The 72089-nt window shown below is 42.8% G+C and overlaps 1 protein-coding gene across 3 annotated transcripts; it reads right to left on the bottom strand.

Moving 5' to 3' along the window:
• Nucleotides 1-13878: 13878 nt before the first annotated feature.
• SOCS5 (suppressor of cytokine signaling 5) lies at nt 13879-45229 on the bottom strand. 3 transcript variants are annotated; one of them, XM_068676646.1, is made up of 3 exons: nt 44970-45229; nt 21402-21494; nt 13879-19049 (listed from the first exon to the last, which is right to left on the bottom strand). In XM_068676646.1, exon 3 carries the CDS (start codon nt 19035-19037, stop codon nt 17427-17429), a length of 1611 nt encoding a protein of 536 aa, XP_068532747.1. In that variant the 5' UTR covers nt 19038-19049; nt 21402-21494; nt 44970-45229; the 3' UTR covers nt 13879-17426. The 3 variants fall into 3 exon arrangements, with proteins under 3 accessions (XP_068532747.1, XP_068532745.1, XP_068532746.1); XM_068676644.1 differs by lacking the exon at nt 44970-45229 and adding an exon at nt 42504-42658; XM_068676645.1 differs by lacking the exon at nt 44970-45229 and adding an exon at nt 34508-34525.
• Between the last annotated feature and the right edge of the window lie 26860 nt (nt 45230-72089).

The raw sequence follows: 72089 nt of genomic DNA on the forward strand, positions 1-72089 counted from the left end.
ACAGAAGTCCTGTGGTTTCCCAGATGCAATTTGGGGAGACGATGGCATGAGGTCAAGCCAGTCCTGAGCAAAAGGTCTCCCCAGCACTTGATTCTTCTGGGTCACATACACCTCTCCACTTGGCTGTTTGAAGAACAGCTTTAGCTTTCCTGTGCTTCCACAGAGGATTGCACAGAATGACCATGCTCTCATTCCCTTTTGATTTAAGAGTTGCATAAGCACATAAGTGATTCCACGTTCAATAACTAAAATTAAAATTCCCTCTGCCCGTCGTCTCCTGCAGGAATGTGACTATTCTGCTTGAGAAACCACATCCTGTTCTGCATGATATTCAGATGGCTTTCTGTCAAAAGACAGAACCCAAGTTCAACAACCTTCCAGGACTGCTGCTGATCTCTTGGAGTCCACAGCAAACATTTCTGTGCAGTCCCAACAGCTGGGTCAGATCTGACGAGCTATAGAATTTCACATCAACCAGGACTGACTTTTAACCAGAGCAGATGCAAGGGTGTGTTTATGGGCCAGATAGACTCAGGATCCCCTAGGAAAAAGATTTTATTTTTCATACTCAGAACTTCTGTCCAGATGTACAAGGATTGTCCGTGTATGCTTCTGTATGTACAGCAGGGGTTGGAACCATCATGCAGTAAATCCACTCAGGCTTATGAGCCAGCTGGTAATCCAATGCACACACCACGGTGCATATATTCTGCTTCTACAGAGGATATTGTAACTCTTCTGGAAAGTCTTACTCCACACACAGTTCAAGGCTGCATGGCAACTTTGCGTAAGTCTGATCCTCAGGGAAAGTGAGGCTTACTGAGCAGGTAACAATTCCCACACAAGTAATCAAGAACCTCCCAAAGCATCAGATGATCCACAGAGCACCTGGACCATACTCCTAAATCAGGCAAGAGAGATTTGGCATTTCTTGGACGAGGTCCTGTACTTGCAAACTTAAATAGGTATTAGTACAAATAGTAGCAAACCGGAGTACATTAACTGACTTGACAGCTTGAGATACTTTCAAAAGTTTTCCCTCCTACTCCCATGCCTTAGCATGTAAGAAAATCAGAGTGAAGTGCCTGACTTCTGCCTTTGGCCAGCTGGTTTGCACAGACCTCATGCTTTGCAGCTGAGCACCTCCACAAGTGCAATCAGTTGGCAGGGGCAGGCAGGCAGGGTGAGCAGTCATGTTGGCACCACAACGATGGATCCCTGGGCCCCACCACACTTCACTTAGAGGGCGTATCATGGATATTTTGACTTGAAGGTGATCTTCATCCCACCTGATGAGGCCAGCAACAGACTGAGGGTCAGGCTCACTTCCCAAGAGTGTGTAAACATCTGCCAGGAATGAGGTAAATGGGGTTTTGCTGTAGAAAAGGAGTCTGACTTTGAGGTCTACCCTAGCTATCAGTAGGAGACAGAGCTTTCGATGCACAGGCTGCGGCATCACTTCACAAGCAGCTTCAGTCAAACATGTCTATTTATGGTGGCAAGTTAAAGGTGCTATGACTCAGGTGCCAGAAGAGGGATCTCTAATAATACCTTCCAACTATATGTAATATGTAAATATAATCTGTGGGCAGGAAATGAATGAAATAATAAGGCGTTTATTATAATTATTTTAAAGGAACTTTTAAAATATTTAAGTACTTAAAATTTATTTACAGGATGGCAAAAGCTACTGGGAAGAGAGCTGGCGCTGGGTAACATTTTTCCCTAGGTTTCTTACTGGCCACCTGGCAACATGAGATAAACTCTATTTTTCTGCCTCAGTTTCTTTATTTTTACAGCTACACCAGGCAATACTTGGCTGCTTAATAAACTGACTTGACTTGATGGAAAGGAATTTACAAAACTTGCTGTAACTTATAACAATATAATACAGGGATGTTTAAACTGTGGTTTCTCCTGACAAAGCAGACAAATTTCTAGTTTGGTGTTTATAGCACATTAACCTGCATGGAAAAATGCTGGAGTGACAGCAGAGAAGTGCAACTCTGCACCAGCACGCGTGGCCCCAGACATGAGCAGGGCTGAGCAGAGAGCCAGGAGCACCGTGGGCACTCCCTGACCCCTGCATGCCCTCAGGAGAAGGTTCGGGGTGACAACAGCCATTGCATGGCTTGGGTATCTGCTCGGCTGAGATCAATGCCCATGCCCATCACTGGCCAAGCCAAAGCTCCTTGGGGACATCCCGCTCTCCTCTCCCCTGCTCTTGCCTGTGAGCAAGCAACATAGGACAGCAAACACCAGAAAATCCATCCGAAACAGCCACAGCATGGCTGCTTAACAGAAGGGGAACTCCCAATAATGGAGCAGAGGACATGCAGGGGTGTTGGAGGGTGGTCTCTTTTAAGAAGGGTTTGAAACTAAGGGATGTTTTTGGACAGTGACTCATGGTGCCCAGCGCACAGCTGGAGTAGGACTGCACGTACAATTACAGTTATTAAATTCAGTCATCTATAAACAACTGCCACTTCAAAGTGGGATCTCAGAAACCACACTTATTTCCCGTTCAAACTGTAGAAGAAAAATGTGGTATTTTTTTGATGCCAGCATGCAGCAGTGCTTGCAACAGCTGTACATGTTCAACTGAAAGGGAAATGATGTTTTCTGAAAAATTTCACCTCTGATACTAAAAATATGATCAGCACAAGAAGATCCATCAGCCATGAGATATATGCATTACAGAGACAACTTTCAGGCCCTTGCTCTCAGGGCAAGCTTTGGACCACTGATGTAGTCATACACCAGTGCACCATCTAGCAAAACCCAGAGTCACCTGCCTCCTCCTTTCTCAGTTAAGGAGAGAACAAAACTCACTGATAGAACTATAACTTTCTAAAGAACAAAATAGCTGGGGAAAGTAAAGTATGTGAGCAAAACAGCTGTTGAGGTAAATTCTCAAATGGAACCAAGAGAACCTTTGACAGCAGCTGTGGCTTCAAATTCCTAAAACAAAGAGAATCAAAGTGAAGCAGTCTCGTACCTGGCTCCTTTCCAGACATGCATCTGGATAACTCCTTGGAGGGGGCTGGCATGAAAGCTTCAGTGCAGGTTTTCCACTCAGAGGCCTTCCAGCAGGCACTCTGCTGAGAAAAATGTCCTGTACCTACCTCATGGACTGGACAGAGTCATCAACCAAGAAGAGGCATCAAGTGAGAGGCTTAAGAAACAATCCAACACAATGTGCTTGGGCCTCCTAAGCTTAGGTGTTTCTTGTCCAGTTGGCAACTGCACCTACACTTTGGGTTTTAGCATTTCTAAATAGTTGGTCAAACTGAGATAGGGCAGGGAGGAATAGTTTGAAATAACAGTTCTGCCTGTATCATGCTCTCCAGGTTGCTCTATGTAAAAAAGATCTCGTTTGGAAGGCTTACTACTATTTCTACTAGCTTAAAAACCTGGCTAGGTACACCAGCTACTGAGCTGGACCTTTTACCCCATTAAATTATTTCAGGATCTGGTTTTGTTTTGTTGGAGTAACACAAAACAGGTAAACAAAATTTGAAACTTTGAGGAATGCTATTCCAAGGTACTCACAGGAGGTTTTACAGCGAGTCTCTGAACATTTTGGCAACAGATTGATTTTGATGGAGCAATACGCTCTGCATTCATTTAGCAGTCCCCTGTTTCTGTTTGGATTTCTCAAAGTCGTTTGGGCTTGTGGGGATTTGAATTCTCTCTGGGTTCTGAGGGGAGGGAAAAAAAGAAAAGAAAAAAAAAAAAAGCATTTTTCTCAGCATTGAGCTCATAGCTTATTTAGCCACCATAACAGGGACAACAGCATTCCTACAACAGCATTACTTCTCTGCTTATCTCCACACTTAGTAGAAAACTTTCTCCTCTGAATCAAATCATTCAGTGTATCTTAAAGTATAAAGTATATTTTAGCTAAACCACCCAGGTTCTGCCCTTCAAGTTATCAAGATAAATGTAATTTTTATGTGATGAATTCAGTATTTTCAGGTCTTGCTGGCTTCCGGAGAGACTTTAAAATTTGAAAATAATGCAAATTGCTGTAAAAATAAAAATAAAACATAAAACTGTGAAGTCTGAAAAAAAAACACAGTCGTGGGGGTTTGTGTATGTAGAAGCAATCAAGGTTAGATCAGTCTGACTTCCTTCGTTATCGCAGATCTCAAAATTTCAACATAAAGACGGCAAATATTTAGACTGTTATCTCTAGTAACTGTGATAATAAAAATGATTTGGTTAATTCATTTTTTTTCCTTTGTATTTTACTATGCAAGCCACTGTGATACATTAGTTTTAATATGTTTCTTTACAGATTAAACTTTTCAAGTGTTGCCATTAAGAGATATTATTGTTTCACATGATAAATAGGATTTAGAAACAGTAAATTTCATCACAAATGAGAAGTCTCATTACAAATGTGGGTATGTCACAATTTACAGTGCAAAGCACTAATGTAACAGCTGCTAATTTATAGTTTAAAAACACAGTATCGGAAAATTTTCTCTTATGTATCCATTTAACGTTTTTAGGCAAAGTAAATTCTATGTAGAGCTTAACTAAACAGATGTAAAACAAATCCCAGCAAGCATCACCACCAGAACAGCAAGTCTAGCCAGTTTAAATTTCAGCAGATCACGATATGAAAAAAATAAATGAGTGAATTACTTACACTGTCTGTCTCCACAGCATCTTCAAAAAAGTTCATTTTTAAATACATCTACATTTTTAGTCATAATTATACACATAAAGCACAGACAAGAGGCATGCAAGGCCTCGTTCACAGGATAGCATGTGGGTGAGCTGCCATGGTGAATGTCTTCGTGACCTGTGGTAATCATCTTTATGAGGCCAGCAGGCCTTTCTGTCACACAAGCAATTGCTGGGATCACGATCAAAACTCCTTGGGGCATGTTCTGAGGGAGGCATTTACACAAATCACAAGTACCTAAAACATCAGGCACGGCATTACTAGCCGGGCGAGGGAAGGGATTGTCCTGCTCTGCTCTGGCGTGGCCTCACCTTGAGTACTGTGTGCAGTTTGGGGCTCCACAGTATCAAAGGACATAGAACTATTAGAAAGTGTCCAGAAGAGGGCTACAAAGATGGAGGGGTCTGGAGGGGAAGACGTGTGAGGAGCAGCTGAGGTCCCTTGGTTTGCTCAGCCCCGAGCAGAGCAGGCTGAGGGGAGGCCTCATGGCGGCCTGCAGCTCCCTCATGAGGGGAGCGGAGGGGCAGGCGCTGAGCTCTGCTCTCTGGGGACAGTGACAGGACCCGAGGGAACGGCATGGAGCTGGGACAGGGGAGGGTCAGGCTGGGGGTTAGGGAAAGGGTCTGCACCCAGAGGGGGCTCGGGCACTGGGACAGGCTGCCCAGGGAAGTGGTCACACACTGAGCCTGCTGGAGCTCAAGAAGGGTTTGGATAACACTCTCAGACATAGGGTTTAATTTTTGGGTGGTTCTGTGTGGAGCCAGGAGTTGAACTTGATGACCTTTGTAGGTCCCTCCCAACTCAGGATGTCCTATGATTCCCCACCCTCCATTTGCTGGAAGACAACAGACCGAACCTTTGGCCATCTCAATACAATAACAGTATCAGTTGAGCATGAGGTTTTTGCTGTGGCCAAGTATGATTGTTATTGACAAACATGCTCCGGTATGACTGCCATGTATCATTTGTTCAACTATAAAAGCCTATGAAAGGCCTGAGAGAAACAGGTAACACCTGCGCCCAATCCTGATTGATTTGCTGAAGGCAAAGAGGTAGCTGAGTCAGTCAGCGATGTGATAATATTACAGAGGATGAACACAAGGCAATGTGACAGGCCATCAAATATTCCTGGGTTCCAAGCCAAATGTGGTGAGCAAAGAATAATGGAGGCTCAGGCTTTCCTCCAGCAAATGCAAAACAATAAATTTCTTATTTGGATGAGTGACTTAATGCTAACAGGAGACAAAGCACAACTGTGTTCCAGTGAGACTGTGTGACCACACAGGAGGGGCCGGGAACAGTACTTCTGTTCTGTGGGACATTTTGAGGAAGGAGGTGAGCATGCACCATCTGTGGTCACGTTGCCCACATCATGACATCTATGCAAACAATGTACAAATTCACAGGTTGAAAGGTGCAATAATTTTACAGGCTAGATGATTAGGGAACGGGGGCTGCTGGGTGCACCCCAGGAGGTAACCAGTGAACACTCTACAGCCTCAGACAGGCAGTGCTGCATAAGGCAGACCACTGTTTCTGAGTCTAGCTACTCAAATTCCCAGAATAAACCAGAACACCCTCTCAAAGATCCCTCCTAGTTTCCCATTGTAAACTCATACTAGTTTCTTACCTCAAACAACAGCATTTAATTACTGTAGAAAGAACCAATTAAGTTGTTACAATACACAGAAATAATTAAAACCCACAGCTGCAAATTCCATATTTCTAGAGCTAGAAGATACCCTACAGAAAGCGGCAGGCGACATGCAGACCCAGATGTGGTTGGCACTTCCAGAATATCACGCTGTTTACAAGAAGCTCCCACCTTGCCATTTATACCCACCGCTGAACCAGCACACAGATGCCTTCACTATTCCCGTGACCATTTACATGCCCAGCAGCATGCACTTTGCTCACCATGCATCTGGAGCAGGTGCAGTGCATGTATTGCCTCCTCATTGAGGTCACTCTGATTGAATGTATTTTCAGAGCAGGTCACAGAAGCAAGGTTTTGCCAGGAGCAATGTCCATTTCTACTGACTATTCACATGGTAGACAGCCTTGCTACCCCTTAGAGCTGCACAAATGATGTGTCCAATGTGTATTTTGCAGCCCTTAGAAGAGCAGTGAGAAGGGTACTGTTCTGCTGAAACCACTTTGTACCCAGCAACCTCCTTGGTAAAGGTACAACCACAGTTCAGATACATGCTTTCCTCACTTGGTCACATCTGAGTTTTCCAGCTTTGGTGGTGGCATTTTAACCACATTTGGTATTTCCATCCTCTGATTTTCATTATAGATGGTGTCCCAACCAGCTCTTTGTTACCGCAGCCTTTAGATAAAATTGCAGAGCCCTAGGCAGCTGCTGTCGAAGGATCTCCCAGCCAGTGTCACAGTGATCAAACAGAAAACCAAAGGTTCCTCAATATCCAAGATACAATGTGAGGATTCAGATAAAAACAACTGCAGTTTTACTAACAAATAAAAAATAACAGTAATTAGCACAAAGAAACTCACCTCTGCCCAGATAGAAAAGTAAAGGAAAAGCAAAAACTGATTTTGTCAAGATGGAGAAAGTACAGGGTGGGTCAGCTGTAAGGGTGTATATTGCTCACTCTTTTCATTTATTTGACAGCCATCAGGAGGCCTGCCATGGCCTCAAAGATCAGATCTTCACAGATGTCTAAACCAGTTTAAATATCCCCTAAGGAAATAGATTTTAAAGTAACATACAGAGGGAAAGGAAAAGAGAACGAAAGGGAGTGTTTCTAAATCCTGAAGGTTTCCAGTCATCACAGGATGAAGGTAAGAATCAGCGTTTGAGAAGCAAACATGGCTATAACAAAATTTTTATCACACTAAAACACTAGACAGCATGCCAAAACAAAATAGGAGGAATATGTCCCTGGGGAAAAGTGATGACTAAACTTCAAGTGGATAATCCAATTACTTGGTTTTGCACACTGTGGCATTCATTACTACTGTTAATTATGATATCTCACCACAGAAAAGCGAAGCTGTGATTTTACAATGAGAACCATACAGCTCATAGACTGAGCACAACGAAGGGGGCTTTGAGTGGAGATTGTGGCTGAAGATCTGTGAGCAGATCTGAAACGTAATGTCAATCACTGCCTGCTCAATCAGTGTTACTGATCGGCAAATTGCTTAGTTAGACAAAACCTGTTGCAGCAATACTAGGATCTAGGGCAAGCTCTGGAGGGCACCAATGCCTACTAAGTATGTAGTGCAGTAAGTGATGACCTGCTGGAAAGTGACTTCCAAGGCATCTACCAAGAGCAGCAGCCAAGTGGTGTTTCAGGGCACTACTTAACTTTTCTGGGCAACTGTATCTCTGGAGCTGGTGCCAGTCTTAAATTCATGGGAGAGATACCAGACACTTGAGAAATTCAGGAGATCTTAAAGTGAAACAGATACCAGTCTTGGAAATGGTTCTTTCGAAGCTAGTGCTGGAATTATTTGCCAGTACCCTTTCCTTTTGCCTCCAAAGTAAAATAACCTAGCTTTGGTGACCAGGCGTAAGGATTGACACCGTGAAGCATGGAATCAAGATGAAGCTAAAGTCTTCGGGAAGAAAAGGCAAAAAAGCTGAAACTGTGGATGCTTCTTAGAAGCTCTTGGCTTAAAACCCCCAGTCACAGAATGCTTCCCATATGCTTTTACTTGATTTTTTTTTTTATTATTAATTACAAACACCATTTACAAACACTGGCAAGATTCATTTGATGGTCAAAGATGGCTGTGCCATTAAGAATAGCTTAAACCACAGCCATAGTGCAAAGCCATGCCCGCAGGGATGAGAAAGCAAATTTTCAGCTAAAACACAAGTTTGATAACACCAACTCAACTGGACAGTTAGAAGAAGAAAGGGTGAAGGCATCCTCCAACCAAGAGCACACAGCATGTATGCCAGCCAGGGGAGCAGGGAAGGAGAGTACCTTTACAAATACTGCTAGGGCAGAAGGACTTGGCTTCGGGATCAGGCACAAGCATGTCCATAGTGTGGTTATACAAGCAATCGTTTGAAGGAGAAGTCTGGCTTTTTTCTTCTTGGCACATAATGAAACTGAAGACAAACGGTGTATAAATAAAACGGCGTGCTTCAGTAGTACAGAATGATAACAATCTCAGCAATTCATTGGCTCATGCCAGGAAATTCTCCTCGCACACAGCTTGCAGGTTATCAGCTTTATCAGATTGGATACAAAAAATAAAATGACAGAAGCGAGAAGTCAAATATAGTGTCTCAACAACAAAGCTTGCAAGGAGAAAACAACACTTCACATGGGAAAAAAACAAATTCTCATTTGACAAAGGGCTAGGTTAAGAAATAAAGGGCCTAAGGCACACAGAACCCTACATACCTGTGTATCACGTATATCAAGCCCATAGCAGTCAGCTACCACTTGACCAGAAACATTCAATCAAATACTGAGTAGCCACACGTCTACCTCAGGTCTACCGCTCAGTGAAGGAAGGGTGTGAGACACTCCCAAATTGCACAGATCACTCCTATTATGCTGCTCATCGATGGAGCTCCAAGTCTTTCACAAATGGATCAAGTATCACTATCATTCTTCCTCTGTTAAAGGGAAACCTGAGACAGTGAGCAGCAACATGTCCCACTTACCCCACATCTAGGAAGTCTGACCCTTGGCAGCCCTTTGTGACCTTACAAAGATCTGTCTCCCACTCTTATAAATGAGATGAATTTACATATTCCATCTAACGTAAGAGATGAGAGCTGCAAGTAAAACTATTCTGAAGATTAGAGAACCTATATATAGTAGTTACTATTCACTTCAGTTAAGAAGAGACTACAGAAGTCCTACTGCAGGTTTTTAACCTTGACTTCCCAGATTTCATGGGACATCTGGTGGGACAGCAAAGTGAGAACAATCACAAACAGGTCTTGTCAGCACTATTTCACCCACGCCTATCCCATTAACTTCTGGGAAGCTCAGATGTGGAGTCATTTTAACACTTTTCACATCGCCAGCTGCTTCAGACATGAAGCAATACCACAAACCCTTTTTTTATGAACTCATTTGTCCCGGTCCTCTGGGTTCAGTGGCAGTAACGCTGCATCAGGAATCTCTACTGTGCAGATTTGGGTGTCCAAGTAAATGTGGACAACTGGAAGCCCCAGAAACATCCCATATAGGTACACGTTCTCTTCCGCACAACTAATGCACATAGACACGTTCATTCTAGGACCCTTCCAATATTTACTGTATGTCTCTATATCCTATTCTACGTACTTACAGACCTCTTGTACAGTGCACAGCCACAACATGAACAGGTTTCTGAGGTGGACTCCTAACACTCCCTCCTCTAGGGCAAATGATGCACAGAACTGATTACAGAAATCTTACCTTCAGATTACCTGGTGCTTCAACCCCTTTTGAAATGTTTTTGTAAGTTTTCAATACAGAACTTATTTAAACACTCAAAATATTTCATCATTAGTATTAAGAATAATGATCTCTGCAATAAGTCTAACAGAATCATAGCCTCATGTTTTAAACATGCCATTACAAGAGGTAAGTTAATCTCTGTAACTTTCATTTATTAATCAGCAGTGGATTTATTTCAGCAGAGGTTAAGGCAATTAACCTTCCGCATGTTTCAGTGAAGCTAAAACCACAAAGACAACCTCTACTTAAAACAGCTGAAAACGCAGTTTTGTTTTCGGGCTTTTGTTTTCTATGAGTTCGTTAGTGATGATCAACTGACATAGGTAAAAGAGCCTAGAAAAGATGTATTTTCAGGAGCAACTTGCTAGAAAAATACAATAAAAACTTGAGAAAGCTGAAAAAGTTGCACAGAAAAAAACGATAATACTTTCAGAGAACATCACATTGCCCGTGTGCCCATTTACAACTCCTCACAAGGAGGATTTTGCTCGGTTTTCACCATCAGGCCCAAAGGAGAACCTCCCCCGTTTTGCAGGAAAACAGCTTAGTTTGTGCTAGCTAGGGTTGTACGCACACGTGTGCATCCCAAAATCACGTATACACCACGCATAACTGGGGGGGGGGGGGGATGGACACAACAACAACACAGACAGACACTGAGATCTGAGAGAAAGCTCACTAAATTAAGATCTTGCTGGGATAAAACTTCTAAAGAGGATAATTAATGGTCTCTCAATCTCTTCGCTCATTTATTTCAGATGCAACAGAAACAGACTGATATAAACATGAGTTACTGATTATTTCAATCTAACAACTACTTATCCCTTTGACTGTACAGCAACTAAATATTTGTAGAAATATCTATTCACAGCATAGATTTAAAAGGATTTCTCTAAAACCACAACTTCTTGCTCCCAAACAAACATAGAAGGAAACCAATACGGTAGTTCATACCCCGTTTATTAAGACAGAGCCATCTATTACTTCATACACTGGTTGGGTAGCCATAAATCACATTATTTTCTCACTATTAAGATGCAAGACAGTTCGGCAACCGGTTCACAAAGACAAGCTGGGCAGGATGGAGAAACATTTAAGTTGCAGTGGGATAAAAGCCACCAAAGCCAGCAGGGCCTAGAAGAGCGCCGTCACACGAGGCACTGGCGTGGGGCGAGTGGCACCGCTGGCGCAGGGCGGCCGGGCAATGCCTGGCATGCTCTCGAGCCAACTCCTCGAGTGCCCCGCGGGCCTGCCAGGGCCCCTGCAACTGGAATGTCGGGAAAAGGTCCAGGGACCGTCTGGGTGCCGCGTTTTTGGACGCCCACCAACGACTGCATCACCGAAGCTACAGATTTCCGTGCGGGGATCGCATAGTTTTGTAAGAATGAAGGCTTCTGGTAAGAAAGTTTATAGTGCAATCTGAATTAATTTGTGCCCACAGTGTCATTATTCATTCTCCCAAAACAGTTTAAATATAATCATGTAAGAATTTGCTATCTCCATAAAGATATTACAAAGTAGTGCTTAAACAGTTAGTGACTACACATACTCGTTCTTAATAAATCTCTCATCGTGCTTTTTTGCAAAACTACAATATGAAAGCAAGGAGTGATAAAGCAGCAAAGTACTCTTCTATCTTTCAAAAGCTATTAAAATTCTCAGGACTCTAAAAATATACCTTATCGCACAGGAAGCACACACAATGCTCAATTTAACAGCTCCTCAAAGAACAAAACCTCATTCTGCTTCCTCTTTGCCAACGTGCCACCAAGTTAGAAATCCTGCTGAGAAATCAGAGCTTGCTTTTCTCCAGACAAGCAAGTTCAGATATGTTTCTGCTTGTCAGTGTAGCTGTGTGCTTAACAAGTAAATCTGTAACCTGACCTACATCACACACACACAATTATGTACTTTTTTTCTTCCTGCTGAAGACAGGAAAAAGAATGGTTGAGCACCATATGCTTTAGCTCATAAATACATTGTGTTGGCCCTAAGAAATCTGATAACAGCTGAAGTTTTAATGCATATTTACAAAGTGCACATCGAACCAGCTTAAAGAGCAGATACACAATAGTTACCTGGATAACGATGAATTTAGAGACTTCATCAGGTTAATGTCCCACTTATATACAGGATTTGTAAATGGAATAGTGTACAGAAACAAGAAAAATGGCAATGCTTCATTGAAATAACAGATTTAAATTTTGCTTCTTAAAACAGATACTATCGAATCAGTATGGCAACGTGCAAGCAAATTAAATGAAAGAACAGATTTATTTTCATTCCCTAAATATAAGGTTAAAGTCATCAAGAAGCTTTTTTGGGAAAAAAAAAAAAGAATGTTGATTTAATTCATAGCAAGAGGGGAATCTTAAAAAAGAATCTTCCAGAGATCATTACCTCATAGCAAAACATTTGCTTTAAAGTATCTTACTGTGAAGATATCAAGCTTTTTTTTTTTTCCTAAGTTCTTGCTAGTAGCATTTTTAATGAAAAAGGAAAAAAAAAAGCATAAAATTCAGATATCTGAAGTCAACTGCATTTGGTAGACGCAACCAACGGCCGAGTTACGTGATTCTTTGTACGTCACTTGTGAAAGGGAAAACACTTGGTGTCATAACATGCTTTGTAAGAATTAACACTTTAAAAGCCAACTGATCTCATTTCTGCCTAAAAATATTTTTCAAAAAAGCAATTAAGAACAAAAAAAATCTCCTTCGGTCACAGGCAGGAGACAACTGCTTATGGAAGGGTGGCAACAGCAGCAAAACACACCAAGCTTGTAGGTTATAATATATAATTACAAGTGAAAGTGCAAAGAAAGTAGTTCTTTCATTACAATATATGCAAGTCAGGCACAAAGTAAGAGAGACTTATTTAAAAAAACAATATATTAATGCTCAGGATATTGGCGTGCTTCAGGTAGCTTCTAAAAAGCCCATCACTGCACACATACCTATCCAGGGGCTATGCAGGTTTTTGAAGACCAACAGTTAGCACATATCATTCCATAGCCATACTTCAGAAAAACAGAAATCAAAAGTATTTTCATCATTTTAAATATGATTTGTTTTAAAAAAGGAGATAAATAGCTATTTTAGAAATAATCACAGAAAATTCAGTTGAGAAAAAGCAGCATGCTCCCTGCAGAACCACTCTGTATGGCACTCAGCACCTTCTGACTTTACACCTCCAGCCCTGCAAGCGATTTTACAGCAGATACAGGCTTTAAAGCACTCTGCAAGTATTTTGTAGAAGCCTGGCTTGCACGTGGAGACTAAAGCAAACTGGGTTTGTATCAAAGAAAAGCAGAACGTTTGCTTGCTTCCAAATCGTGCAGAACCTTGAATGCAGACTTGGCGATGTGAGCGACTGACTGTCAGGATGAAGTCTAGCACAGGAGGGGGTTACGCAAATACACACACGGGTCTTTCACAGACCGTATGCATCTTACTCACAAAGTGACAGTCTAACTAAGAAGTCTTCAAATACACACAAAATTTTAAGTACATAAACGCAAAAGATGTCTTTATTGCTTAAGAGAAGTTTAATTCTGACAAGCAAATTATTTGGACCTGTCCTTATCCTTAAGAGTACTTCCAGAAGAGTTGTCTGAAAAACTGATTCAAAAACTATAACAAAAGACCCTCAGATACAGTCAATGGACTACATTTGTCCAATTCCATGGGTACATGAAAAAAAATCCTAAAAAGATTTAATTTAATGCCCTATTCTTTAAAAAATATATGGTTTAATGGTCTTCTACAATGATCTAGTTAGAGTAAAACCCTCCACACACATTGTCATTGCCATAGCGATACCATTCTATTTACACAATTTTCCAGTGTAGGGTAACATTATATGGAAATTACAATTATTACAACTTCCTTCTCTTGGTAAAGTAGAACTGCTGCGGAGTTCCTGAAGTATTATGATGGGTGCATTTACACGTAACAAAACCACCAAGTTGTGCTAGTATTCAAAGATCCAAACTCCCACATAGCACCACCACCTTGTTCTTTTTAAAGATGGTTAGCCCACCGAGTAAGCTCTACCTTACAGCTCTTTCTACAGCAAAAAGAACCACCTCCAAGAACACTTTATATCATTGAGTACCAAACACTTATCTGTCACGTAAGCAGATCAGATTGGAATCATTACATTGAATCTCTCTGTAAGAAAACTGGCTGCTTGTGCCCATCTTTTTAAAAGGATTTTGTAAGATTTTCTACCCCAAACCAGAATGTTAGAGCAGAGGTGTCAAGTATTTGCATTCTCAACATACCAACGTTTCATTGACTTTAGATCTGAAAATAAATGAAATAGTTGATTAGAAAAATAATCTGCAACTTAAGTCAGTTATATTTGTTAAAGTCTGCTTATGTAATTTTTAGCATAAGCACACTAGCAAGTTATTCTGTATATTTCAGTGAAGCAAAGCTTTAAAACTGTTGTAGAGATATACATCATTGTTCTCATTTGTGTGCATCTGCGTGTCTGTCTCGAGGGAGCAATAAATCCTCTCTGTGAAGACCATTTACACAAATGAAAGCCAACTTTGAGATTAGTTTTTATTATCAGTATTTTTCTAAAGATTCACTACATGATTAAAAAAACTGAATGAATGTGTATTCCTGACCACGTTGATAATGTTATAACTAGAATCGCATCAGCTAGTTTATGACAAGCAACTGCAACAGGTGTAAACAGAAACCAGGCCCCCACACTGGGACAGAACTTGGTTGCAGGTTGACTGAATGATACTAATATTAAAAGCAAGATTTTTAAAGTAAACTCATCTGGAATTCCGATCCGATCAAGGGAACAGTGAGAATGACACGGTGAAGGTACACTTGGGTGCAATTTCATGCTGGTGACTGTTTTCCTCTTTCTACGCAGGTTTTAAACCAGGAGTTGCATATCCAATGACACACACAATTCCAAAAACTGAAGTGACCATCAGCACATTTGTACACATACGTACATAAACTCAGTATTTATATACTTTAAACAAAGCTTCATTTTAACAGTTGAAGTTTTAACACAGGAAAGATCATCTACTACAAAGAATGCATAACGGGATCACAGATTTTCCACAAGCATATAAACACATCTTAAAGTGCTTCCTGGGTGCTTCAGATGAACCCCTTTCAGTATAAGCTTCTGTGTAGTGCTGTTCCAGTCATTACAAAATTATTTAAGTCATTCTTCTTTAGGTGCATTGTGTATTCAGGAAAAAAATGACGACACTGTTGACGTAAAAGTTTTAAGCTCCACCAACATAAATGTATACACTACATAAGTTCCGATGAAGTTGTCAAATACTTTGGTTTATCATAGTTTAGGATAAATATTTGATAGAACAGAAATTGCGCCTCTCCACTCTGATTTCCACTACAAAATACCCCAACGTAAATTGACAGTATTCTTTGGTAAAAACAGGACATTTGGCCAGTTTGTGTGTACATCTATTTATTACAATAGTCTAAAAGTGAACAAATGCCACTGCTGTACTGTCAATTTAGAGGAATAACCATTCCTTGCTCAGTGGGGAGTATCAAAATATTAAGCTTAGCAGTTAGCTATATAACAAGCTAAAACACATTCAGCAACTATTACAGGGGATCAATAATGTTTTAGAATATTTTTTTTGCTTAACATTTATCCTTTACAAAAACTTTAAAATGCTCTATGCCTGCGGACAAGTTCATTACTTCGCTGTGACTACAGAAACATTCAATGGTTTACACCGTCGGGTTTCTGATAAGCAACATAACAAAACCCAGGCAGGAGCATGGCGTGCTGGCCAATATTACCTACACTAAGGACTAAGAAAAGCCTATTAAAAACTCAGTTAACTGCTACAGGTTACGTGAATATATAAAAACAGAGCAGATATACAAGTATAACACTGAACATACTGTACTTTATTAGCACAAAAAGCCAGAACAAGGCACAGCAAGCAGAAAAATACATCAATAGAAGGGTTAGTGTAGCATACAAGAATAACGTTTATTGTACTTGCAGCCAAGATGTTCCCTACCTCGCACAGGTCACTGCCATAGAGAAGTAAGTAATAACGTACTGTAGCAGCTGGTAAAGAAACTAGGGAGCACTCGTAATTGGTACAAAACATGAAACGGGACAGGGCATTCCAACAAAATTTTAGTGCAAAAATGTCTAAGACGGAACTATTTTAAGTTCCATCTCCAATTAAATAAGCAAACAGAACTTAGAATTTTGTTTCCAAGTAATCTGTTGAAACTATTATCAGTGCATATTACTTTAAAACATTTAAAAAAGCGCAAATGGAAAGATATTTACAAATAAAGTGTAACAGTACCTTTGAAACCTGACATTTATTTCAGATATGTCAGATTTTGTATTCTGATTATAATAATTCAACCACTCGTAATTTTCTCCATAAAAATATCAGACACTTTAAATAAAAAACATTGCTTCTCTTCACTATTACCTTCCATTGTAAATGACGAGTGGTCAGGCCACCAAATTCTGCTTTAGAAAAACACACAAACTGTTGTTTCATGGCAGTAATCTAATTCTGTGCCCTGCCACCGAATCAATAATTCACGCTGGAAGGTATTTAACTGTCCAAGACAGTATTACTTTTGCTAACAATGCCACTTAAATCTCCAAGTGTTTAAAATAGAATTACAGTACTGAGCAGGCATATTCAAGTCTTAACGATTAGGAAACCCTATACACTGAGAAAAGCATGATTCATCTGCTAGCATCAAAAGGCCGTTAACTCTTAATGGACTGCAGGCCATCCCTGCCTCTAGTGAACTGCTCTTGATTAAAAGAAAATACTCTTATTCACTACTATCTGCAAAATTATCCGCGAGCTAAATTAGTACTTTGAGAAGTGAAAAGTTTTCAAGAAGGTATTTTAAAAAAATACTTCAAATATTAGCAAAAATGCTCCTCCAATAAAGTCTTTCTTTATTAGCATCACATGAATGCCCCACGGAAAATGCCTCATAGTTTCTTCATCCAATTACTACAGCTATAAAAACAAAATATTCAGGAATTAGCAAAAATATTTTCATTAGGCCTTAATGAAAAACGTGCAGAATTGTGTCTGCTTATTGTTTCCAAGAGGCATCACAACTTAGTTTGATTAACAGCAGGCAGCATCTGACAGGATACTAACACTCAGCTTAAATAGGATATTGCAAAAAAGCTAGACGTTGTTGGTGCGTTCGCTGCAGTTAAACTGTAACACACAAGAAAGCATATTCTGTAAGCTTATTGGGGATTCTGATTTCCGTTTACTTTGCTTTTATAGGTTCCCGCTCCAGCCATCGCACCCTGACTTTTTGCTTATAGTGATACTCCTTTAGAAAGTCTTGCAACATTGAAGGTAGAGGAAGGTCATCGATTCCATCGTACGTAGTGCACCTGCAGATTACTGCCCGGCAGATATACTGCAGACTAAAGGGGAAGGTCCTGTTCAGGGACACGGTAAGCAACGGTTCAAAGAACATGCAAGAGCTAGGGTCTTTGTAGTGTTCCAGAAGCCCTGTGACAGTGGAGGAGTGAAACACACAGGGGTCGTGGGCATCAAAACTGAAGTTGTGATTCCACTGCTCGATGCGTGCGTGTAGCGATCGGTTATAGCGACGGAAGCTCACAGAGAAGAGGTAGTCCTCTTGCGCAGAATCCCTGAGCAAAAAAGTGCCTTCGGGTTTACCCTCCAGAAGTGCTTCTGCCTCGTAGCGGTCCATCACGCCCCAGTAGCAGGGGTTACCTGTGATCTGCAGCAAGTCTGGCACAAGGCAATGGATGTAGTCGATCTGAGTGTGCACCTTCCAAGCCCCCTGCCTGCTGATGTGGCCGTGGCTCTCTCCGGACATCTGACGCTGCTTCTGCCTGCGTGACTGCAGGCAGAGCGTTGTCGTGTCCTCCTCAGAGTCGCAGTTTCCTGGAGGGGTTAGATTTTTGTCCCCGGTCAGCTCAGTCATACCAGGGGCTAGCTTTGGTCCCAGTTTATACAATGGATTAACCTGTGCTGTAGCTTCAAAAGTGTGTATTTGGGCATTGGGAGGGGGATCCACCCCTTCTTCGATACTGAGCCTGCGTCTCTCCCGCAGCCGGTCTTCCTCGTCTTCCGTGGAGACCAAGGAAGGATCAAACGTATCAAAAAAGGTTGAATGTGGACTCACAGGAGCTGTGTGCTGTTTGATCAGGTGCCACTTCTGAGCCAGATCGGAGCCTGCAGGAAAAGGGCATTTCTCAAGCATCAGTTCAGAGAGGTGGATCTTTCTTTTGTTAGAAAAGAGAGGTTTGGACTGCTTGCTGTAAGTTCGCATGGGAAAGCACAGCCCAACAGTGTCCTGGAGACGCTGTCGCAGGGAACGGCTGCCTACTGTCCTGTTCGATACTGCATCCATATCATGGACAGAACTCACCCCATACCTTCTCTCCCGCCTCTGCAAACCACTTCGCGTTCTACCAAATCTCTTTTCCGTATCCAAGGAGCTCTGGGTTTTGGTAGAGCAGGAATGTTTCTTCTTCCCACCCCAAGGAGCATGCCGAGAGTAAGAGTCCCTGCGAGCAAGCCTCGCTCCCGTGGTGATACATGAGTCGTTCTCTTTCTCAATGCTTATTTCAACAATCTGAGGAATTTCTGTGACACAGTTTTGGTTCCGCCTTGCCGAATTCTTGGAAGGACTTAAACCTAGTTGCAAAGCAATGTTTTCTCTCAAAGGGCTGCTGGGTTGCTGTTGGGCCACACCAGTTATCTGGATAGCTTTGTCTTTAGCAGATGAGCAACTACTGGCGTTCACAACCACATTTTCATTTTGGCTTCCACCTTCATGACTGAAGAGATTCTGGCACCTGTATTTGAAATTGTTCCACATCTTTCCCACTTTATCCATGGATTATGTTATCTAAATTCAAAAGAAGAAAAAATATTGTAATAGAACAGTTTAAAAAATGAGAGCACACCTTCAGTTATCAATTAAGTTACAGACTGAACACACTACAGCTGAAGTGCCCTCACACTTGCACAGATACGTAGCACTGGCAGGCATCACACCGTTCTGAGACTCAGAAAAATTACCTAGAAGAAAATGTTTTGGAAATTACAAACATCTGATTTACAGCCCCCTCTGTACTTTCATCAGATGATTAAAAATTTAGGTAGAGCTGCATAATTGCACTTGACAGACAGGAAATACGATCTCAAATTCTTCATTTTAGGTGTCACATTTAACTTATGACTGCCTGATAAGCTTCCAGTAGGTAGTAATAAAACAAATCCTGACAAAGAACAATTTTGGTGACTCCCAACTATGAGAACAGTTACAAAAGACAAGATGAAATTGCACAAAAATTGAAATTTGGAGTGTTGAGCATTCACAAAAAAAAAAAAAAGGGAAGCAATAAGGTATCAGCAAAACTTTAGAATTATAAAGCCTCTAATACATTAGTAACAGCCAGACAGACATCTATGCATACATACATCTAAAAAACATCTGGCTTTATTACTCAAGTCATGAAAGAGCACAAGAAACTCTTCAATCTTTAGTAAGAGCACTTAAAAAGAAAGCAGCTCTGCAGTAAAAACAGTGATAGTGAATCATGGAGATACAGTAAAGAGATAAACACATTAGCAGTGTGTGTTCTGCAACTGCTTCTTCAGAAACATAGTCTGATAACTGGAACAGGACTGCCAAAATCACAGGACTGCCCTAGGACACAGAAACAGGTTAATTCTGTACTGAGAAGTCAGGCGATGCCAAACTAAATTAGATCTAATTAAGTTCTGAGAGAAGTGCTGAACTTAAAAGAACTAAAACATGTCATCATATTTAACTCTTAATGGAAACTGCTCACTTGTATGGATATACATTATTTTGAAGTAACATTCCTCTGTTGCTGCTGTGTTTTTTTTTTCCCCCCCAGCTAGACAGGAATCTAAAACAGAGATCAAACCCACTGGGTCTTGTGAAATAACGCGGATGACAGACAAGGAAGCAATAGTCTAGCAATGCAGCCTAGAAGCCCCTTAAGATAGAAGCACAGCTGTAAGCCTATGACTGTAGCAGAATCCACTGGCACTGAGGATAAGTCAGAGGTATGGCTTACATGAGAATTACGAACAGATGACTTGAAATTCTTCCTAACTGCTATGGGAATAGAAAAGATTTTTCCCCCATTCCTTCCTCAAATACATCAGCAAAACCAGTAAGCTAGGTATCTACACCTAATTACATAAAATAAAACCTTCAGAACTTAGCGTGGACTCAGGGAGGTGGATGGAAGGAGAAAAAAAAACAGATGTTAACAGCCTCTGTAGATTGCTGGTGCAAGTTACCTAGAACACAGTGCTGATGATAATCTGAATAAAAACCAAGCAGCTGTTAAGAAGGAAGACACTTTTTCAAGTAACTTTTAGATAGAGAAAAACTAGCCAAGACAGGAAGTCTTACATGTAGCAGACTCTACAGAGTTCTGTGCATATGTTAAAAGTGAAAGTGTGTAAGCACATGAGTGAGGAACGTCCTCCTGATTTAACAAACTGCTACATTATTTTTTTCTGGAGTGGTCTGGACCAAGCTGGAAGACTGGGGGAGTTTTAAGAGCAGCAGACTAATTACACCAGACCACGTACAGATTTGTATAAACTATACAAGCACCTATCATGCCATCACAATAATCAGAGCTGCTTGTGGAGTCTCTCAGATTATCCACACTTACGCAGAAGCAGCATACGTTTGATGTGTCTTCCTGTCAACACCGTATATATAAGGTTAAGTTCTACCCACTTTTCTCTCACATTCTCCATTTCTTCTTCTTTCAAGCCACCAAGATATATAAATTTATCTTTGTGACACCTACTAACCCGTTGTCATAATTCAGCTGAAGCCAGCCAACAAAATTTAAAGTTTTGGGAAGCAAAAATGAAGAGACAATATATAATCTCCCTTCCCTTGGGAAAGAAGGCTACGAACTATACATATGTTTGTGACAATGACTCAGAATTGCTCTTCTGACCAGTCATACATTATTCACTATTGCTCACTATTGCTCTTCCTTTGCACTATTAGTCTAAAATGCCTTTAGGCTATTGGATGGGTTGGAAGTCCTTTATACCTGCCCACAACTTCCCAAAACAAACAAACAACAAAAAAAAAATCCATCCATCCACAAAATCCCCACCATATCGGCTTAACAAACTATTTTTTGAAAGTTAAATTTAAAGTCGATTACTTTGTCATAGTCAAGAGCATTCTTACCCAGAAAAGCATGAGCCACTGCTGTGTCTTGACTTGAGAATATACCTCAACATGAAATTGCTAGATGCCTTCTCTCAGTTGTGGACATGATTACTACAAAAAGAAAAAACAGTATTTTTGTTAGATGTTTGAGTAACTTTTCAACTTGATACTTACAATCTGTCAATGTATTAAAGGGACATTTCACTAATTATGCCTTCCATGTGTGCATGAACTGCCTGCTTATAATAAAGCATAAATATGTATATAAGTGCCAATAAAAGGCTTCACAGAACTTTTTCCATCCATTAACCACGTTTGTCAGATAGAAGCCTGGGGAGGACCCTCAAACAAAGCTTAAGAAATAAAAACAAAGTCATAACATCTGGATCACTGCACTCAGGCCTGTAAAAATGGTTTCCCCACATTTTGGTTTCAAGTCCAAAGCAGTGGTTCCTACGTTGTGGCTGGCAGTGCTGTCAGATCCCCGCATACTGCCTCCCCTCCTTGTTTCCAGCTGCTACATCACATCAAAAGGCAGCTAAAAATACACTTTTCTAATATTACTTTTCCAGGTAAGCAACTGCTATACTTGCCACAAGGATGTTACGTGATTGTGAAGCAAGAGGAATACGAACCGTGATTCTAAAAAGGGGAAAGTACGTGGAATGCAAGGCAAGTTCTTTAGTAAAAGAGTAGGTCAGCGCTTCCCTAAAATAATGATCGTATTGTTTTTCAGAAATCCAAGAGGCATTAGAGGATTTTAGCACAGTATGCTCATGCCACTGTCAAGTCTAGCAGGAACAGGACAGAGAGAATGGTTTGCTTCTGCACACCAGAACCAAGCCTAGGACAGGAGGAAGAGTTAACAACACACTGACGAGTTATTCTTCTCTCCATTCTGCATTTAAGTATTAGCATACTTGAACATGACATATTTACTGAAATAAAAACTACAGGCTTGATCATTACTCCATGGATATCAGAAGTTAACGTTCCTCGGCAGAAACTTCAGAGTAATGTCAGAACAGTACCAAACATACCAAGCTTCCATTCACCTATGGAAGCACTAAAATTGATTAAACGCTTTTGAAATTAGGCTGGTGAGTCCTGTCAAAAAAAAAAAAAATCCATAAAAATAAGCTTTCCAGAGAGCAGAGTTACTAGTACAAAGCTAAGATTAAGCCAAAGGTGAAGTTCTTTTCGCAACAATGAAGTTTATACACATTCCCCTCCCACCCCCTGTATTTTTTCAGCAAGTCTACAATAGCTCAGCCACTACAAACTAGTACAGCTGATTCAGAGCAAGGCCTTGAAAGAGCAAACAGAAGTAAGGCCCTACAATACGGGCCGTACAGTTCTCAGCAAAGCCTTAGCTAAATCGTGACGTCAGCCAGGCCTAGCAGGACATACCCACATTCCAAGCAAAGCCATTTTACTGAGCACCCGTGGCACGGGGGGACGCACACTGACCTCTTAACTCGTTGAAAAACCTTAAAAGTACAGGGAAGCTGATCTTGAAGTTTCATGCTGTACGTACGGTTCCTAGTTTAAGCCCTTGTGCCGCTGCCATCGCTCGGTGCCAGCCGGAGCGGCCTGCTCCAGGCGCCGCCTGCACGAGGCACTGGTTGCTTCAGGAGCCATCCTTTGCTAATGGAAAACAGCTTCCTGAATTTGGGTGACTGTCTCGGTTAAACCTCTCAATCATGTGTTAGAATGCAACTTGAGTCATTCTGAAGGTATTTGGTATTCCATCTAGTAATTTCAAACTGGTTTAAATCAACACGCAACAGGCTCGCGGTTTCACGGGTTTCTTGTGGCAGCGCTAAGGTCGACAAAATACAAATTATTTCTGAACTGGCCCTAAAGCCATCCTCGTTTTCCAAAAGAGCACTGCCTGAGAAAGTTATCTTTGGAAAAGGTTATTTTAGCCTGAACAAAAAATAAACCTAATCCCATCAAAATCCACAAAGTGAATTCATCACTTTGTAAATTTTCTCAGAAAAAGTTATACTAACATTTCCACAACAATCCCCTTCCAACTGAAAATAATTTGTCTCCCTTAAACTGGCCTAAGTTATCTTAAAAATAACAGGTAGTAAGCACTCAGAAGGGATTACAGATGCAGTGACACTATATCCCCTCTTGCAACCAGTTCAGAGGCACATCCAAAGCCAGGAAGTTTGTAGGAGCACTGTATCCAACTATTTTGAGTGGATAAATGATGAAACTAAAAAAAAAGGTAGGCAAGCCATTAGTTTAATAGCACTTAAGTGCCTCATACCAACAGGTTACCGTGAAAACTCGGGCTGTTCTTCCCAGAAGTGTCGCAGCATCCAGCTAGAGCTGGGGCCACCCTGCGTGCCAGCTGGGCTGTGTCCTAGAGGCAATGTGCTTGTCTCAATCTCACAGCGGTACTTCATTGAAAAATAGATGATACAGTAAGTTACATTCTAAGTAACTCCTAAAAATGTACCATCTTCACAGAAGTCGTAACACAATATGATGTAGGACACCTTAAAAAGGTGCTTATTTCAAAACCAAGAGCCTACAAAATTCTCTGGTTTGCTATTTTCACCTTATAACAGTTTCAACACATTGAAAGACAAGAAAATAAAACATTGGAAGAGAACAGAGACAGACAACTCCTACGAGTCAAAATTCACCCCACAAGGATGGGAGACCCCATTAAAGAAGACACTGCCCTCCTGCACCACGGCACGCTTGCTGAGGTGGTTAGTGCCCTATTCTCATACTGCCCAGCGCCTGCTATGGGCTACGGCTCCCCCGGCCGCAGGGACAGGGCTGCTCACAGCAGCACTCCCCAGCCTTACTCGGCCAAAATGAGGAGGGCTGGCCAGCTCCTCCCATCTGAAGGAACCCACTTGAGGAAGGGAGAAAAGGCAATGCTAAGGATCACGAAGCAATTTCCTCCCTTCCAATGCACATTTCAGAAATAATGAATTGCTGCTGAAATCCTAGGAACGTTTCTTAAAAAAAGAAGGAATAAGTTAGCTGCAGGCTCTGGTTAGTTCAAAGCTCAGTGGTGTTGGGAGAACGATCTGAAGGTCCAAATTCCCAGACCAGAGACAGCCACTACACCCAAAAAGGTAAAGGATATCAAGCTACAATTCCAACACCACACCAAGGCAGCACTGCAACCAGAAGAAATGGCAGCAGCCCCCTCCTGGCCACACGTGCCGGTACAGGACACGGTCTGTACACCGTGCAGCTGCTCAGTCAGCCAGCTCAGGGAACTGATCCAGACTAAAACTAATTATCAGAAAAAAGTCTCAATCATTGATGCCATTTTTTTATTATTTTTTTTTGACTTCTTTATAAACATTAATGTTAATGCAAGGGAGGTGCGGATGAGGAGAGGGGAAGTAACAGCCAGAGCAAGTCTGCTTCCTTCCACAGCTGCTCTGGTTCATTCTGCCCCCACTAGATGATGGGTACTTTGAAAAGAAGTTTCACCTGAAGCCTGTATCTTCATCAGACATGGGCCTCTGCTTGCAAAGATGAGGACTGTATGTGAGCTACTTCTCTGAACACTCAGGTTGAAAGTTCAGCCACTGACCAGGTTTATTTGGAACACAAAACACTAAGTCGGCTTGATGCAGCCCCCTAAAGCACACTGAAAGCTACAACATTCAAGGACTTAAGTTGGCAGAGTGTCAAGTGAAAGAAAAATTATGGTATTTGCCATTGTTTCAACCTGAAAGTAAGCAGTAATATCCTCCCCCTCCTTGGTGCAGGTTCACAATGAGCAAAAAGCACTCTCAGCTTGCATAGCTGATGTTCTGCCACTTTCTTTCCAAGCAGCTACACACGTGGTAACTTCAGTTCAGAAATCCTGCTTTGAGATTTTTTCAATGGTGGGAGGGATAAATCCTTGTATCCCCTTGTTAGGCTTCGGGGTTCAAAAAGACAGTGTCAGGACTGCATGTGTTCACGTGTTAGATTATAAAACACTGTACAGCTGCCATCCACTTCCCTTCTCTTCATGAGATCCAAAATTCCTAAAAGAGAAAAGCATGAATGGAAGAACAGCATGTGAACAACACTGCACCAAAATAGACAGAGGCTTGTTTCCGAAGTACTTTTTCCTGTACTTATACAAGCCTAGCAGATAATAATACAACTCTGATGAGCAAAGTAATTATATGAGGATCACAGAACTAGGCACTGCAAGCAGAAGCTTCAGGTGTTAAGGAAGAAGTAGTGCTGCACTGATCTACTGAGAATACCCACAGCTCCAAGTAAAGACACCCTCAAACCACTTAGGCAGTAACCTGATGGCCACTCACCATAACAAAAATCCACACAAGCAACATTAAAAGGAAGCAGTTTCCTTGAGATGACCTCCACACACCATAAGCGGGCAACTGAACATAACGTCACCTTATCGGTTGCAAAAGAAATGGAAAAAGCAGCAAGTTGGTAAAGGAAGGTACCTGCTAGAGAAGGGAACTCCAGGTGACTCACTGAAATAATGCTTTCTCTACTGCTACGTAGAAGTATTCCTGAACACACACACACATATGTATAATTGGTGGTTTGTTTTCAAAACGTGGGCAGAATTGTTCCAGGCGGTGTTCAAGCTAAGCACAGCAGCCCTCTGATGACCTCTGCAAAAGCCATTAGGAGCTTTCTTAGAAAAGGTTACGGACCTCTTCCCCAGCAGGGCAGAATTTGTTCCCACTTAATGAATGCTAACAAAGCATGCTCTCCTCTGTCAAGTTCTAAAACACAAACAGGTCTCAAACTGATATCAATCATCATCTGATGCTTATTTGTACGTAATTCCAGGGCATTACGAGTTGAGGAAAAGCCTATCTTAATAGCTGTGCCTCTCTAAAGCCAAGGAAATGGGAAGCAAAGTTGAAAAGATGGGTCAGTCTCATAGCACACATCCCTGACTAGCTCAGTAGAAACAGCCAAGTTAAGGTAGTTTGTAAATAGAGCATTTTCATTGCAAATCAGCTATCTTGCAGATAGCTCCTCTGTTCTGGGGTCCATTTATACTCTCAGTCTTATTTCTTATTTCTCTCAATGTCCTACATTTTTCAAGACCCCAGCAGCCTGCCTAATGTCTCTCGTCACAGTACCTTTACCACCCCCCAATAACCATCTCCTTTACGCAGCTCTTCATGCACTCAGCTGCTTCCCTTGTGCCCTTTCTAGCTGACCCTGTAAGAGACCATACTGCCTAATAGTAACTAGCTGGCTGCTGCATCACAAATTGATTTAAAAGTTGGATTTGTCTTTCTCTAGTGATGCACCTACAACGGTGACTACGTAGGAAAAACAGTATTGATATTTGTGTAATTTGGAAGGTTTATTAGGAAAGCTGCCCTCCTTTCAAATTTCAGTGAAATGGACCAAAAAGTTCAAAGGTTTCTGCAAACATTAAGTGAAGAGAGTGATGGCTTTGCAATTCTTCAGAAATCAGGGCCTATTTCCTAAGATGAAAGTCAGTGTTATACTGAAAACTGAATGCTGCTACATGCACTTAAAAAACAAAACACCTCTCTCACGATGAGTTGTTCAGTTCACAAATTTGCCATTTGTGCTGCAAGACGCCCATACCCACCGAGGCTTTATAGGTAGCATCTGCATTTTTTGTTCACTGCTAACATTAATGGAACAAAGCACTAGATAGTAGCAAGGTCACACGCAGTGTAAAAGACAACAAGAAAACTCAGGAGAGATCTACAACTAAAAATGAGCTGCAAAGGCAGCAGCATGAATGGCTTGATGGGTTTAAGAAATATGAAAATTTAGCTGCAATTTATAGTACACCTGTGTTAACATACAGCCAGTAAGTCAGTCCATTGTGCCACTGTGATACTGAAGAAATTAAATTTCCAGCGAGGAGGAGGGAAGCACTGGACCAGGCCGGTCTCTTATCTAGCCACAGCCGCGCCGTGCGTCAAGCGGAAAGGTGGCCAAGGATGGGCAGCTCTGATAGCATCCACAATCTGCAAAGTGACCTTCAAAATGATCCAGCTCCCACCCTGCCTCCTCTTGGGGGAGAAGTTCAGGAGTAAATCCTTGCGCCACCAGTTCTCTCCGATCAGTTCCCGTATAAAGCATGCTTTCGTAAAATAGAAGCGTGTCTGGGTAAGCGCAGAAGGAAACCTGTGGCTTTAACCTGCAGACACGTGGCAAGCTAGGAGTTAAAATCCTGCTCAGGACTACCCCACAGCTGCTGTCAGCAGTCAGGCTTGTCAGGAGAAGCTCTGGGCTGTCTTGACAAGACTAATTGGCAGCAAGCACCTGGCTCCCCAGGCCGGGCAGGGGAAGGTAAAAGAATACAAACCCTGCAAAGGAAGAGCAGCGGCTGGAAGGCCGCCAGCAGCTCTAGCCTGTTTCATGCCTTCACTTTGATCCCCAGGCAACTTCATCCTAGGCCACAGCCAGCCAGAGCTATCAGAACCACGCTCCCTGCAAGCCGCCGGCTGAACGGAGCTGAAAGGAGCCCCTCCTTTGCGGCTGGGTACGGGGAGCTCTGCCCACCCCACCTCGCCGCGGCACAGCAACTGCAACACCAACACTAGCACGACGTTGGCACGGAGCTGAAATTTAGGTTTTCAGTCGCCAACAAGAGCTAGCTTAAGTGTATTATGGCAACCTTGAAATTACAGGCTCAGACACCAGAAGAAATCAAAACCAAGACTCCTGGATGTTCTGTGTGTTGGACATCTGAAGCATGCGATGGCAGTTCTCAGCACAAAGCAAATTGCAGTGCATCTTTAAGGAGGAAAAAAAAAGTTTAAAAACCAAACATTCTGGATGCTAGCTGAAAGCGGACTGCATGAACAACTTCAAGCGGGACTTCCAGAAGTGTGGAAAGACACTTTGAACACGCTTTGATTTTCGTCATGTATGATATCGTGATTTGCAGAAAGCTTCTAATTCACTGAATGCTGCCCTTAATATTTTCATGTTTTTATAATTTAAGCAAAAAAAAAAGAAAAAGAGTTGAAGCATTATTCTTACAGGTTCAGCCCCTGAGTTTAAGAGATTTTTCTTACAAATACGGGAAAAAATGTATCAGTTAGCTTTACCAGAGTTTTACATTACTGACCCAACAAGTATCTAATTATATATACACATCCATAAGCGCGTGTATACATGACCTATACATACATTGCATGAACACCAAAGATTTTCATTATTTGCTCAAGATATTTTAAGAATAAATATTTGAAGTCAGAACTAATTTAAGTGCTTCAGTTTCACATTTGAATAGTTTTACTTTAGCTAGTCAAGAATTCCAACCATGTACAGTAGGGTGAATATTTCCATAACCTAAATAACTAGAGACTTGGAAGTGCCAGTAATTGGATGTAGTCTTTGTATGAAAGATGTTTCAGTCAAAAAGTGTCACTGCAGAATTCTGCAGTTGGTGAAAACAAGAGGTTGTAGTGGAACCTCTTGATGGCCATGAAACATGGGTACCACTAGGACAAACTCACCCTAACAGCCAGGGAGCAAGCCCCTCTGTTTTTAATTGACCTATAAAAGCATTACTCCTTTAACTGATAGTGATGTGAAAGAGTGGTAATTAAAAGATCCTTTAGCAATCTTTAAAAGAAAAAGGCCCAATGTAAGGAGATCACAAAGCACTAAGTTTCAAGTTGCTGCTCTAACAACAACAAAATGTTTCTCCGTGACAGCACAGCAAAGAATGCAGCTCTTTGCAGTGCTTGCTCTCCTTTTGTGATCTGGGCCTTTACACAAAGACAACTTTAATGAGTTTGCACTCAAGAGTAAGATGACTTCTGTGTCATTAAATTAAAAAAAATAAATGAGAATGTTACTTTTCTTGTGCCATGCAGAACAGGCACTAGATGCTCACAATTCAAAGCACGAGTATGGCCAAATTTCACGGTGTACCATAAAAACTTCAAGCAGAAAACCTAATTCCTGCTGTTGCCAAAACATAAGGCTATCACTATGCACAGGGTACGCTTCAGAGGCTGAACAGCCACTGGTAAGAAAGCCAGGTCTCTCTTAAAAGCATCAATCCATTGGAACTGCAGCATTAACTTAAATATTATGTTACTAGGTTATCTTTAAGCAGCTGGATTTGTCATAACAAGATGACAAAGAGGTGATAACTCTTGTCAAGGTGTGGCTATGCCTTTCTCCTTGGCCTTACATAACACAATCAGTTACATCAGAACAATTTGAATGAAGCACGTATTCTGGCAAAGAAGCACCGGTGCGTGTTAACTGATCGTGCCATCTCTTCCCGCACGGTGAGAGTTTTCTAAGAAAGAGGTATGTGTGTGCTTGATTAGCTCCTACCTTCTTCTGAAGATAAGATGGAAGTGCTCTACTTTTTGATGTCATCTATCTAATCCTGAAGTCGCCTGGAGTTTTCACTGAGGATCACCGATATTGTTGCTCCAAGACCTAGTCATAGGCCAGGAACCCACTGGCTCACTGCTGTGCCCTTCCATTAATCCATAAGAGATGCTTAGCTGCAAAAGGCCAACTCGCTAACCTGCAATACCAGTCCAATCCCCACCACATTTAACAGCTCATTCAGTATCAGGAGGTGAACAAGTATCTATGGTCTCAGGGCTGATAAGGGTAAGTGTTAAGTTAGAGGCTGCAGGAACTCCAAGATGCAAAGGAACAGACTAGGAAAGTGAATCTTTGCAACAGCCCTACCAACTGCACAAGAGTAATAAAACTTAACCTTTTTTCCCCTTAATCAGGCTTATAAAAGCAGAGGTTCACTTGTATGAATGATTTAAGAGCAACCATTTCATGCAGAAAGTTTGCAGCACCGCATAAAACCAAGCAAACCTAAACCAAACAGTGATTCCCAGATGATGAACTTGACAGAGCAAGCATTGCCAAAAGACAAACAACAAAAAAACACAACGTGAATGAGTGACGCTATTTCACCACACCGAGTGGAGAAGATAAACTACCGCCCCACATGTCAAAAGCTACAATCAAAGCTACAATCAAAAGCTATATGTCAAAGCTACAATCAAAAGCTACAACTGTGTACCAAAAAGATAACGTGAAGCCTTAAAAACTAAGACTTCCCTAACAAAATACTGTACATTTTAGAGGATCCAAGAGCCATGCAACTCTTACCATTAAAATACAAAACTATTTCTCTTCTTTGTTTTGCAAAAGGGCAGCTCAATGTTACTTAAAACACTGAACACCCTGCATAAGCTTTTCCAAGAAAACAAGCAAAACCTGTTCAATAAATTATTTCAGGAAGCTACGCTCCTTAAGCGTCCTCCACGATGAGAGGAATTTGCTTCTTGAATTAGAAAACACAAATCTCCTAACGATACAGTGAGAAAACATGTGACAGTTTCTACATTTAGCCACCATCGCAGAGGGGCCAGGAAATCCTGGTGGAAAGCAAGCAGGGTGATCACAAGAATGACAACTGCCAAATTATCCCTCCTCATTAGCAGAGGAAAAGGAAGAAGTTTTCCTGGAAGGCCTGTGATTAGCCACAGCTTGAACTCCTCCCAGGCCATTAAAGTTGAAGGGTCTGAAGAACTGAAAAAAAAAGCTACTTTATCCTATATGTTATCCACAAGCAATGCCATCTTAAAGGATGAACCAGCCACCTCAAAAGCACAAGAGGAATTCAGCCTCCTCAATGGGCTTACAGCCTTGTTTCCAACAAGAGGGATACATCTTTGAAATTTGGCCTTCTTTATTTTTAAACTACTGTCACCTACTGCTTCCTATTATCAGACCATGTTCACAGGCTTACCACAGCTTACCCATTTGGTCTGAATTTTTCGGCGTGGGCAGCTACCAAAAATAGCCTTTCAAAGCTGAAGCTATTCCAGGAAAAAATGTCCCAAAAAGTAACATTTCACCCATTTAAAAACAAAAACAAAAAAACCCACCTCCTCACGTTTTAAATTTAGTAAGCGTGGACTCTGTGAGGAGTATCTTCTGACATCCTTGCAGAAGTACAGCCGAACGTGGTCCAATTTGAAATCCCTGAAGGAAAAAACCTTTAGGTTCATCGTCTCAGTAGCCTTCCCAGATTTTATCTGAGATCTGTAAGATCTGTAATGAATCAGGACGGAGCTTTTTCGGATGACTGTCAGCAACCAAATGTGTTCACCCCAGTCTTAGGAAGTGATTGAGCGCCCTCGCTACGAGCCCCAGATGCTCATCAGCAAGAGGAGCAACATCCTTGCTGTGCTCAGCTGCACCACGTGCTGGGATCCGTGCCCCACGCTGGATGAAACCATCGTAGGGCACCAGCTGGGGTCTGCAGGTCCTGGGCAGCTGACAAGAGAAAAAAGGAGGAGGAACAAGGCCTGATTCTGGAGCTGCCGTGTGCCAGGTCTGTCCCAAGGAGATTTTCCTCCCTGCTCTGTGGCATTACCACATCCCCACCCCTCACTGAGCTCGGGGGACCCACTCCTTCCTTACAGCTCTGGCTCCCAGGCTCTGCACAGTTCGCTGAGGTCCACGGGGGCACTTGAAAGGCAAATCCTGCTGAGCACGCAGACTGCAGGCAGTCTCCGAGGAATTCCGCAGAGAAACGCTGGCATGTCCAGAGCAAAAATTTTCAAAAGGAGAATTGGCTCAGTTTTGGCAGATCTTCATATAAAATTAAAACATTACCTCTCTGCCAGAGGTCACCCGCTGACAAATTTCAAGTACATGTTCCAGTTCAGAGGTGCGCTACGATATTTCAAAGAGATCGCCATAAAAAAGGCACAATTATTCTCCTTCGGTTTCTGAAAACAGACGAAGAATTTTGGCTGAACGCTTTAAACAAACTTAAACCCAAGGCAAAGAAAAGGCATCAGGCGTTTCAGTCCAAAAGATTACAGCTCAGCAATGTTATAAACAACCAAACGCAGCACCTCTTAAAAAAAAAACTGTCCAAGGCTTCCTATTATCTATGGAAACGGGAGCTGGAGGAAGCACACCGGTGGGACCGATGACTCACGTAGGAGCTCCCGTCCTCGCTCACCTAGCAACACGCTGTGCTGCGGGAGATCACAGCTGTGCCACGAAACCGAGCACGTCAGCCATGCAGAGCCACGGCTGCCCCAGCCGGCCAGCGGGGCTGCAGGCTGGAGGTGAGCACCCAGGCGCTGTTACCTTCCTTTACCTGTAACCACCAGCGTCAGGCTCGGTCAGACACAACGGGACGATCCAGCAGACACACAGAAAGCAGTTGTCTTCCCCTCTGAACACTCCGCTGGTTGTCTGCTTATAGGGACAAACGATCAGGTCACACTAACCCCCAATGCAGCAGCAAGAAAAGGCAATGCCCAAAGAGGTTCTTCACTCTCCTTCTTCACTCAGAGCTTCTTCTTCACTCTCCTGCCCCTCTGCCAGGCAGCACTGGGCATCCTGATGAGCACATCAAAATGAAGACAGGACCAGCCACAGTCCCTGCCTGCTTACCTCACATAGCACTGCTTGACCTTCCACTAGGGACGATTTCAGCCAGCTGAAGCATGATGGAGAGAGAGAAGAGCACTACTTGCAGCCAGCCTAACCCGGGATCCCGCTGAATATAGCTACGTCTGGTCCACGGTCAGACCCTCGTTCAAATATCGGTGGGCTGGTTTGCTGTTTTTTTGCAAACCCATTTGATGAGCAGTCTTCTGCACGCATTTATTTGACCCCCAGGGCTGCCTCCTGCATAGAGGCAGTGAGAGATTACATTTAACTACCCACGCCCAGCTACTCGTCCCAGGATTCGGGTATGAGCCCTCTGAGCTAGGGATTTATCCCTAAGTACCTTCTGGGAGAGGTTCGTAAGCCATTCACAACACACCTTAGCCTGGAAAACCATTCCTGGGGATACAGGCTTGGTTGTTTGGGATCAGAGCCTTCTTTTAACAGATTTCTCTGTTAGCAATAACCTCTAAGGGATCACACCAAAGTCTCCCCAAGCCTCAGACTTTGAGGTACAATCACTTCCATTAAACATCTGTAACACCCCTATAATCCCTGCTGTAAGGGACCCGTGAGGGTCCCACCACATCATCCCTTACACCAGTACCAAGTGTTTTGTAATGAGCGAGCACTGAGCACTAGGAAATCTCACCGAGATTAACAAAACTGCATGAAATAAGGATCCTCCAGGCACCAGCTGGGTATTTTTGTTCACTGCTCAGCGGTCAGGATGCTGCCCGCTCAGCCCCTCCAAGATGCTCAGCCCCATGTGTGAATTACCACGGCAGAACAGGAGGAATCCTGTTCGGTGAGTAACCTGTGTCGTCAGCATATTCTGACACCAACAATCCCCAACCTACCGTCCTCTCCCAGTTCAGAAGAGCTTGAAAAAAGACAGAGTCCCATGCTTTCCAGATGACAGCCTCGCTCTTGGCAGGAAGCACGGAGGCAGCAAGCTCTGAAAGTGCTTCAACAGCAATCGGTCTCAAAGAGTTTAAAAACTTCCACAAAATTGCTGTGAGTTTTGTTTTAAAAAACAGAGCTGTACCCTAATAACTTTCTCACTAAATTAAATCAGTTTTACACTTCCTGGAGCACCAGCTCACCGTAGATCTGCAAATTAACTAGGTAACAGTTTTGAAAGCCTTACTAGCACCTACTCTTATGTTTGACTTTGGCAGAAAAAACAGGTTTTGACTCAATTTTTTGTTCCATTAATCCACAGCCACATTCTTCATAGAAAGACTGCTGGAAAAACTCAACTTGCTGGAAGCAGTAACTATAATTACTGACCCTCATCAAGTCAGCCAAAATTAAATTGCAAAGTAGATTTTTTGGCATTAAAGCTATAACTTCACAGCACCAAGAAAAGCAAGTCTGTGAGTAACAGAACGAACTAAGCCCAACATTTGTGAGATCTCACAAAATGAGATAGGAGCAGGGAGTTTACAGGAAAAAACTGAACGTGTACCCTGACCACAAGTAACCTCTTTCTGGGTTCATACTGCACAGCAAGGGCAAAACTACTTCGTTGTAGATCTCTGCTGCATCAAACATTTGTCAAATAGAGCACAACATGGAATATAATTTTCTGAAATTTCATAGAAATGAACAAATTGTGAGATACAGCCGAACAGCATGTTAACTCCTTACGTCATAACCATCTTTCCTCCACAATTTTCAGGTTCACTTACTTGCTGTTATCTGGGATTCTGAGAAAAAAAAAAATAAAGATTTTAGTGCCTGTATTTCCTGGGAAAACAGAAAATGTCATCGCAGATGTCCCATTAAGAAACTTGTGTGAAATTATACCTGCCTCTGTCAATTATGAAACTGGCAAATCGAGATTCTTTCCACTTATTACAGGCTTTAAAGCAAACACAGGGGTGACATAGTCCTGAACTATGCACAGATATACTGCTGGTATGCCACGGTAACTTCACGAGCATTAAGACAATTAGCTGAGCCTGGTGCAAAATTGATTCATCTCCCCTATTTGACTGAAGTTTCAAAAACATCCTAGAATTAATTCACAGGCTACGTGGATCTTTTACTTCTTTGTTTCTACTGCTACCCAGAAAAACAAGGCAATTATTTGCATAAGCGAAACAAAACGTGATCCCATACCATAACTTTGAAGCCTATAAGCAAGAACTTTCAGGACTAAGACCAAAGGCATTTATTTCTTACAAACCATACACAGAAGAGGTACAACAGCAAATCGCCAGCTTATCTGGTGTCATCTGTGACACTCAGCAAGAATATATTTTCCCCCCAAATAAGCCAGCTGTATTGTTGAAAACAGGGCTGTAAAGTTCCTCTGGAGCTCACTACCAGCGAAGATTTCCCAATATCAGTCAAATGCAGAGAGTCAAGAAGAAATTTTTCCATTCTTAGAGCCACGATTAAAACTAGTCACAATAAAATAAAAAACAGCTCTCAGCAGAAAAGAAAGAAGTACAACAGTGATCAACAGATCTGGGGATGGACGAACCAAACAAAGCATAAAACCAGGGAGACTTCAGGCTTTTGGGCTACACAGGTAGCCTCTAGAAACTAGCTTCCAGACCTAGCCCCAGAGACAAATTTGATCAACAGAAAGACAGTTTTGCCTGAATTCCTTACCTTTTCACAGCTGACTGTAGAAAAAAAAAAGAAATGCTTTCTCCAAAACTACATGCCATAGCATGTCCAAACATTCATCTAAAATACAAGGTGACAACTTTTTCAGTCAAACTACTGTACCGGCATGGACCTCAAGGCCCCTAACCTCTTGCTTATTCTGCTTGTGGCTCCAAGCAGTCCGTATCTGCTCTGCCAAAGCAGCAAGTCCAAAGAAAACTCTTGCTCTCGTTGCAGTGCTCATCGTTCATCTGCATAACCAACTTTGAGCAGCAGGTGAGTGCAATTACTTGGTAGTTTTGAATTTTAGTCACACTCCTGACCAAAACACTAAAAATTCTTTAACCGTTGCTTCACACCCAAAGGAATTTGAGGGAACAAAACCACCTCATCACATGCACGTAGGCCTGACAGCCCTACTGACCACAATGTTCAAATCCTCTAAGCAGATGCTCCAGACCCCACGAAATTTGAGAGCCCAACAGACCCAAACCATCTGCAGAGGAGAACTGACACTGGTCAATCCAGACTCACGAGGCAAAGCAGTCTTCTCCCTGCTGACAGCACAGCCATGTCAGCACTTTTATAATGCTGAGATTCCCAGATCCTCCTTTTACTTTCAGAAAAGAGAAACAGTAGATCAGGCCAAGCCCAAAGAATCCTTATGCTTATTCAAACAAATAGAGTTGCTAGAGTACAATTCAATGGGCATAAAAATACCTGTGGGATATACACCGCCTTGTAGATGTAAGTAAGGAACTTTAGAGAGTGTTAATTGAATCATGAGAACACCACAGAAGACCAAAAGACATGAATTATTTTGAAATTGTCATATTGGAAGACTAGGTGCCAGATTATATTTATTATAAAGAACAATAATATATGTATATAACAATATATATACACACACACAAATTTATTTTCCATCCCCAAGCCAGACAGAATCAGAAAGTCTACTTCTACCCAATTTTAGCAACGTACACTACGTTAGATTTCCAAAGTAAATTCAGATTTTCTCCAAAAGCCTACTTCAAACATTCTCGAGATGGCTAAAACATCAACAGAAACCAACAAGCACAACGTTATAACCCCAGACGGTTTCTAGAGATGTAAGGCAGCTTTTACTCAAGACAGGGATTTGTTGACAGCCAAGCCATGCCATGAACTAACAACGGCAGCAAGCACTAACAAGCAGACTTACCAGGCCAACACATGCCCAGCAAGGAACACAAGAGCAGGTAAAATGTTTCTGTCACATCCCTGACATCACAGAATCACGGAATCTCTAGGTTGGAAGAGACCTCAAGATCATCGAGTCCAACCTCTGACCTAACACTAACAAGTCCTCCACTAAACCATATCGCTAAGCTCTACATCCTTTCAAACCATGAGGTATTACTTTAAAATTCTCCAAGACAATATTAACAGTATTTTTAATCTTATCATCAGTCTAAATTATGATATGTAATTTAGCTCAAAACCGTAAGAACCAGAGGTCCTGCTGTCAAACTCCTTGCCTTGCTAAATGTAGCATCCAGACCGTAAGGACGGTAATTAGGAGGAACTTCAGCAGATATGCCACGTACACTTTTAAAGACAGTGCTGACCTGATCCTTTAGTTTAAAATCCATTTTATACCCAAATCTACCTAGAACTATTGCAATCAGTATTAAGGCCTTGGCTTGCAATTAAAATAAATAAATAATAAGAGAGCAAAAATTAGAGGAGCTCATGCTTGCTGCTGAAGCTTTAAGGAGCATCAAGTGGCCCAATGGGTAGAAGCAACTGGTGAGAACTTGCAGGGACAGCCCGGCGGGGGGAAGAGGGTGGCGGTGGCAGCATCACTCTCCTGATCACAGCTTCATCCCAGCCATCCTGCCTACACGGGGTAAATGGACCAGCTGAATAAAAAAAAAAAAAAAAAAAGGAGAAACTGTTTGGTGGCTTTAAAATACATGAACACCTTCCCCTTCCGAGCAGTAAAACCAATGAAACAGAAGTGAGGACTACTGTAAGGCACAATAGATTTTGACTTCCTGAGCACATTTGAAATGAAAAATATGTCTTCACAAAATTGCCTTTTTTTTTTTTTTTACTACTTATGCAGCACATCTGAAGTAATTAAACTGCACACCAATTTTAGATGCTATTTGTGTATTTAATTGAATTCCTCTCCCATCCAAGTGAGGCTTAACATGTTAAAAAGATGTATGTAATTCACCATTCCCCGTCAGAGCGGTGAAAATTAAGGAACTAAGCTAACAGGACAGTGACCAGGCAGCATTAAGAGCTCACCCGAAGCTACTGGCCAAAGCCTCAGCTCCAGCCTGCAGCCTCCTGCTCGGCCGCCTCATCCACGAGAGCCCTCTGACTGCACGACTGGAACAATTAAAATACTTCCTTCTCCACAGAGGCCAGTCAAATTTAAAAGCTCTCCAAAAACAAAGCTCAGCAGCAGGGTACTTTTTCCATGAGCAAGTCAGTCCGTAAATCAAACTGCCTCGCGGGCCCCGCGGCAAAACCAAGGCCCCGGGGGAGGCGGGGAGGGTGCGCAGATAGAAAAGCAGATAGGGTTCGACACGCCAAAAGCTGGAGGAGTCTTGGCGAGGGACGTCTGGTGCTGAAGCTCTTTGCCAGAAGCAGGGGACTTGCAGGTCTGCCCTAATGAACACTGTCGTCCCTAGCTGGCCAAGTTTCACAACAAAAATCACCTCAAACCAGCACAGGCGGCCTCTGCGCCCTCCATCTCTGCCGCTGAAGGACAAATGTTGTAGGAGATGATCCCCAGCAGTTTTATTGTAGTCCCCACAGAGACTAATTCTTTCAGCCACAGCCCTTCTGGGGTTCCTTTGGCTGAGAGAAGCTCAAAAGGTGCCATGCGCCCGGCCCTGGCGTCCCTCACATGTAGGGCTAACAGGACAGGCCGCCCTCCAGTGCTGAGGCCCGAAGGATTTCAGCGGGTACCACACCGACCGACAAATTACTACCAGAACCCTGCTGAGCAGGAACAAAAATCGTCATCTGATTTAGCACTGCAGGAAACCTATTCTATATCGCTCCCAAGGCACCTATATTTTTTACGCGACCTTTTAAATTCCACCTCTGTAGGTACACTTCTCGTTTTCATCACGCGCTTTTCAGAAACAAACTTGTGAAGCACTTCCCAACACAGCCAGAGCTTCCTCCTGTGTGAAATCAGGGCTTGCAACGCCTGGTCCTGTGCTACAACAACATGCTAAGAGTGTTTCAGGCATCTGGGACAGATGAAAGCGTGCGTTAGTAAAACTACCAAAGAAACCTGATGCAGCACAAATTTACCTTTCCTCTTGGCGCAGCAGAGGAAGGAAGCAGCTCGCTGAAGTGCTCGATTCCTCAGCGCCTCCTGCGGAGACCCAAGCTTTCGTGTGAGAAGGCTGGCGGTTTGAGCACCTCAGGGGGGAACACATCAGGGTGTTACCTGACTATGTGCTAACCATATGCTATAGTTACCTGACTATGTGCTAACCATGTAGTCCATATGACTCTACGAACACACCTCATCTGGCTGCATGCAGAAGATGCTCTGGCGCCCTCAAGAAGCGCTACCTCTCCGGGCAGCCTCCATCTGCCCTCCTTGCCCCAGCCTTTCAGACAGGCTTCGAGCCTTTTGCAGCTGTCCAACGTGAAGGCTGAAGAACTCACCAACCACAGCTGTGCCAAAGTGCAAGCAAGGTTTCACAAGCTACCACGTTATCCAGGACTAGGTACAGATCCAGGAGAAGTTCCTTACTACGAATCTCTTTAACAAAACCTGGCTAAGGCCCCACGAGCAGATAAACCTGTAAAAATCACCCTTTCTTCCTTCCAGATAATTCTTCAAAGGGCTTTCTACCATCTAAACTAGTGCAGACGATGCAGAACTACACTGAGTTTTAGCCAACCTCGCTCACAGCCAAAAATATCAGCCGCCACCACCACTGCACACATTTTCTTACTGAGATTTTCAGAAGGTCTGCATAATCTTGTAACCGTGAAGTTAGTGAGCCATTACATATTTCCTGAAACTAAACTGCACATTAGATGATTCACCAATTAGTGTATTCATGAAGCTTTAAAAAGCAATCAAAATTTCATTTTTGTTGAAAAATTTAAGAGAGATGTCCAGCTGTATGCATGGAGAGAGCATGTGGGCTTTTCTCCTTTATTTAACTTAACTAACAGCTACGTTAGCTGGTGAAAAATATTCAGCGTGTCAGAGTTAATTTATAGAGCTGACAAAGTATAAGGGCTCCAGAAGGTATAGCATACATTTGCTAAACTTTAAATACAATTTTTAAACTAGATATAGCTCAAAGATTAAAATAAGCTGCCCAACAGCTAAACCACAGAAAAACACACCGTTTTGGGGCACTTTGAATAGCACAGAACGACCGCATCTTGGTGCCAAGCACAGGTTAGCATCATCAGGGAAGCTGATAAATCCCTGGGATCCCAACACCATCGATGGGAGCCTTTTTCTGACCGAGGCGGGCACCTTGAGGAGCTTGCAGGCACCGCCACACGGCGCAGGGCACAGCTGCACGGAGGAGAGGTGCAGCACACCCAGATAGCGCCCAGCCCGACCCGGCACCGTGGCCTTGGTGAAGCCTCGGGGCACAAATACCACAGCATAAATGCTAAGTGCTAACTTCCCCTTCAGGCTGAAGGCACTAGGGAGCTCCTGGGGAAACAGAGGCAAGTACAGGAGCTATTTTGATAGCTACTCAAGGAGTAGCTCACTATCCAGCCTGCTCCAGGAATCAGTATTTTAGGAGTTCATGGTGAAACCCTAGCATCTGAAGTTCTTTCCCTCATTCCACCAGGTCTGACATGCATAGTTTAGCAAAGAAAAAGGTACCCCTTTGAGTTTTTAGGTTTGTTTTTGCTATCAGTAGCAATAAATGAAGCCACCACTTTAATTAAGCCTGAAGAATTATATACCTGCTGCATGGAAGTTGCATGGCGTCGTCTGAATCTTGTCTCTACCAAAAAACAAGCTATTTAGCAACACGCAGTCACAGGATGAGGTGGTTTACAACTAGTAACAAAAATCATCACTGTCCTTTGATGAGACGAAAATACATCCCTTGCTTAGCTTCAAACACCGTGAATGAGGGCAGAAAAATGCACATCATACCACCTCGGATTATTTGCCCACCAGGGAAACGTGACCTGCCACATCTAACACGATGAACAGCCATCTATCAGGAACCTTGTCACACAGTGACAGGTTTCACATGTTGCAGAGATTATTTTTTTTTTTAATTTGTAATTGAACACAGTTGATTCCTAATCCCTTCCATCTGCTCTCTCTTTCTTGGATGTACCTGCCACCATTACCAGGGTAAGAGGAGAGAAATTCTAGCTATTCCCCCAAGGACTAAAGCAGCCATTTTTCCAGGGCTCTCATACAGATGAAGTCATGTCAAGCTACTGCATGCTCCCAGCTGTCCGAGTTTACTAGTTCACTGTACTAATTGCTAACGCAATTCTGAAACTGGGGTAGACACGAGACATTTAGGCAAACTGGAAAATCAGAGCAGACCTCGGCAGCTCAGTCCACCAGGTCTCAAACTCATCCTGTTTACTCTTTTTTTACAGTTTGCTTCAGACTGACTCAGAACACATCCTAAAAGGATATTTAATTCATTCTGCTGTAGTTATTCATGTACAAAAAGAGCAAAGAGAATCTGTCCTTACACAGACCCCACTGCTAAGGCTCTTGCTTTAATATCAAGTCCACCTGAGCATCCTAGCTTGCAGGTTAATAACCGAACGAATTATCAGCTATTAACTTGGAGACCTGTCTCCTTTCAGCAGTTCGCTGTGGCTACTTACCTCCTGCCAGTATCTCACGACCGCAACCTCCAAAGTCTGCATCTGATAAGGTAACGGGGTTATACCCAGGGCCGAGCACAGCCCAACAGCTTCAGCAGGAGGCCTCTAACAGCACAAACCTGGGCGATGCGAGACGTGAGCCAGCCTCCAGATTCCTCTGGATGCTGCCTCGGCCGTGCACAAACACACTTTGCGGGGAGGAAAGGGACTAAAAAGGTTCTTTGGTAAGAGTGATCTTGGAGCAGCATCCCTCGCTGAAGGGTTTACGTGAAAGGAAGGTAGGAATCACACCCTCAGTCTGTAATTCCTTAACAAAAACAAAAGCACTTCCAGGAAGCCACATTACGACACAGATTCTCTAAACAAGTCCATGCTAAAGGGTCCAGCAACTGGGCCCTACCTAATACGATATTAATAAGATTATAAAGAAAGCACCCTGAAACGCAATCGCTGGCCTCTAAGAGACTGAAGTTTAAACAAAATAACCACACGAGAGATTTTATGATTAAGAACTCTTATCTCCAACAGAACACCCAGATGTACCCGACGCATGTGAATATTCGGATAGCCGTGATAAGCAGCGTGCAGCCTCCTGCACACCAGTTTAAAGCCACAAGGAAACTCTCCGGGTTTTCCCTCTCAACTTGACACCCAGCGCACACGCTCAGCTCGCTGCCTCCTGGAGGAGACAGGTCCATTCCTACCAGAGCCGGCCTTTCTCCGTGCAAATTCAGTTTTACATAAGGCTGCAACCACGCAACCTCAGGTAGCCCTTTCCATTCATGGCACCCCCGTGCAAGCAGCTCCCTCGGACTACGTTTACCCCAAAAACACCTTCTTGTAGGAATCCACCACAGCACCCCCACCACGAACAACCCCGAAGCTGCTGTAATTTCCGAGGGGAAAGCCGTGCGTTCACAGGGAGCCACACAGCCCGTACGGGGCGAGAAGCACCGCGTTCCTCACCGCGGGGCCGGCACGGCACGGCCAGGGGCTGCACCCCCGTGCAGGGAGCGGGGTGGCCGCGGGACGGCCTGGCTGTGCCCGAAGCCCCGGGTGGCAGCCGCAGGGACCCAGAGCACGGGGCCGTTCCCGCAGCACCGCCCCGCGCTGCGCCCCCCGACGGCTCCCAGCAGCGGCGGCTCCCCGGGGCGGCCGCCCCGTCCCCGCTCCGTGTCCCCCATCCCCGGTGCCCGTCCCGTCCCCACGTACCGCGGTGCTGAGCCCCGCGCCGTGCCCCCGCCATGTCCCGCAGCCGCCGGGCGCTCCGCGGGGCCGGGCCGGGCCGGGCCCCTCCGCTCCGCTCCTCCGCTCCCCTCCCCTCCCCCGCCGCCGCCGCCGCCTGGAAAATAGCTCCGCTGCGGGCAGAGCGGGAGCGACGCCCCGGCAGCCAATCAGAGCAGCGCTGGCCGGCGGTGTGGCCAATGGGAGCGGCGGGAGGCAAGGGGCGGGGCGTGGCGCGGCCTATCAGGGAGCGGCGCCCGGGCTGAGCCGCTAGGGTGGCTGCGACGGGGCCTCCGCCGCCCACCATCTTGGAGTCGGGCGCGATGCCCAGGCTGGGAAGGGGGCCTCGCCGGCGGCCATTTTGGGTTCGGGCGAGGGGCGCGGGGCGGGGCTGGAGGCGGAAGCGGCGCGCGAGGGGCCTCGGCCGGGCTCGGGCGGCTTCGGCCGCGCTCGGGCGGGCTCGGGCCGGCCGTGAGGGCGCTGTGGCGCCGGCTGAGGCGCACTGAGCGCTGTTGGAGCCGCGCTGTCGGTGTTTTGAGTCCTTTTGACTCGTTTTGAGTCCTTTTGACTCGTTTTGAGCCGTTTTGTCCCTCCTTTCCCTCACGTCTGCCCTGTGACAAGGAGCAAGCTCACTGCTGGCTGTGGGCTTCTCGGAACTATTAAGTCTGGTTAAGCACAGATCCTAAAGCCCCAAATGTGCTGCATCTCTCCTTATTCATAGACCCAAGCCTCTTGATGTTCCTGGTTTTGTCAGGATTAAGCCACGGTTTCAGCTAGAGCAAGAGCAGTTAGTCCTATGTCCACAAAGATGCTACATCCCTGTAACCAGATTTTCGTCAATATATCGCTTACACCTCAATCCTATTAAATATATTCAAGTTTTAGTGCATGTGTAAAGTTTTACATTCCGAGACAGAAATAATAAAGTGGAGGAAAAGCTTGAAACTTCTCACAGAGGGGAGCAATGCCTGGCACCTTACAAACCATTGCTGCTCTTCAGATGTTCCGCATGGCCTGGAAGGAAACCCATTTAATACGAACCCCATCCACACAGCATCAGACCTCTTCAGTTTGTCAAGAGGAATTAAGGTCTTCCATCCAGTAATTACTACTTTTTCTTAAAATCCAGCATCTCTCAGCTCTACTTGCGCAAACATGCTTGTCCGAACAACCTCCCTCCTAATTCCTTCCTTTTGTTTCCACAGCCAGGGCATCTTTCAGGATGTTCCTTAATTTCTACCTGGATTAACCCCTCCAAGGAAATCAAAAAAAAGAAAAAAGGAAAAAGAAAAAAAATAAAAAAAAAAGAAAGAAAAAAAGAAAACCAACATAATCAAGTACAGAGATTAACTACAAAACTCCATGCGATTGCAGTGAACTGATGGAGAACTAGCAGAATAGCAAATATTAACTGACAGCCTCTATTCAGCTTTGGTAAATAAAGTTGCCTAAATTTTTGTGCACCTATGTGTGGTACTCTTGGGGGCATTGTAATTTCTTCCCTTACATCCTGTTTTATCAAGATATCTGCATTGTTCATTACTCAGAATGGCTTAGGTGGCAGTCATTCAGAAAACTGGTGAAACCAAAGCTTGTAAAGTTTCAGAAGACCGGTATTTAGACGACAACATCTGAAAGTGGGCTTCATTGCTGCCACTGACAATTTTTAAGTTGTTAGGATTTTCTTTGGTTACGCTTTTTTAATAGACTCTTATGACCAAATAAATATGTGTATATTGTGTGTTTTTTTTTCTTAAATCTGATTCTGCAAGCATTTATGTGGTCCAGGGGTTACAGAGTTACAGGACAGGGAATCAGCGATCCCTGACTCCCAGCACAACCCAAAAGAACTCATTTAACAGTACAGCAGGCAAGGATATACGCAATGTGTTTTCATACATTATATATCAACATTTGGGTAAACAGCAGAAAGGGAAAAGGGAAAAAAGAAAGGAAGGAAAGCTTATCTTATCCTCAGTAAGTGAAAAAGTGCAAGACTAGCATAATGACTTTAAATCTCCCTGTTAACTGACCATTGCCACACACAGCTGCTTTTTAGGTGGCAGACAGAAGAGGATAGGTATGAAGCTGCTCCTACACAATATGATTTGTCTAAAGAGCTTGCACCACACAGTACAGTGTAAGTAGTACAGCTATAGCCTGTTTAGCTTGTCAGATAAATCCACCATTATAGGACAGGGTTGCACCAGATGACCTTCTGAGGACCTTTACAACTTTAATTGTTCTATGATTCTTTTCAATTTTAATACACTCAAAAACACAATTTCAGCTTTATGAATTGTCATTCGCACCTAGAATTGTAACCAAAATGGTACAAAATATGCAGGATTTTACCTACCCTCTCCACCAAACCTACTGACGGCAGAAGGCCTGCTCCAGATTTTGAGGTCTGTGCCTAAACAGAAAGGAAAGTTAGCAGCTCATCTTACTTACCTTTCTCCATTCCAAAAGTACAAAATAAAAAATAGTTATTGAGAGGAAATCCTGACGGACGAGGCAGTCTCTGCAGAGCATCCACGCAGCGAAGCACTCTGCCTCTTCCTTGCAGAAAGTTTGTTGGATTTTGTCTTGCTGAAAGCTTGTTGGATTTTTTTTTTTCCTTCAGCTGTGTTACTTGGTTTAAGAGAATGTACTACCTCTCTCTGTCAACCTTCCTCCCTTGCCTTGACTTTGACAGCACTTTGGAGCAGGCTCTCTGTTGCTTTCTGAGGACAGCACTGATGGAATAATTACCCAGACTGAATCTGAGAGCAGAACATCACGGTCTCCTTTCCACAGGGACTGTCGTTCCCATTGTTATTTCCCATGGCCTGCACCACTGCTCCACCACAGAAGCTGAAAAGAAAATACAGAGATTTGGCAACCTAAGATCAACAGTTTTCTTCATTTAATAAAAACACCTTCCATTATGGCTTGCTGCTCAAGCAAATAACCAGCAACTGAATAGAGAGAAATAATGCACTGCTTCGTTCTTATTACCCTATGTTTCATGTGGGGAATCTGATGGTGGGATGGAGGAAAAGAAAGAGAATAGGGTGCTACTTTAAAAGAGAAGACAATTTCCTAATCCAAAGTCCCAAGTCTCGTTTTATCCTGCTTTGGTTATTTATATTGGAAATTCCAAAATATCTGCAGTATTCATAGAAATATACGTTAATTATTTTTTTTCCACAAAAGCATTCATTAGCACTAAGCAGTAACTGATCAAATTTGCAGATGTAAATTAAACTTAGACTTACACGTGTTTCAGAGTTTAGAGAGTCAAGAGAATAAAGGATCAGGCCTTTTAACTTTTTGAATGTATTTGAATGAATTTTTTGTGTCTGTGCAAAGTCTTGAAAAGCGTTTATCATCAAGGGATTTCTGTTGCGACTAACTTAACTTCTTCTGTGATTTCTTACTTACCCGCACAGACGTTTTACAATAAAAATCCTTCCTGTTATTGAGGATCAATTATGGGTCTTTATTCTGTCTGAGAGTTTGTCCATCAAATTATGGCACTGGCTCCCACAGGGGATTCAAATGCGAAGATTTCCGTGCAATTACTCTCCCTTCAGTAATAACCATTCCTGTTAGTCCTCAAGCTAGACATCTCACGTTACCTGTCAATGACAGCAGCAGGGAGAGTTCAATGTTCTCCCAAATATGAATTGTTCATCTACAAGTTAAAGCAGTCTCTCACTGCTGTGTTAGATTTGAGGAGAAAAAATAGTCAAAAGTAAACAGCAGCCTCGAAGTTCCTAAGGTATAATGACTGTGGGATCAAGCTTTTTAGAAAGTAAAAATGATCTCACACAAATCTACAAGCAATAAATGTGTTTGAGCTGGACAGTTTTGGCATGGCCTTTGGCACTGCCAAGGGAAAGTCATTTTGCAGTACAGGTAGGCAAAAGACTCACCTGAGACACAGCATGCAAAATACAGGTATTGAGCTCTTTCTTTCTATAATGTCAGTCATACTACAAGTTGTTCACGTGGTAACTTGTTTTCATCTGACTGGGGGGTAATGAAAACACATCTCAAGTAGCTCTAGACGATGAACAGAGTAAATTAACCAGCACAGATCTGGCGTGCCACGGCTAGGGCAGTCTAGCTCACTTTGAAGAGTAGATACACAGTAAGGTTTTGTAAGCATTTCCCCAGTTCTTATGCAGCTCATTATTACACACCAGAAGGTTGTGCTTTTATTCTGAGTTCACAGATAAGCCGGTCACTGATTCACCCAGGAGGGCTGTAACTTCCCTGCCCTGTGCCAGTGCTGCTTGCCGCACACTGTGACGTGGGTGGTGCGGGTCTGGCCATGCAGCTGCGGAGCTGCCAGTAGCCAAATCATGGCTGTTTCCTTCCCTGCATGTTCTAGCAAGCTATGAGAAACAGTTCTTTTTGTCTGATCCACTGTTAATAAACTAGATTTTCTGTAAATGGGTGGAAATCAATTTCCTCTCTTGCAGAATAAGCCAGTGCTGCCAGCTTGGCTAGAAACAGGGAAACATGTTGACATCAATCATGTCTATATGCCTTTGTACACAGACTGTACACCATCACTGAGGCAAACACATATGTACATTCTCCTCATTCCTTTGAAAAAGAAAAAAAAAAAAAAAGATTGAAGTGAAAAAAGAGAACAAGTTAGTTCCAAAAAAAAAACCTTTATGTTGTACTTTGAATAATTAGGAATACATGGCTTTGCAGGGCCTGTTGTATTCCTCCCGCTGCCTGGCAGTAGTATTGCATGGTTGCATCCCCTACATGGCAGCCTCACTTTGTATTTTGTATGACTTATATTTGCCTCATCCTCTGTTTAAATCACTGCATCCAACACGAACCTGAATCAATGAATTTTTCAAACAGGAGAGTAAAGAATAATCACTGGACTGAGGTAAGGACTAAGACACATTAGAGAGGACGCACAGAGATGAGTAGAGATTGGAACACATCCCTCATACTGTGAGATACCAGGAGCTCGAGCAATTTGCTTAACCAAAGGAGAGGTCATGAGGTGGCTTGATTGCAGTCTGCAGGTAAATATGCAGGAGCAGACTTTGGTAGTGAAGGCTTTTCAGTATCTATCACGTAAAGATGTAACGAGAATGATAATCTGGAAGTTTAACCACATTAAATTCAGACCAAAACCCAAGCTCTTTCTTTTCAACAGCTTGGGACAGCACACATAGCATTGTGTGATGATTCCCCACCACTAAAATCAGGACTGTTTTCCAAAATGCTATGCTGTAGTATAAACAACAGTAAACTCTGGCACCCCTGTGGTCTGTATTACATATTATTGAGATTGTCCCTTCTGATCTTTCAAGCTAGGATGGCTGGCTGCCCTTCAGCTAGCTTTCGCTGGCGCTCCCAGAAGCTTTAGCATTCTTCATCTCTTGCCAAGCAACAACTGGAGGAACAGGGAATTCCTTCCTGACTTTGCAGCTCTCAAATAAAATCAAGTACATTACTTCCTTCATGAGCCTTAAAGCAAAAAGCTTCTTTAATTGATAGGAGTATCAGGTAGTTCCCAGCAGCAGCAACAAAAAGAGCAGGGAAAGTGTGCTTTCACAGACACAGTGTGACTTTGCACTGCCCAGCTTTTAGCTACCCTGTACTTGGAGAGGCGGCTGTGGACAAGGGCTAGGGACAAAGAACAGGGAGTGGAGAGGCAGAAATCTAAGAGTTACCTGTCGCTGGTAGAGAGGTTAGTGGTAATCATACAGTCCTGTGCCAAGAAGTGCAGGAAGGAGGCAGGTATATTGGCATTTATCTCTTTTTATATCTCTTACTGTCATCATGGCAAGGACCAAGGAGAAGCTTGAGTTTCTTAGACACCTCTATGATTTTTATATTAAAGAATCTTGTTTCTTCTATCTTTTTGAGGGCTAGTGACACCTGATATGATTATGCACTAACGCAACTCCACTTCTGTCCCACTCATGTGCCCGCTGACTGCCCACTGATAACTTTTCAATGAGAATTTCAACTGCTTTTGACAAAGAAGTAAAGTATCAGAGATGTGACATTTCCACTAGGTTTCATGGGAATCAGTGGCTGGGTAGGGGAAAGAGACAAACATGTACTGATGCTAAGGAAGAAGAGGCTGTTGAAGTTGAGACCCTTCCTAATTTCCAAGAGGCAGGGCCTTGCCAACTAACAAGGCACAGACGTATGCTCCGTATTTGTATAACATATCCTTTACATGATCATAGAAGCTATTATTCACATAGAATCACAGAATCATTAAGGTTGGAAGAGACCTCCAACACCATCTGGTCCAACCATCCCCCTACCACCAATGTCACCCGCTAAACCATGTCCCCAAGCACCACGTCCAACCTTGCCTTGAACACCCTCAGGGACGGTGACCCCACCACCTCCCTGGGCAACCCATTCCAACACCTGACTGCTCTTTCTGAGAAGAAATTTCTTCTCATTTCTAACCCAGACCTCTTCAGGCACAACTTGAGGCCATTGCCTCTAGTCCTATCACTAGCATGAGCAACTGGATCCACCTGAGTTGGCCAGTGGGCGCAGTTCACACAGAGTTTTTCACTTGACAAAGTGTTTGCAGGATCAAGGTCTTATCTTGTAACCATTCATTAAATCGTATTGACTAACTTCAGTGGGTGAAAGGAAGTGCCTGATTAGTTTGTACATTGTCGTCTATATAATTATTTACACATCTCAGAAGGGAATGTAAATTGTTAGTCCTCTATTCAACAGCACATTACACTCTGCTGATATATAAAGCATCTGCTTGATATATGCAACAAACTCCCTCACTGTATTTCTCAGAAAAGTAACAATCAAACCAAGATATAATATCCCAGAGTAACACGGTCTAAACTAATATGCTGTAGTGTTTCCAAACCTGTTAGTAAATGGTTCAGTCCACTGTCAAAGACCCACTGTGGGGGCATGCAGGGGAATCGTGTGAGAACCCCCTTATCTGTTGTCACTTTGCTCACTGTGCCTCCATCAGATCCTTTCTCAGGTGCCAACGTACTGAAGTCAAAGTTCTCTGTCTCTCTCTTAGTTTAGAATCCAAGTAATTATGCTTTTATCAGGAACACTTTACTTTCGCTTTTTCATATTCACAATGTTAGTTTTTGTATTCCTGCAGATTTATTTATTTTTCAGGGTTCTCCATCTCCAATGTCTTTTAAAAATCAGGAAGGGTAAACAGGAGTATCCCTATCTATCAGCTGAAAAGTCATTGCCATATTAGAATGAGATCTGAGGTGTGTTTGTATTGGATGTGGGGGACAATAGCACCGCAGTGTTAATAAATATATATAAATTTTTGAACAAATAACTGGCAATCCAAGTAATTCTTTCTTGCCATTCATCAGCTTGAGTGATAGAGAAGAATTCAGTCGTGTGCAAAATAACATGACTCATTAGGCTTGGGAGGCTTTTTTATTTAATTTGGAAAAAAAAAAAAAAAGAGGACTCTGAGACCCAGCACAGCTGATCTTCCCTTTTTTAGGATGTCTGTGAAGTGGAGTCAGACCTAGATGCAGCATTCCTAAAAGTATGCAATTTCTCTATTAGTACAATATTTCAAATATTGTACTAATATTTATCTTCAAATACAAAGATCTCCAAAGTCTGGGGATAGTATGTTAATTTCCCTAAAAAATAGTTTTAGTACATCCAGAAAGGAATCATAAAAGCCATGGCCACTTGAAGGGAAAAAGTCATGTCAATAAAAAGCTGTTCAAGATCTTTTGGAAGGGTAATTTGATTTCTGTGTGCTGTGTAAGACTTGGCAGTTTTATTCCAGTAGAACCGTGTCTCTCTCTATGACCTCCCAGACCGTTTTACCACTTTCTTGTCCTCTTTCCATTCTCTGTACCACCAGTCCCAATCTCCAGGCATCTTCTTGGTGTCACCACCTGCCTTTATAAATTCATGCACTTACTGTGGCACTAGGATACAGGCTTGGATCTTCTCTCTCCTGCCAGACCACCTGAACTCCACCCTTACAACAACAATAAGCTTGACTTACCCATAGGAACAGCATTATTGTAACTCAGATCTGCATCTGACTCAGCCATAGCTAGAGCCCAGCAGGACGGATGCTGTAGTTATCTTTCTCGGGCTTCATCCACCACGTACCCAGCCTGGCACTGAGAGCTGGGGGATCTGCTTCGATTCTGAGAGGAAGCAGTGGTGCAAGGGGCCAACACGGAGACCTCAGCACATGATGCTACTTGCCGTGGTTTTCCTGGACCAATGTGTTCGTATGGACGTTTTACAAAGCTGTGTCAGCAAGGCTCTGAGAAGGATATGAGAAAGCCATGGACAACTGTGGATGCTCTAGACTATGGGGGTACAATGTGTCTATTAAAAGAAATCAGATCACATCCTTTCTCAGGATGTGCACACACCCTTCAATGCAAAGCAGCTCTCCGGGGAGACATCTGGGCAATCCCCCTTTCCAGCAGGCAGTTCGTTTTCCTGCAGGAGGGCAGCGATCCATTCATTGTGGGAGGACGAGGGGACGCGGTGGGGAGGCAGGGCTTGGAAGAAGGTGATCAGAGGCTGGAAACCGAGCAGGCCGCTGCCTCCCACGTTGGCCCGCTTTCATCTTTCGATGTTTATTTCCCGGGCTTGCCGCCAGCAGCCGCGTGCTCTGCCAACAATGCCGGGCTGCTGGGCATGCCCTGCACGGCGCCCCCGGCCTGCTGCTCCCGGCTGACACTGCCCATGGCAGGGCTGTGAGACGCCGTGGTGGCCGAAGCAGCCCTGAGCTGCCACACGGGGTGTGTTGCCCCAGCCCACCTCGCCCTGCTCCTTGCCTCTCGGCGGGCTCCTGATCCACCACGGCTCTGCGTGAGGAATTGCCTGACCCTTGCAAGCTCTGCAGCTCTGGCCCCGAGCTCCTTCGCCCACTCCCTTCTCCAGGGTTTATCCTGTCTCCACCCTAGAGCAATTCTGAGAAAGCAAATGCAAGCTTAAATCAAACTTTTTTTTTTTTTTTTTTTTCTATTCCAAACAGTGCTTCATGACGGGACATGAAGTTAGGCAAGGCACACATTTTCCCCTCGCTCTTAGCAGCTCATCAATCACATACTAAACCTCGGTTAGTGCATCAGGAGGGGTAAAACTGGAGTTCAGCAAAGCACAACAGTACCCTTTCAATTTCGGCTGATGTAGCAGGCTTCTCTGCAGACCCAACATCTCTACTCTGTGTCCAGAAGGCAGTGTGTCTGTGAGAATCGTGGCGCAGCTATAGTGGTGGGGCTTTCCTAGGCTGGGCTGAATATGTGCTTCTTCTAGCCCCCAGCAATACACAGCCCAAGGTCTGCCCATAGAAGTCAGGGCAGTCATCGAAGTGTGGTCATTTGATGCTGCCTCCCGTCTTCCAGGCCTTTTCTCCTCAGGCTGGAGCTAGACAAACACCCCTTTCCTTCAGCCAGGAGGAGGAGAAGAATCGATGATGGAAAATGTAAGCTATCATCAAGGAAAGATAGCTGGAGAAAACAAATAACCACTTTCATTGTCCTGTTGAGGAAATCTTGGCATCTGTGCATAAATCCTGTCAGGAAAGGATACCTTGAAGCGAAAAGGATGATGAACATGTGCTACGTAAACCATGGGATCTGGGAAGAGGGACCTACAAAACAAAAGCGGACACCTTCTGGGGAAGGCGGAGCAAGCTCCAGCAAGTGTGGAGCCTTGCCTGGTGTCGAATTCAACACAAATAATCCCATCAGCAGGTCAGCTGGCTTCGTGCAGCTGGGCACCCTGAGCTAGTGCTAGCCTGCTTTGCCCTCACAGACCTCTGGCTGTTGCCTCCACACAAAATCTGCTGCAGCATGGCTGCCCCGCAGCTTGCAAGCATACCTGCTAAATTTACAGGACCAAAAGTTGCACCTTGCCCAAATGAACAGAAAGCAAACTTGCACTTAAATATGAGAACCTCAGGTATCAGAAGAAAGCTTTTTGCCATGTTGACCTGAACAGCCAGCACATCTGCCCTGCCTGGGGACTGCCCCCCAAAGAAAAGGAAAGGCTGCCGAACTGTGTGGGGCCAAGCCTGGGAGACGTAGATCCAAAGCAGGTTTTTCATCTGGACTAACTGAACATGAGTGGAAGCAGCAGGGAATGAAATAAAACACTGGCAGAGGAAGAGCTTGGAAGTAGTTACTTGCTTTCTCCTTCAGCTTTTTGCTTTCTCCTGCCTGCACCAGTGCAGCTGAGCTGGGGAAAGAGCTCGAAGCCTTTCTGAATTGTTCTGAAGCTGAGTCATTTGGGTGGATGAAATAAGGACATCTGTGATGCTCCTTTCTCCATTATTGCATACCTTGAATGAGCATTGGCACCACGGCTGAAACATCGGCCTTCTGATTCAGTTGCAGTCCTCCCCTTCGCACAGGAGTGAATGGTGATTCCTCCTGCTGGGCACAGGACAGCCAGGCTCCAGGACAGCTTCAGGCAGGCACAGCCCATACAGTGACATTCGAAAGTACTCTGACATGTCCAAGCATGACCCAAGACTGCAGGATGTGGTCTTGATCTTTCTTTTAATAAGCAATACAAAACAACTGCTAGAACCGGTCCCCAGTCTACCCTCTTTTGCTTACATGTTGTTCATTAAGCAGCTTCCATTCATCCCCAGAGTCTCGAATTCTCCTCTTGCAAGTGCGAGGAAGGCATCATTTGAGAATATTTTCCTTTGAAATGTATTTATTTGTGATCTGTAAATCTACTCTGGGGCTCTATTACTAACTTGCGAATTGACATACTTTTATTTTTGTTACCAGTAAACAGCATCCACCGTGACCTTAAAATGACATGGGCTGAAGGTTTTGAGCATGAGGTAGACAATTTTGGAAAGACGGTGCTTAGCTTTTCTGAAAACCAGGTCCCTTTTTAAGGTATTTCCAACCAAACACATGAAAGCAAAGAAACCCCAAATCATTAATTACTTTTGAAAATTTTAGCCAGGGAACACTTTTTTAGTGCTGGTTGAGGAGTCATTAATTATCATTGCACTGAATGTAATAACAAACCAGACCTCCCCAATGGGCAAAGGCAAACCACTTCTCTTCTAGATTTTTTTTATGGCAATAATAAAACATATTATTATGCACCTCCAACCACGAATGTTCTCCAAAGCAACTTGATATTAAAACCCAAATCATCTGACTGGATGGGTTTTTACAGATCGTTACAGCAGGGCAAGCCAGGAATGTTATTGGAGTGGCCTGAGGCACGGTACTATTCCATGGAAAACGAATAACAGTTAAAAATGTGAAGTGTTCCAGAATTCATTTTCTCAAAGGGGATTTGTGGCACTGTTGGGAGATTAGAGCCATTCCTACTCAACCAGCTATACTCCCTGTGAGCCCTCCATTTGTGCCTGTTTCATCCGAACGGTCAGGTTTCTTCCACTGTGGCAGAATACAAATGTGAGCTGGCTCTTCTGTTGTCTGGACTTGTTTAGTTTTTCCTCCTTTTCTTTAGCAGCAATGCATTTGCATAGTTTTCCAGGCTACAGCAGCAGCAGTAGGAAAAGGTTGGGCTGAAACCCAGTTAATGCCACTCCAATGTGCTCCAGGTTTGCATTTCAGAACTCGGTCCCTGTGACCGTACTCTGTACTACAAGATTCCCCTCCATGCTTTGCAAGATTCAACGTGGAAGCCCGTTTTTATTTTTATTTTTTTGTATAGCACTTTTCATCTGCAAATGTCACTGCCTGGTGGAAAGAGGACAAGCAAAAGGATGTGCATCTCAGCTACCTGTGGTGCCTCCTGCGTCCTCAGAATAGACCTCTGTGCACATCTGCATGGGGTGTCTCTGCCACTCTAGGAGTGATGCAGTTTTTAAAATGCTTCGGGTAGTGCAGATCTAACACCAGAACGAACAGGGTTGCATTTTTGCACATCTTTGTGAGTTTTAGAGTGAAATTTAGGTGCAAACAATTAAAGACTCAAGAGGCATGGCCGAAGTTTTTTGAAATTTAGGTCTGAGACCTGTATAGTTGCATTAAAACTTCTGTTTGTTCCCCAGGTCTTGGGGGCACCTGACTGTCTGCATGATCTTAGTATAAGTTGAAGCAGCCAAGCAGTCTCCTGGCATCTGCACAGGCCATACAACTGCTGTAGCAGAACCTGCCAGGAGCTGGGCAACCTTATGGTTGGTGCCTTCAGTCCATGTAGAGACTCATAGACTTATAGCAAAGAAGTTTTGAACTTGGTCTGTTGTTTCAGAGCACCGACGGTCAGTGATGTAAGGCTGAGGATCTCGATTTCTTACATTAAAATCTGATTGTAATTATTAATGTTCAGTGTTAGTGGCTACTGCTGACAGCTAAACATAAAGAATGAAAAAACATTGAAAAGGTTCATACAATGTCAAAACACCTGAATGATTTAAATTAAATGATCCTGTGTCTGTGCATGTGTACATAGATAAATATAAATAAGTAATCAAAAACATGAAGGTAGTAAAAAAAGAGAGAATGTCTTTTGTGTTTTTTTGTTTTGTTTTGTTTGTTTGTTTGTTTAAATCTCCATCAAGAAACAAAAAATGTAGTGTATTTGTTCATGTCTTTGGGATTTGTGTGTGTGTGTGTTGAAGGAAAAATATGAACTGGGAAATACAACTAAAGCCATAATTGAGAAGAGCTGTAGAAATGAAAATTAAAGACAAATGAGAGCAAAAGGGATGGAACATTAATAAACATACAGATCATGCAAATTCAGTGTCATTTATGTTAGGATCAACTAGATTAATATTAAAATTAATACCTATTTCTCTGCAAGGGCTGTCTGGATTTACTACAGGTTGGACATTACAAGCTTGGGTATCTCCAAGGATGGAGACTGCACAACCTCTCATGGCAATCTGTCACTGGACAGCCCTGAGAAGAGCCTGCCTCCTTCATTCCCTCTCACCAGGTATTTGTACAGACCGTGAAGATCCCCTCTGAGACTCTCCTTCTCCAGGCTGAGCAGCCTCACCCCTCTCAGCCTCTCCTCACACGACAGAGGCTCCAGACAAAAATAAAAATAAAATAAAAATCAAAGAAGTTGAGAAAGTATTAGTTGTGGATTTCAAACCTAGAAGGGAAGTAAATTGTGTTACATGTACTGTGTATTGATGGCTTATTTTTAAGTGCACATGGAGACTTACCACATGTTCAGCTAAGTGGTAGCTATTCATTTCCTAAACTGGTTTTCTTTTCCTAGTCTTTAACTCCTAGGTTAGAAGAGGATGTATTACCCTACCTCATCACTGACACAAAGGAAGCCCAGGTGACTAGGCAGGACACCTGGCCTTCAGGTATAGGATTAGGTAAGACAAACTTCCTGATCCCCCACGTCACACACCCACGTACACACACCCACTGGTTTGGCCATGTCATTAGCACTGACCAAGCACGTACCTCTTCCCAAGCCTGCACAGCAATCGATGCACCTCTGCTGTGGCTGTGCTTGCTCAAGGAAAGGCAAGGCCCCGTTCCACCCCTTGTGTATCGCCCCGTGCTGTTGGAGGGCTAGCAGGCAGCTCTGGGGCGTTGCTGCTGTTTCCCACAGCCATACCGCACTGTTTGGGAAGCTTTTTCAGAACTTTCTCTAGCTGCTCTTGTGGACTTCAAATGGGATTGCCTTTGGTTAAGTCACTCAGGTTGCACAATGGGCCGAACTACTAACCACGTCTCATCAGACCTTCACTTCACCAGAGAGCATTTCGGTGAGTGTCATGCTTCGCTGCCAGCTGCACAGACTATTTTTGCACCTAGGATAGAGCCTGCTTTTAGGACATGTCTATCAGGACCAACATCGACTCCAGGAATGTAGACACAGACATGTCTGAAAAAGCAAGCAGCAAGTTATGGTTGTTTTCAAGCCTCTTCTGAGGCAAGAGGAGGCCTCAGGGGTACATCTCAAAGTGTAAAACAATGACCAGATTAAAGGAGATTTAAAGCACAGATTAAAGGAGCCCTTATTAGAGTACACATTAGAAGAAGTAGGACAACTAAAACATTTTCTCAGGATGTGCTCAGAACCACACAGGAATTGTTTCAAAGAGCAGTGGCTTATGACTAAAAGAGACAGTTTGAAGTGTTTTTGGACATCATGTGTCTCTTGCCTTTACCACAGCTTTAGCCTTGCATGGACAAATAGTCCAATTCCAGCACAAGGGGCATTTACTTTCTTATTAAACTATGCAGTTTATATGTTGGCATTGTCTGAAGCAATGGTGCGTACTAGATTTTTATGCCCTGACTCTTACGACCCCTCTTCTCCACCCTTCTTGTGTTGAATACCCATTTGGGTTAACCTAAACATATTGCCTGGGTGACAGCAAATCATGTGGTCAAATAATAATACTGGTTCCAATGCTCAGTTTTCTAAGCAATCCTACTTCAGTTGGGCTATTTACAAGGATAACGACCATTCTTGTAGTAAAGGAATGCACTATTAGATTTTTCTTTTTTATTTTTAGATGGCAAGTAGTTGGCCTTTTAGCTGGAAATATCCCTAAGTTGTAAGTAGCTATATGACTATAATAAGATTTACTTGAAGAAACTTAAACATTCATGCTGATCTCTCCTTAAAACATAAATGTCAGAGTAGCTGAGATAACTAACTCCCACTGATTCCAGTGAAATAGATACTAATTACCCTTTGAGGATTTGAACCTGGAGCATAACAGAAGGCAAAATGTAACTTAAAGAAATATATAATAGAAAAAGTATTATGACATTATAAAAATAACTTGCATTGCTGTTGTACTGAATATTCTGCACTTAGATGTTTTCTTAAAAAGACTTACAAGATTTATAAATCTGGTTCTACAACATTTTAGAATTCAAACCTGGGATAGACCATGTCATTTATATCACAGCAATCTCCTGAATTTACTTTAAATCAGTTCAGTTTACAAGAACGGACATTTTTTTCAACAGGCTCTATTTTCTCCTATATGCATTTGATAACACACGCCTCAGGACCACTCAATTGCTACCAAAAAGACTGTAAGTTCTAAAAGCTGGCTCTGAAAACAGCTTATTGCTGTACTTGTTGGAGCCAACACACCATTGTCTTAGGAACAAGATGTGTATTAATTTTTGATGTTAGCTAACGGCTGTGTGAAACTTCTAAAGAAGTTGTCAATAGTCAGCATTTAACTCAGTGAGACAAGAAGATGCAGCCCACGAGGCTAGTCCCAAGATCTAGTTGACTTTGGCCCACTAAATCAAGTCTTCCTGGGTAGGCACAAAACACTGCAGTTACAAACACCCAGCTTATGCCTGCAGACAGACATTGCACTCCCCAGCCGCCTAGATGACACACAAAACATTGGGTGTTCTTTTGAGTGAGACAGTTTTAGATGTACTGGGCTTCGCTCTGCATCTGAATATCCTTCCCTTGGATTTAACAGAACGTAACAGCTTCTCGGATGCCTTTATAGTCTCACCTTGTGAAATGAAAATATTCAGCCAGCTTTTCATGCTCTTCTTCATTGTATCTATTCTATCACTTACCAACCTGCTGAAGGCTATGTATTAGCATCCTCAGAAGGACTGCTACGTCTCATATGCATCAGAATCCCCCAAAGCCACCCAGGTAAAATTTAGATGTTAAATCCCAGCTGCCCATTCAGAACTGGACCTGAATCCATCTTTCCTTGGGTCTGGCATAGGCTTTTTGAGTGAAGATTACTACAGTGCCATCTAGTGCCACGTTGCTGATCCTCGCATACGCTGCATAGCATTTCGGAGGGCATTGCTCTGTACTCATTACTTCTAGCTCTGAATACTCTTAGATCTCGAAAATGCAGTCCACTTCCTCGGGAACATTCCTTCCTCATCCAATCTTTTTTTTCAGGGAAGTCATAATACAGATTATATATATTTCTATAACAGACCTTTCAGCAATGCTATGCAATAAAATTGGCACCGAGCAGTGTGACTGTGTGGAATGGGGAAGGAACTGGAGATTATCTTGCAAAGACCATGTGTTCCCTAATCTTCAAAATGTGCAACTTTTAAAAATAGGAATGTGGAAGTTGCTCGGTAAAGTAAGCTTAGAGAAGGGGTCTGATGCCTTCTGGCATGGCCAGTCTGGGTGCTGGAGAGTACCAGGGAGGCGAGGGGAGGTATCCCCAAATGCAAAGATGTACAAAAATAGTGAAAAAGCTATTATTTTCCCTATATATATGGGAAGCAATCTCTGTTGAAAAATCCATAGAGGTTCCTACACCCCAGGAGATGAAAAACTCTTCAAAACTTTCTATGCAATTCTATTAACAAAAATGCAGCTGATTCATGTGGCAATACTCCCTGTCAACTCACCCAGGTCTCCCGCGTTCCCAGACGAGGAGCCCTGAGCGGATCTTGGCACAGGCATGAGAGGAGAGCTGCCCTAAAGTACCCATAGATGAAGAAGTTACCCAACGGGCAGCTTTTGAATTTCTGCAGGCTGAAGCAAGGCAGCGTGCCTCCAGACATCTAATGCCATATTTCTGAAGTCTTTTTAAAGTAATAATACACAGAAGGTCCTAGTGAGAAACCAATGGGAAATGAGCACTTAGGGACTTGTGAAAATCATGCCGGGTTCCTGTCTACATCTGCAGAAGCTTTTAAGTCTGACCTCAGGACATCTTGTGGCCAAGTAAACGTGCTTTGCTAAATGTGACACTCATTTTGGGCACTGTGGTACAATGTGACCTGTGGCCTGTGTGATTAAAAGTAGCTGCTGTCGCCAGATGTTCCACGTGTTTCCCCAGGCTGCTTATTTAGGGTGCTGGCACCATCTACCACCACGCGGTCCAGCACCAAGCAGGCAAATGACTCTTTCTGTTTTCTTGAAGAGCTATAATGTTGGGGTGTTTATCTGAAACAGTTTGAGGCCATGCCCATGATAACAACTGGAGGATGGATAATTTCAGGTGTATGACAGGTTCCACTGAGACCAGTAAAGTCTGTTCTGTGATTTCTCTCATCTTACAATCATTGTACTTCAATAACTATACTGGGATTGCTCTTGAAAAGTCCTACTGACACTCCCAGCATTCTCATTTTCATAGCACCTTCAATACTGATCTAAAATTAGACTCTGTTCCTGAACTGAATGTATTGCTCTTCAATATGCAAGCCACAAATTGACAAAAAAAATCAGTCTCGTATACTTAGTGCTGAATTAGCTTGCAGTAAGACAAAAAGATTTACTTTTTGCCACATCTAAGGTCATAATGTAAATAATAAAACTGTTTTCCATGAAGTCTGATTGAAAGTTTTTGCACCTTATTAGCCATCAGAGCAAATTTTGCCTGGTAACAGAACTATAGGTAAGATAGTAAAATACGTAAGAGAAGTAACATTCTAAAACTCTAAGTTAAATAAATATGTATCAAGAAATTAATGCAATCTACAAATCCAGATGTATTATTGCTATTTTATTTTGACTTAAAAATAGGTACAAGCTTTCACATACTTGATATAAATGTCTAGACCTTATCTTACTTGAGTGAATTCATGTCTGTTTAATAAGCAGAATGGTGCCAAGAATTTTATAGAAAGCCCCACATGTTTTTTTTTTTTTCCTCTGGAATGTCTCCAAGCAAGTCACACTCCTCAGAAAAAAAAAAAATGTTTGGCCCTGATCCTGAAAAGACTTATGTATGTGTCAAGTTTTACATGCTGTGAAGAGCCCCATTGATTTAAATAGAGCCACTCACAAAGCAAAATGTTAAGCATCTGCACACATTTCACCAGGTTTAGGATCGTTGTTTGAAATGCATTTATATGTTCTTAACCGTGCTTCCTAATGGGCCTTTTGTCTCTGTGCAGTCAATACATCCCAGTGTTCGGTTTGTGTGTACCCAACACCTTCTTTAACTGTTGTGTTATTACTTCAGCCTGAATTTGCTGGACCATGTCACAGGATCCTGTAAACTGTGCAAGAGGAAACTGCAAGTTGGGAACCTACCTCGTCTATGCCTTTTGCAGATCAAGAGTGCAATGCGCTGTCCTTAGGACAATATTAATAGAACTCTGTGAGTTAATGAGAGATATAAGAATTTGATGCAATAAAAAGTGTCTAAAATCCACTCAGCAGGAATAGGGATGTCCCCCCATGAATGACAATAACTTTCATTTTTAAAAAGTTTCTAGTGTTGTTCCTGCTGAAAAAAAAAAAAAAAACCACTAATGTGATTTGAGAATGACACAGTCTAGTACCATCTTCCTGAGTCTGCAAAAGATAATTCCAGTCTGCTGCTGCCAAAGTCTTCTCAAATTGCAAAGGAGTGAAAAATGACAGAGTTTAAACTGATATGAGAAGACAGTTTTTGGATTTTGCCAGGTAAGTCTTACAGAATGACAGTGAATCTAAGGTCTTCCTAAAGTCTTTGAGTGAGTGGATAAGCTATTTTGGAGGTGCCCACCATCTATCTTGGGTAGTGCTCAAGTTAGAGAACAGAAAAGAGTGACTTATAATCACGTCTGACTGCCACCCACTGGGAACATGTCACAGAAACTAGGGATAAAAAAGTCTGATACAGTTTAATTTAGGGACATTTGTACTGATTTTTACTTCACACTCTACATTAGCTCTGATAAGAGTCTCAATTTTAGGACTGTGCTAAATATGTCTTAGTAGATAAACGTACCAAATATGCAAGCAAACTGCACAGACTTTACTCTTTCTTTAAAGGTCAGGACTGCATTCCTATTGTGTCTAGAAAACATTTCACACAGTTTGTGAGCGCCGCCTATGATACATAAAAAAGAGCTGATTGACAGCGTCACAGTTAAGCACAGTACACAACTGTCTCATTCTTTTAAATGTCAAATAGATGTTCCGCTCTGCTATATTTCAAACTTGTTAAGAGACTTAGATATAACAGGTGTAGATCAATTTTTCACTGTCAAGCAATAAATATAACTTAAGAAACAATATAGAAACAGAAGGCTTTAAATATAAATATTCCCTTCTCCTAGGAGTTAAACCAGAACATATCAATACAAGGATCTCAGTGACTTCTGAAGAGTCAGTGACATCTGAGTTCACATTTTTACCACATATAATTGGTGTTTTGCATATAAACTCCTCAATGATATTTAGCAGGTCCAACTGCTAAACCTTTGACCTGGACTCATTTCTGTCAGAAGGACTTTGATCTATTCTGCTGTCTCTTGTGAGAGTGAAAACCAGGTGGATGGGCAGAGAGAGTGAAACGTGGGTGTATAGACTGAGGGAGAAGCAGCCAACAACAGCAATGGGCCAAAGAAATGGAGGCTGGTGCAGAAATAGCAGACACCCAGATTTCAGAGTTCAGGGCAAGGGAAACCACAAGGGAGAGGGAAGTGGGACTTCAAGCCTCAATGTGACTTGTGCTTTTATTTCAGACTGCTTGCTAACAAAGAGTTTATTTATTTTTCTGGTTATTGTTGGATAATATTAAGGTATATGTCAAGTTCTGACCTGCTAAAAGCGTTCCGAAGGCTTTCAGTCCTTAGCAGGAAGAAGATTTTGCCAGTCCCCCAGTTCAATATTTAACTTGGCCATAGGCTGTCTGAGAATGCAGTGGAAGATCCAGCTGGAGTACATGGGGTTGGGCATGGTCTCTGATAAGGAGAGGTGAGATCAAACTGGAAACCAAGCTGTACAGTAGCCTCTAAGTGTAAATGTCATCTGCAGCTTAATATCCCATTGAAATAAAACACATTCGCAATGAGCTTTTGCAGCTTTAAGAAAGATTCGGGTGTCCTGGTGCCCTCAAGCACAGCAGATCAGTGCCTGGGATCCTTCTCTCAGCTGCTGTGTCCAGCTGACCTGAGCTGTCTGCCTGGCCAGCCGGGGTGCAGAACTTCAGAAGCGCCACTAAGTACCTGAGCCCTTGGCTATGGTTACTTCTGATGACACTGGGCAGCCCCTTTCTAACTCTCTCTCTCACCCCATATATCTTCCTTATCCCTTATCCCATCATCTTTAAAAGTGAAGAGGAATTTGGTAAATGTTCACTGGATACCATCACCAGGCTTGCAGGGACTTGGGCTCCAGTGCAATGATGCTGCAGCGCCCATCTCCCTGAGCAATGCAGTCCTCTTTGAGCTTTCACTAGCACAGCAGAAGGCTCCCAGAGTCAGTACTTCAACACAGCTCTGCTGGCCAGCCTGCAGAGCAAGAGAACAACAGAGGGATTTATTTTACCTGTTCTGTGTTCCCTGATGTCAAATATTAGTGCATGCACAAGTCAGCTTTCATAACCCACTACAGATGATGAGATGTTTAGGAAGAGTTGCTGGCTTTGTTTTGCTTTTGCAGAATTGTCAGCTCAGGAACTAATCTCTTGCAAAGAGTATCCCATTTCTCATTGCTGCCTAACACACCCATCTCTCAGTGGTGCAGTTTCCTATCCCCTCCATTTAATAGCCAAAGCTTCATTTTCATTCTTTATTACAATTCCTTTAGCTTTATACAGTTCAGTGCTATAACTCCAAATAATCTCCATCTGGAATATTACTTTGGCTTTCTTTTTCATATTACTGGGAATCCATTTGGTTTTGTCAGTGTTTCGGTTTGTTTAACTCTGCCTTCAATTTTTTATTTTTTTAAAAACTTTGGTGGTGAGTTGCTGGAAGATTGTTAGCTGAGTTTCTGGATGGGTTGCATTAGTTTCCCATTCTGATTTAAAGGCACAAAATGCTAAAACTTAACAGGTAGTGTCACAGCAGAGATTTCAGTTTTTCAACAGCCACAAATAATGCGTTTTGACATTTTGAGTGTTTCTTTTTTTTGTTGTTGTTGTCCTCTTAATTCTTGCAGTGCACTTGTGATAGATACTGTCAAGATAATTAGTTTAGATATGAACTTTCACAGCTATTCAGTTGTGTTCCCAAATCTCTGTAATTCCTCCTTGGTGCTGGAATGCCTACTTCTGCTTTTTTTTTTTTCCTTTTTTTTTTTTTTCCTCATGATTATGTAGCTTCTTGTCTCAGGACAAGAAATTATTGAATCAGAAATTGTTTTTCCTAATATCAGTAATGTGGATTTTTATATAACTTCTTGCTGTAAGATTGGTATCATTCTATTCTTTTCCCTTTTATCCCTACAGCATGTGTTAGAACAGATTTGTCTCGTTACCAACTTGCTCAAATAATGTCATGTAAATCCTTCTCTTTATGATTCCTCTGCATGCAGAGCAGAAAGCAATAAAGTCAGTCATTCAGGACCAGGTTTTGTCCTCCTTTTCGCAGAAGTAAAACCGGAGACCACTGCCGACTGTTCTGGAGTTGTCAAGGTATTTCAGTTCAAATGAAAACAAAATTTCTGCTTTAATGCATAGCCAGCAGGGCAGCTCTCTCATTGCCAGCAAGATATTCATTCCTAGCAGTCTTTCAGCTGTCTTTTCAGAATAGTTACAAAGATAGATGGTCAAATCTCTTTTTTAGCATGCTCTGGAATTACATGGATAATTAAGGGTGTTTTTCAAACTTCTGCAGAAATTCATTGCACTGTGAATAAAGGCCACCGATTTTTATTTTTTTTTCACTTTCCCTTCAAATTTAAATACATTATAAGTCTATTTTACTTTTTTGATCTTCCTTTCACACACCACAGAATCACGGTGCTGTTGCAGTGGGCTTTGATACTGACTGTTGCAACAATACATCTGTCCATACTCTGAGGGATCATCCACAGATCCCCTCGCTCTTAACATTCTTCCCCTTCCTTGGGCCTAAAATTTGGCTTATTCATACTCTGCTCAGAGGGCTTTCCGTAATATGACTGAACAGTGCTTCATGATGAAGTGAGAAAATAAAAAGATTTTAAAAATATTTTTCTTTTCTATTAATTTAGCACTGCTGAGTGATTTGAGGTTCTCTGTCAGAAAGTACTCAGGTTGCTGCTGTGACTTCTGTAACTGCAGTGACCATGGTGAAAATCTAAAAGTTTGAAAAGGAGTTTTTCCTCTCCTGGAATTTCAAAGAGTCTGCTCTTGTCCAATAACATACATTTCATTCCTGGTTTGTGCGTGTAACTTGGGGAAATTCTGCCACTCAAAAGAGGACCTTTCCTTCAGTAAGAGGAACTGCAAGAGAATCCACCCAGCTCTCCTATGCTTTGCAAGTAGCTTACTCCTCACAGGTAAGCTGCCTTCTTCTGCCAGGGCAGAGCTCTTGGGCTGCAGGGAAAGCGGAGATGGACAGTTTGTGGGCCCACAGCATTTGCCATTTCGGAACCCAGATGGGGTATCCTTCTACTCAAAGTGGTGGGCTTGATTTGCAAAACCCAGCTGCCTATATTATGGCTGAGTGAGACAAGATGACAGCTAATTCTTTCTGGCTGCAGGGCTTATGAATAAATGAAGACTTGAAGAGGCAGAGAGAGAGAGAGTCTATGTTCTTGGGGCGTCCTCTGTCACATGAGGAACAGGAAGCATGTCCACATGCAAAAGAAGCAGAGTCAGGGAGGCCTAAATGACCTACAAATTATTCTCTCCTAAGTTTCAAACACTTCTCTTTATACTTTTGTGAGGTAAAGATTTTCCATGGAACGCATCTGTAATTTGAACACTTCTGACACCTTTATTCCTAAATTTGGAAGGTCTGAAAAGATTTATTATTTTTGCGTGGTAATAGCACTCTTCCCCTGACAGAGCAGTATGTCGCACTGTCACAGGACTGACACTACGGCTGCAGCATTCCCTTGTGTCATTCATTCTGTCACACCAACTTTTTCCACCTCTGAAATGTTCTTCAGCTTTTATTGACTGATCTCATCAATGTGCCACAATAGAGACACTGAAAAACAATTGCAAATTCTGGTATTATATGTGGGCTTGCTGGAAATACTTACCCTTTTTGAGAGATAATTACTAAAAACTAATTAAATTTGCTTTAGAAAACACATGAATTGCATTATTGTTTTTAAAAATTGCAATGATTTCAAGAAAGCCTCTTTTTATAGCTTCTAGACTCTTAAGGAACATAAGTTTTCCATTAAAAAAAAAAAAAGTTTTATTTTTCAAAAGTAGCTGGTTTTACTCCAAATGCCAAAAGCTAAGACATTTGAGAATGTGAAAATCTTTTTCTGTTTTCATTGGCAGAGAATCCCCATTTAGAGGAAAAATCAGCAGGGAAGAATAGAGGGCTTTGCAAGAGACCAGAGAGCATTATAAGTACATTTATTATCCTGGCACTTTTAATATTTCTTCAAATGAGTTTGTCTTACTGTTACAGCTCCCTTACAGTTAAATGCCAGTCAGGTTTTCAGTGTTCTAACACTTTTCAGGACTCAGAATCACATGGTATGAAATAGTCTCTCAGAAGCCCACTGTATATGTTTGCAATAAAGTCAATGGTTTTGATAACTGTTTACGTTGTCTTAATCATTTCCCTTTCATTTTCCCAAAAGAAAAGCCATTTGAACTAATGATGTCTGCTAAACTGACATATAAATATCATATTTCTTTTTTAGATGTACAGATCCTTGAGAATGACTTGGTGGCAACATTTCAAGCATGCTGCTGTTGCACACACCTAAAGCAAACCTCCTATGGTTTGCTCAATCCTTTTGTGCAATGTGCTGATTCAGTGTGTGCTCCGTCCCTCCTCTCCTTGTCTGTCCAAATGATAAATTAAAAGTTCTCAGTCCTGGGATAAGAACGACCACTGAGGTAGCTTTTGCATGCGCAGATGAGCAAATATGTTTGCCCTCTTTGAGCATCTGGCATTTGTGGTCATGTAGAAGCAGCTCCACTTTTGAGAGCTAAGGATCTAGAGGCAAGCTATGGATAAATTAGGAAGACCTCATAAAAGAAGAAGACTAGAGACCTACTTCTCACCTCCTTGAAATTCATCCCATAGATTTCAGCAAAGTTATTCTTTTATACTTATTAAAACGAGAACAGAGCAAAGCTCTGAGTTTGCCGGGCTATACTTCTGACATAAACAATTCCACCTCAATATCCAAATCCCCTCCCTATTGTCCTGCTCTCCATGACCTCTCCTCTCTCCTCTCTCCTCACTCCTTCTGCTCCTCCACTCCTTCAGTAGCTCCTGAAATTTTTCACTGGTTCTTCTCTCTTGAGGCCTAAGCTAGGAGGATCCCTCTATCTCTTTCTCTGCAGGAGAGAAAGTGCTTTTTGAGAGAGAAAAAATGCATACATATGTTGAAAAAAGCTGATCATGAGGAAGGTGTTCCATAACTTGTTTACATACAAAATTACTTTGCAGATCCAAAATCTGTGTTAGAGAACCCTGCTAGTTTGATTTAGCATGCGTGACTTGAGTCACAAGAAGTAAACATATTCCAGACTTGCTGCTTCTGTCATCTTCCCTCTGTACGTTGCTGTATGAATCAGTGAATAAGGGTGTGAAGGTCAGCTAAGTGACTCACTGAGTATATTTCGAGAGAAGTGAAGGTGGCAGAATTAGGTCTTCCTGGATACATCTATATCGTCAAAGGCATGCTGCCTCTTGTCTAATCCTTTGCTTTTTACTCCCATGAGGCGAGCTGAGGTGGAATATTCTCAGCCCACCAAGGCAGGAGGAAGGAAACGAGGCCTCACTGGGAGCTCTGAGGGGAGGTGTTAGAGAAAGTACAAGTGGGTACCGCATTTAGGTGTTCCCATCACAGGGTTTGTCAAGCATGACGGAGCCCAGCAAGCAAAACATCTGCTGTGTCACACAGGACGCATAAGCCTTGACTGAAAGCACAGCAGAGGTTACAAGAGAACGGATTGGGCTTTCAGTCCTCTCAGTGTTCAATTTTTCTAGTACATACAGCAGAGAACCAAGACAGGGAGCCTTGCGAGCTGGCCTTTAAAAACAAACAAACAAACAAAAACCACAAAGACACAAAAAACACTCCTGCAAATGACTGCTGCATGTGCAGCAGCTCTAGCCAGTCAAGTCTGTGCTGTAATTCCTGAGCATGCTGATTCATCTGTGAACACGCAGAGTCCAAGCTGCTTTGTGGGCCCAGATCACCTTCTAGGCTCGTCACAGCCGTGGTGCTACTGCCGAGAGCTCCAGTACACTGGGATGCCTCACCAGCAGCCTGCATGGTGACAGCCAAAGCAGCCAGGACACTTAATTCAGCTGTAGCCCCCAGCTAAGAAAGGAAACATCCAGGATGTTGCTGAGGGCAAAAGGTTGGCATTTGGAAGTCTGCAAAGAAAACTGACGTTTATGTGCATCAGCCATGCCAGAGGCCCTCTGGCAGGGTGTGTGTTTTGGTTGAGTCTTGTGGCATGAAGGGAAGTTCCTTCTGCGGGAGATCCCACAAGGAAAGAGGCATCCCTGGAGAGGCACTGGTTTCAAGGAAAAGTCTGATTCCCAGACGGCAGATTTTCTCTTCAGATCTAGCCCATGATGTCACAAACCTAGATGTTATCATAAAGATGACTAGTGCCTGTGGAGGAGCGACTCCAAAGTGAAAGCAGGAACTGTCAAGTTAAAACTGAAGACTGAAGGGTGGTTGCCCCTTTAACAAGATCAAAGAGGACTGTCAAAGATCACTGAAGCCTAGTTGTTTTTGCCAAAATGCCAAAAGCCACCCATGGGGCATGCCCATGAGGGCATGGCATTGCATTCACCCTCTTCTAAGATACAATACAATACTTTCCCTGAAGCTGCTTTTATATTAGAGTGGATGGCTAAGTGAGGAGATCTTGCAATGACTTACCTTTCCAGACCCACTTTCGGCATAGGGGAAAGTGGGGAAATACCCTGTTGCTTCACAGAAGTTAGAGTGCAGAGTAGGAGAGGATTGCTCTCACACCTGGTTCGCTACTGCTGAAGTTTGACCTGGGGCTACCAGTAAAACTGAGGTTTCCAGGGTAGACCAGTGGGACAAGACACCGAGTATGCTATGCTTGAGCAGCCGTAAGAACCTGAAGAGCCTGATAATCTAAAAGCCAACGCTTTGTTTCGGTACTGCTAATGACAAGTATTCAAAATTCATGAGGCAGACACCCCAGATCATAAGGTTTTGTCATCACTGTTGTTGTTATATCTTTCAGGGCTCTTTATCTTTTAGAATGCATAATTTTTCTTTGCCATTACACAAGTAAGTGTGACAATATGTCATTCCAGGATTTAGATTTAGGAAATCCACATCATCCCACTATCATGAAATACACGCTAAGATTATGTGTTTGTAGAGCAATGATGAAAGTTCCGGGTTACTTTTATTTTATTTAGCTCCACTTCTTTTATGGAATTGTTTGAATCACATGGCATGAAGTGTATTTAAATAATTTCTGGAAATAAATTTGTAGATGTAGAATCTCACTTCATTGAGATTTGCAAGTCATGTAACTCACTGGGTCTTGCTGGGATGGAGTTACCTTTCCCTGCAGCGGTCAATAAAGCATTGTGTTCTGCACTCATAGCTAGAACAGCATTGGTATCACACTGAAGTTTTGTCTACTGCTCCACAACACTGGCACAGCATCAAGACTCCCTCCAATGTCCCCCAAAAGCCAGTACGCTGGGGGTGGGCAAGATGTGGGGAGGGGACATCACCAGGCAGCTGAGCTAAGCTGACCAAAGTGATATCCATACCATGTGGTGTCACACTCAGCAATAAAAGGTGGGAAAGGGGAAGGAAAGGGGGGCTTCTTGTTATGAAGACGTCTTTCCCAAACAACCATTACGCATATCTACTTCCTGGGGCATGGCTGAACATCACTCATTGATATCGATGGGAAGTAGAGAATATTTTTTTTTTCTCTCTCTGTGCTTCCGCACAGCCTTTGCTTGTTGTTTCCCTCTTCCTTTGACATTTAATTAAATTATCCTTATCTCAACTGGCGAGCCTTTTTTTTTTTTTTCTTTCCAGTATCCTCCAGCTTTTCTGAGGAGGAGGGGAAGTGAGAGAGCAGTTGTGGTGGAGTTCAGCTACCCAGCAAGGTAAAACCACCACAAAACCCAGTACATTCTTCTCATCACATAATGGCTTCAATTCTCACAAGAGCCTACTCACATTTAAATAAAGACAGTCTTCGATGCGGCTGAAATCTCATAAATCCTTAATCAAAGGACTCCACTGCCTTTGATTGCATGAAAGCAGTCAGGTGACATCAAGACTGGCACTCTTCACCGCGGCTTACATACCGATTATAGATACACTATGTACAGTTTTTGGTTGCATGTGAGAGCTCGTGACCTTCTGGATTTCCTTTCATGTGCCAAAACATGAAGGGCTGCTTGTTCTCCTAATGATCCATCTAACTAAGACAAAGGAAACCCTTTTATTCTACTCAGAAAATACAACCTTTGAACTTCAAATGAATCCCATTTTCCCTCCTAGACAGACATCTTGGGAGGAATCAGGACAGACCTGGACTAGGTATCTATGCCGTTTAGATGCCCTAGGTTGTTAAGGGATCTACATTGGGCAGACAGGTATGATAAGGACTTACAGAAGATCTAAGCCCCTTTTCAGCAGCAACTGAAGGCTGGTCACAATATAAGATGTGAGATGGTTCTGATTAGGCAACTGAATCACCTAATATTTAACATTCAAAGCTGCACCTAAACCGGATGGCTGTGGAAATTCATAGAGTCTGTAGCGTTCACCATCTCCTACATCTGTATATGCAAGCAATCAATTTTAGAAAAGCTGTTGATTCTGCACAGATTTCAGGGACTGGGTCTTATTCAGGAGCTAGTGCTCATCAGTTGCCTCTCTGTCCTTTACATTTTTCCCATTAATTGTTCATGAAGTCTTGCAAAGCTGATAGAAGGCACACACAGGAGACAGAGACTGAGGTAACGCATATCATGCTACTGAGCAGACACTAGAAATAGTATGTGACTGAACAGGATTACTTAGGAGACACAAGCAGCAATGCAGGATTGCATTGTCCTCATTTCTTTACTGGGATGTTCCATGCCAGTGGGCATGGTGCTCAGTGTGGTCATGAAGATGAAAAAAAATAAAAATAGCTGCTTGGCCTGTGTACAACAAGCTATGGGATGCCTTCAGAGGAGGCTTTTTTCCTCTGTATAGAAAACATGGCAGGATGTTATAGTGTAATAGATAAAAAATTCACCACACAGGAACTTCTTTACCTCTGAAGCAGCAGCAGGAACTCCTTGTAGATCTTCCATAAACCTAATGCTCAAGGCAAAAGGACAGAGAAGGTTTCATGCAGGATGACTAGCAGCCTCTCTAATTCTTGCATTTGTGGCCAACCTGAGAGCTACAAGAGCTTCCATCCAGATCCAGCCACACAGAATAGTGCCAGGAGGAAACCTTGTAACCCTTGTAACCCTCAAGAGCATGACCCCAGCAAAGCAGGCTTTGTCCTGTGCTGGGACTGCTGGGAGAAACAATGCCTCCTACCAATGTCACTCCTTGCTGAGAAGAATTACTGTCTTTATTCAAAACAATAGCAAAACTCCTTTTGACTTAGTAGAAAACAGTTTCTTCTTTGGAGAAACAAAGGAGTGGCTTTGTATTTCCAGACTGAGTAGCTCTTATCCCAAGGGACTGGAAAAGACTCCAGCTATTAGTGATTCATCGGTGGACACTCAGGCAGGACTTTCTGTTTCCTTGAAATGTTTGATGGAAATGCCAGAATCTGACCTGTTAATAGCATTTAAAATTGGAAAGTTACTCCTGAACTTTGAAGACAATTCTCTTGGTCATACGTAATGTTTGCCAGCTATAATCTCTGAGTGTACAACTTGAAGTAGAGTGGACAGCAGGTAACATGCAGCTATACAGAGAAATCAACCCTTTGTAATACTTCCATATTTATTCTTTCACTCATGAACATTCAGGCTGCTTGTGTATTGCATATGCATATCCCTAAAGCCTTAAACTCACTGAATGCAGACGCTTCCAAACAATCTGGGGGCATGAGGGGTGGTGGGAATGCTGCAGACATCTGTCACTGTGATAACACAAGTTAAGCACTTTGTTCTGCCTTCAGTTTCCTGATGACAGGAGTGGAAAACAATTATTGTTTTCCCAACTGGATTCTGAGTTTATTGTCCTGGGAACATTCCTTGCAGATGACAGCTAAAAAGAGAAGAAAGTATTTTACCAGATGTACTTCTAGTTCTTCTACTGTTTATCCCTCCTGCCAATTTGGAAGCCTGTTTATTTGGTTTATTGAATATTACAGCTAACTCTTTAAAATATCATACAGCAGGGCTGGAAGAACTACATACTCAACCACTACGTTTTCTTCCTTTGTTCAGCTGTTATCTGACAAGGTCATTACTTATAGAGTGTAGACACCTTCAAGACACAATATGGCAATAAATTGTTCTCGTTTTAGTATCAGTTGTAAAATCTGCAGGATGACTGACAATTATGAACACCTTAGGAAATGAGGTAAGAGTATTTAATACTGGATTCTGACATCTATATTCTGTGTTGGAGGCACGATCTCTGTAGCAGGATGTGTATAACAATTGAATGGGAGCCTATGACATGTTTCGTTCTTACAGCTCCACTGCCTCTTCCTCTTACCAAATGATAGTCACTATTAGAAACCTTTTTTCCTCTTCTGTTTTTGCATCAAAGAGGAAAAGATAATAATTATCTTTCATACATCTAGGCAGCTGGAGA

Source organism: Anas acuta, chromosome 3 (assembly GCF_963932015.1).
Source record: "Anas acuta chromosome 3, bAnaAcu1.1, whole genome shotgun sequence".
Taxonomy (NCBI): domain Eukaryota; kingdom Metazoa; phylum Chordata; class Aves; order Anseriformes; family Anatidae; genus Anas; species Anas acuta.

Bases quoted from the DNA above. Each gene is read 5' to 3' on its own strand.
- SOCS5 (XM_068676646.1), bottom strand. From the start codon at position 19,037: ATGGATAAAGTGGGAAAGATGTGGAACAATTTCAAATACAGGTGCCAG.